General features: G+C 36.2%; 1 protein-coding gene across 2 annotated transcripts; it reads left to right on the top strand.

The window, feature by feature from the left end:
* Positions 1-46802: 46802 nt before the first annotated feature.
* LOC130973664 (transcription factor LUX-like) lies at positions 46803-49000 on the top strand. Of its 2 annotated transcripts, none has more exons than XM_057898283.1 (5): positions 46803-47565; positions 47748-47824; positions 47934-47973; positions 48110-48200; positions 48343-49000. In XM_057898283.1, exons 1-5 carry the CDS (start codon positions 47202-47204, stop codon positions 48908-48910), a joined length of 1140 nt encoding a protein of 379 aa, XP_057754266.1. In that variant the 5' UTR covers positions 46803-47201; the 3' UTR covers positions 48911-49000. The 2 variants fall into 2 exon arrangements, with proteins under 2 accessions (XP_057754266.1, XP_057754265.1); XM_057898282.1 differs by having other exon boundaries at positions 48107-48200.
* Positions 49001-72089: the final 23089 nt, after the last annotated feature.

Genomic DNA, 72089 nt, shown 5'->3' with positions numbered 1-72089 from the left:
CTGCTGTGTGTTGCTAGAGCTTCTGTCATCGTTGCCGGAGTTCTGTGGTCGCTGGAAAACACTGCTGTTGTCGCTGAGGTTTTTCGTCATAACTGGAACCGCCACGGGAGTTACTGCCACTCCGTTTCCATGCTTTTCCTTTGTTAAAGTAGGTGTCTCTGTTCCGAAATCTCGCTGCTAGCGTATAGGTGTTTACTTATGTTTGGTTAAAGATTTTGAGATTTTGGTAATGTAGGGTTGAGTTCTGGTTATTGCTTGTCGTGTTTAGAGTTGCGGTTGTTGTCGCAGGAGTGATATATAGCTGTGGTTGTGGCTGGTGCTGTTGCGGGCCAAGAGAAAAAGAGTTTTGTCACGTAGTTGAGTCGCGATTAAGGTAGGGGTACTTTTCTTAAACTCATTTTATTTTCAAGAATTGTTATAAATCGATATTGATGCAAAAAAATATATTTTTGTTGTTTATGTGAATCGTATGAATTGACTGAGTTATTTTGAAAGAATGTGATTGTTACTTGATTGAATTCTTGATTGATTGAGTTGACATTGTGATAGTTAATGAAAGCTTGATTTGGAAATCCGATTGTTATATTTATATTGAGAAATGGGTTGGAAATCTGGTTTATATATATTTATATTGAGGAATGGTTTGGTTTTGAAACTGTTTGAAAAGGCTGAGAATTCTTATTTGTTGATTGGTTTTGTTGAAGTTGGTTTAAATTGTAGTTGATGAGATTGGTTGCTTGAGTTCTGGACTTTGCTGATTTCCTTGAATTGATTTGGTATTGTTATGAAATTGGTTAATTGGAAATGATTTGAAAAGATGAGAGATATTTGGTTTGGTTTATTGGGACTCCTTAAGTGTGGCAAAGTCCAAATTTTAGAGAAGATACTGTTGAAATCTTTAAAAAAATAGGAGACTTCATTTGAAGTGATTGTTTAGAAAGACTTGGATTTAAGAATTATATTAGTTGATTTTGAATTTTTAAGGAAATGATTATGTTTTGAGTTTGATTTCTTAAGAAAATATTTATTTTTTGAGTTTGATTTATTAAGAAAAGATTTGTGTTTTGAGTTCGATTTATTAAGAAAATGATTATGTTTTGAGTTCGATTTAAAGAATCATATTTTGAAGAGTTTTAGCAAATTTACAGTATTTAAGTTTGATTGGCAAAGAGAGGTGATTTGAGTCTTTTTGGGATGTTATTACACTTGAGAATGAAGTTAGAAGTGAGTTTTATGCAACTAATTTGAATAACGAGTTATGCTGTTGGGAATTTCAAAGGGAATTGAATAATAGATTGTTGAAGTTGATTTGAGACTTTTGATTTGGTAAAAAGGAGTTTTTATGAAAGTGAAATGGAATTGAATAATTTTTAAAAAAAGAGATTTTGATATCTGAGCTTCTGGGGTAATATGCAAGTGTTGAGTTTGGAAAATTAATTCTTAATTAAAGATGATGAACAAACATTATAGAAACATTATCAATTGATTATATAATCTTTTTGGTTTAGTGTGCAGGAAAATAAGTTAAGCAAAATTGGCGCAAGGTGCAAATAATCAAGGTCCATCAATGCAAGCCCACACACACAAACCATGACCAACTCCGATTCAGCTATAGCAACAATTTGATGCAAAAAATTGAATGGCTGAACCATGAGGAAGAAAGAAAACAAATAAGACCAAAGAAAAGATCCAAGCCCATTTGGTGATTCCTCCAAAACCCACCACTCAGAAACTTGAACCCGAAGTTCAATTCATTTGAATTTCCATCTTGCTTCCACCGAAAGCCAAAATCTCTCTTCTCTCTCTTCTCTCTTTCATTCCCATCACATCAATTCACTAAACCAAGAAAGAAGAAAGGGAAAGATCTTAGGCTAGGGTTCCGTGAAGAACAAAAAGTGTGTTACCAAGTTCAAGCAAGTTTCAGAGCTACAACAAAAGGGAGAATTGCATTCGGTTAGAACATCTCAAAAGCTATTTTCCCCATCCATGCTACACCGAGGGACCGTGAAGAAATTTGCTGAGCCTCAAGCACAAAGCAAGCAATCATGGAGAAAGTGAAGTCAAACATGCTTAGAAGCTCATCAACGACCACAAATCAAACTTGGAGCTAAAGAAAAGATTCACGGTCAAGATCAAAGAAGCTTGAAGAAAAAGGATCAAAGAGAAGGTAAGTTGCTTGTAAAAGATTCGGCCTTCTCTCTCTCTGTTCTGATGACGCCGCTGCAAAGTCTGATACTGGAGAAGAAAATAGCAAAAAGGTTGAAATTGCTTCAACCTTGGAAGCTTCACTCTTCTGTAATAAGGGTGAACAACTAATGGTTGAAGGTAAGAGAGAAAAATAGAGCACTGAATTCGGTTCTCATAGCTACCTAAGCTGTTCTATGTGCTTCTCTTTCATGGTCTCATGTTGTATTTCTTTTTCTTAGTTTAGTCTGTCTAAGTTTCATTAAGAAAGGCAAACGTGGTGAGGTTTGTAAGAAAAAGCCAATGAGAGAAAAAAGACAATGAGTTAAACTTGGAGGAAAAGCCATAGTTATCTCAGAAATTCTTTGTATGTATTTCTATTTTGTGTCATGATCTTGTGGGAATTCCCTTACAAGTTAGGTTAGCACTTTGCTATTGAAAGCTAGGTTTGAGTCCTAGTCAAATTCAGATTGGGTTAGATTCTAGATTTATCCCAGATAGGATTGAGTAGATCCTAAGGAGAATTGTTGAATGTAATACATTGAAAGATAGTGAAATTCCGTCACAATTGTGATGAAGACTGGATGTAGGCTACATTGCACTAGGTAGATGAACCAACATACATCTATGTGCAATTCTCTATTCTCTACTCTATCTCTGTTTCTGTTATTTAGGAGACAAAAAGAAAGTGTCTCCTAATTCGACAGGAGACAAAACAAAAATATCTCCTCAAGTCCTCTGGGTAAAGCTAAGTTAAAAAGGTCCCCGAAAAAAGGGTGGCCGAGATTCAACCCCCTTCTCTTAGCCACTGATAACCATCAATTGGTATCAGAGATTGGTCTCAAAGAAATCAACTTTTACAGCTTGGAGGAAAGACTCTGATGGCAAGCAACAATGGTTCCAATGTGGTGGCTTATACTCTGACAGAAGGAAAATCCAACAACAGACCTCCGTTCTTCAATAGAAAGAACTACAGCTATTGGAAGGAAAGAATGAAGCTCTTTATTCAATCGGTAGACTACAACATATGGAAGATCATCATGAATGGTCCCCAAGTCCCAACCAAAACAGGAGCAGATGGTGTAGTTATTCCCAGGACTGAAGCCGAATAGAATGATGAAGACAAGAAGAAAATAGAGCTCAATGCTAAAGCTGTCAACATGCTTAACTGTGCAATCAGCTTCGAGGAATACCGAATTGGATCACGGTGCAAAACAGCAAAGGGGATCTAGGATAAGCTCCAAGTCACAAACAAAGGCACTATTCAAGTGAAGCAGACCAGAATAGACATGCTGTGTAAAGAGTACGAGATGTTCTCTATGAAAGAAGGAGAATCTATTGATGAAATAGTCAAAAGATTCACCGTCATCATCAATGGCTTAGATGCTACGGGGATTACTCATCCTGAACCTATGCTAGTTTTCTGAGAAGTCTCTCAAAAGGGTGGAAAACTAAGGCTATAGTCATAGCCGAAAGTAGTGGCAGCCGTCATCATTAACAGCTTAGATGTTATGGGAATTACTCATCCTGAACCTATGCTAGTGTGAAAAGTTCTGAGAAGTCTCTTAAAAGAGTGGGAAACTTATGATGAATTGGGAGGAAAATTACTTGCTTTTGAAACCACTTATTTGAAAAATGACACAAAAAAAAGGAATTGCTCTCAAATCATGCACTAAGTCTCTAGATGATGAATCTAGTGATAATTTATCAGATGACAAGTTTGTTCTTTTTGCTAAGAAATTCAGAAAAATGATGAAGCTGAAAGGAAGAAGCAAGGGAAGCAACTCGAGAAGACCAAAAAAGGACTTAAGCAAAATCTGTTCTCTAGGTGCGAAGTTATTCTGACCCAAATGTTGTTGTGGGGCATAAACGCCTTGCTTGAAATTTTGTCCTCTAGGTGCGAAGTTCCTCCCCTGATCTCTCCTAACAAAAGCTCGATGATCACCCTTGTCCAATGCTGCCTTTCTTGCACAATCCTCAGCAACTCGGCTCTTGTTTACCAGTTTAGAGAAAACTTTGATCTCCATCGGGTCCACTGTACTTAGGATGTCATTACACAGACCACCTTCATATTTTATGCATTTTCATTCTTCAAAATCCCCCGGAGCACCCTAACAAATCCTAGAGAACCGACACAATTCTTTAAACCGATTGGTGTACTCTGCCACTAACATAGGATCCTGCTTCAGCTGTAGCAACTCAAGCTCCTTCGCCGTCCTTATTGAGTTTGGAAAATACTTCTTATAAAACTCAGATTAGAATACATCCCAAGGGATTGCAACATTATCTCGCTGTAGAAGGCATTGGGTCTCCTGCCACTAATACTGAGCTTCACCCATCAGCAGATAAGTAGCAAACTTAACACACTGATCTTCAGGCACTTGTTACGCTCGCAAAGCTCGTTCCATTTCCTGAAACTAATTATCAGCCTCTGTGGGATTTTTAGTTCCTCTAAAAGTTTGTGGGTTTATCTTCAGAAAAGTTGCTAAGGTCATTGGCCCATTTTTGCCATTACCCCTAGTTCCGTTATTAACTTCCTGACCAAAGGCCTCAACCGTTGTCTGCATAGCAGTCACCATATTTTCCAAAGCATTCGTAAAGTTCATAGGATTATTCATAGTGGTTTTAGGTTTCATATTACTATTTCGGCTTCTGCCTCGATCGCGTTCGCGTCCACGAGTCAACATTTGGTTCCTTTCACACCAAATAAGTGATATCAAGGTGATCAGTCTCAATATCTCAAGTCTAATGCTTCAAAGTCCCAAATGCAAGCTCATAAACAAATATGCCACATATATCAATTAGATATCCTAATTAGCATATACACACACCCAGAGTCTGCCCAGAAGTATAGTCAGTCTGTCCTTCAGGCTCTATAGGAACGAACTGCTCTGATACCATAACGTAATACCCTACCACACAGACCCTTATGCTTAAGTCATAAAGCAGAGGTGACAAGGTATTACGACCTCTAAAAAAAAACACTTATATAAATATAGTTGAAAGAAATCATATCTAAGAGCCTTGAAGAAAAAGCTAAGCAAAAACAGAAATAGAAAAGCGTGTGATAAACCTCTATTTTATGGTTTATCTTGTGCTCAATTGAGTGGTTTTTATCAAGTCTTTGCACACTTATTCATACAATTTGCATGGTTTTACAATTCCTTCCTAGTTTTGTTATATGATTGAAAACTTGCTTCCTAAGCCTTTAAATTGTGTATTTTAATTCCCTTTTATACCATTCGATACCGTGATATGTGTGTTCAGTGTTTTCAGGCTTTACAGGGCAGGAATGACTTAGAGGATGGAAAGGAAGCTTGCAAAAATGGAAGGAACACAAGAAAAGAGGAGCTGACCAGCGAGGAACGACGCGTGCGCGTACCTCACGCATGCGCGTGAATTGGAGTTTGCACGGCGACGCGTGCGCGTACTTGACGCGTACGCGTGACACGTACGCGTGACATGCACCACGTGCAGAAATCGCAGAAAATGCTGGGAGCGATTTTGGACTGAGTTTGGACCCAGTTTTCGGCCCAGAAACGTAGACTAAAGCCACGGGACAAACAGAGACTCAAAACACATTGATACACTTCTCATTATTCACAATTTTAGGTTTTAGATGTAGTTTCTAGAGAGAGAGACTCTCTCCTCTCTCTTAGGTTTTAGGATTTTAGGATTAGGTTTTCTAAATTTCAGATTCTATCTTAGTTTAATTAGTTTCTCTTCTACTCATATTTACTCTAGTACTTTAGTTATCTATTTCTCTTATTGGTTCCTTTATTTTGGTTTTATTTAGTTTATGAATTCTTCATGTTAGATTCAATTTCTATTTAATGCAATTTGAGGTATTTCAGATTTATTGTTTCTTTCTATTTAATGCTTTTATTTTGCGCCTTCCAAGTGTTTGAGAGAATGCTTGGTTGGATTCTAAATTAGCTTTTTATGTTTTTGGCTTTGGTTGAGTAATTGGAGACTCTTGAGTTATCAAACTCATTTGTTGATTGATAATTGAAACTTGCTAATTGATTTGAATCCCTCTAAAGCTAGTCTTTCCTTAGGAGTTGACTAGGACTTGAGGTATCAAATTGATTCATCCACTTGACTTTTCTTCATAGTTAGAGGTTAACTAAGTAGGAGCAATAGACAATTCTCATCACAATTGATAAGGATAACTAGGATAGGACTTCCAGTTCTCATACCTTGCCAAGAGCTTTTCTTAATTATTAGTTTATTTTTCTTGTCATTTACATTCCTTGTTCAACCTTTCAAAAACCCAAAATTATACTTTTCCATAACCAATAATAAATACACCTCCCTGCAGTTCCTTGAGAGATGACCCGAGGTTTAAATACTTCGGTTTAATTTTATTGGGTTTGCTTTAGTGACAACCAATTTTTTGTATGAAAGGATTTTAGTTGGTTTAGAAGCTATACTTGCAACGAGAATTTATTGTGAATTCTTTACTAGCAAAAATCTCGTTCATCAAAATGGCGCCGTTGCCGGGGAATTGCAAACGTGTGCCTTATTATTGGTTCTTGTAAATTTGCTTTTTGCTTATTTGTTGGTATTTTGTTAGTTTTAGGACTTAGCTGCTTATTTTTATTAGTTTTTAATTTTTATTAGCTACTATGAATTCTCACCCCTGTTGCTATGAGTTTGGTTCTAATTATGTTGTAGAAAATGGAAGCTATAATGAGAACATGTATCAAGGTTGGGACCATAGTTGTCAGAACCGAACCGGTGATCGAACCGGTCAGGTCACTGGGTCACTGGGTCACTGGTTCAACTGCTGGGTTACTGGTTGAACCGGTTGACTCGGTCCTATGTAAATAAAAAATAAAAAATAGTTAAAAGTTTAAAATCAAAATTTAAAATACATATTTTTACTAACATTTTAGAATATCAAGTTATTAAAACAATATGGAACATGAACAATAAATATTTTATTATTTTTACTCTATCATAAATATTTTTATTTTGTTTTTATATTAAAATAACTATTATTTTTAAATTTTAATAATTTATTAATTAGTTTATATCTTTTATACTATTATATACTACAAGTATTTATTAAAAAATAATATTAATAGATATTATATAATTATAAAAAATAAGTGAGTTTATCATTATTGTTAAATAAAAATATAATTAATTTAAGAATGAGTGAGTTTAAAATTAAAATTAAAATAAATTAAATAAAAGTAAACTATTTTATAGAAGATATCTATATGTATTATAATTTGCATAAATTTTACTAGAAAACATAGTGGTCTGGTGGTTGTGGAGTCTTTTGGTTTCTTTGAGGGCAGGGCTTCGAACCCTACCTCAAGCATTTTGAAAATATTTTCTTCCAAGCGGTTTGGTCAAACCACCTCACCGATTTTGACCGGTTCGAATCGGTTCACACTGAGTTTGACCGGTTCAATTCCTTGTGCGGTTCAAACACTGGACCGGACCGGTATAGGGTCCGGTTCACCAATTTTTCAGTCAAACTGGCCGGTCCGGTCCGGTTTTTACAACTATGATTGGGACAATCAAAGATGGGAGGAGCTACGAGGATTTGATCAACCCTCTTAGCAACAATCCCCTCCAATGCGCTATAACCAACAACCATTCTATGATGCATACCAAGACAATAGTTATGGTGGACCTTTTCGTGACAACCAACCTCCACCAAATTACTACGGTCAAGAGCCATTCCAGGGTGCGTACCAAGATGATGAATATGGTGGACCCCCTTGTAATTACCAACAAGCCCCACCATATCCTTATGAACCACCTCCTCAACATAATTCTGAACCACCACACTCACAAGCCCCTTTTTACCATTCACCCCATATGACCCTAATCCTTACGAGCCATACTTCCAAGAACCACCACCTCAATATACACCATCTCCACATCTTTATCAAGATGAACCACCTTCCTATCATGAGCCCTTTCTCCCAACAAATCAACCCTCCTATCCACCCCAAGCTCCCATAAATGATACCTTTAATGTTATTCACCAAGGGCAAATAGAGCGTCAAACCACACTTATCTCTGCTTTCACTGGTCTCACCTCTAAACTCCAAAATCTTATATCCCGCATGGACCAACCCTCTACCTCCAATATTCAACCCTCAAGCTTTACTGCACCACCACCCTCTGTGCAAGAATACCTATTGATGAACGGATAATTTATACGCTTTTTGGCATTGTTTTTAGATAGTTTTTAGTAAGTTCAAGCTACTTTTAGGGATGTTTTCCTTAGTTTTTATGTTAAATTCACATTTCTGGACTTTACTATGAGTTTGTGTGTTTTTCTGTGATTTCAGGTAAATTCTGACTGAAATTGAGGGACTTGAGCAAAACTCTGAAAAAAGGCTGACAAAAGGACTGCTGATGCTGTTGGAATCTGACCTCCCTGCACTCGAAATGGATTTTCTGGAGCTACAGAACTCCAATTGGCGCGCTCTCAACGGCGTTGGAAAGTAGACATCCAGAGCTTTCCAGCAATATATAATAGTCCATACTTTATTCGAAGAATGACGACGTAACTTGGCGTTGAACGCCAAGTACATGCTGCTGTCTGGAGTTAAACGCCAGAAAAACGTCATGATCCGGAGTTGAACGCCCAATACACGTCATAACTCGGAGTTCAACTCCAAGAGAAGCCTCAGCTCGTGGATTGATCAAGCTCAGCCCAAACATACACCAAGTGGGCCCCGGAAGTGGATTTATGCATCAATTACTTACTCATGTAAACCCTAGGAGCTAGTTTATTATAAATAGAACTTTTTACTATCATAATCTCATCCTGGATTGTATTTTGAATCTAGTGACCACGTTTTAGAGGGCTGGCCATTCGGCCATGCCTGAACCTCTTTTTCTTATGTATTTTCAACGGTGGAGTTTCTGCACACCATAGATTAAGGGTGTGGAGCTCTGCTGTACCTCAAGTATTAATGAAGTTCTATTTTCTTTTATTCAAATCTCTCTTATTCTTATTCCAAGATATTCATTCGCACCCAAGAACATGATGAATGTGATGAGTTAGATAACCCTCATTATCATTCTCACTTATGAACGCGCGTGATTGACAACCACTTCCGTTCTACATGCAACAAAGCTTGAATGTGTATCTCTTAGATTCTCCAACAGAATCTTCGTGGTATAAGCTAGATAGATGGCGGCATTTATGAGGATCCGGAAAGTCTCACCTTGTCTGTGGTATTCCGAGTAAGATCCTGGGAATCCGGAAAGTCTAACCTTGTCTGTGGTATTCCGAGTAGGATTCCGGTAATGAATGACTGTGACGTGCTTCAAACTTGCAAGTGCTGGGCGTTAGTGACAGACGCAAAAGAATCAAGGGATTCTATTCCAGTATGAGTAAGAACCAACCAGTGATTAGCCGTACTGTGACAGAGTGCGTGAGCATTAGTTTTCACTGCAAGGATGGGATGTAGCCATCAACCATGGGTGATGCCTCCAGACGATTAGCCATGCGAGTGACAGCCGCAGAGGACCATTTTCCCGAGAGGATTGAAAGTAGCCACCGCTGATGGTGAACCCCTATACACAGCTTGCCATGGAAAGGAGTAAGAAGGATTGAGTAGAAGCAGTAGAAGAGCAGGCGTCCTTGAGCCATGCAGCATCTTCATATACTTAACTGAAATTCCTACCAATGAATCTGCATAAGTATTCTATCCCTTTTATTATTTCTATTTTATTATTTCTATTTTTGAAACCCATAACTTTTTAATCTGCCTAACTGAGATTTACAAGGTGACCATAGCTTGCTTCATACCAACAATCTCTGTGGGATCGACCCTTACTCACGTAAGGTTTATTACTTGGACGACCCAGTACACTTGCTGGTTAGTTGAACGAAGTTGTGAATTCAACTGGTGCCCCTTAGAAGCCTTCATCTCAAAATAATTAGAACATGGATCACAATTTCGTCCACCAAGTTTTTGGCGCCGTTGCCGGGGAACAATCAATTTCGAACAACAATTTCACAATTGTCTCCAGACCACAATGGTGCCAAGTTTTAATCCGGCAACAACACCAAGTTTTTGGCGCCGTTGCCGGGGATTGTTCGAGTATGGACAACTGACGGTTCATCTTGTTGCTCAGATTAGGTAATTTTCTTTTCAAAAATCTTTTTCAAAATTTTTCTTTTATTTTTCGTTTTTCCTAACATTATTTTCGAAAATAATTAATAAAAATTCAAAAAAAAAAATCATAAAATCATAAAAAGAAAAAAATTATTTTGTGTTTCTTGTTTGAGTCTTGAGTCAATTTTTAAGTTTGGTGTCAATTGCATGCTTTAAAAATTTTTCTTGCATTTTTTTCGAAAATTTAATGCATTCATAGTGTTCTTCATGATCTTCAAGTTGTTCTTGATAAGTCTTCTTGTTTGATCTTGATGATTTTTTGTTTTGTGTTGTTTGTTGTTTTTCATGTGCATTTTTGCATTCATATTTTCCATGCATTAAAGACTTCTAAGTTTGGTGTCTTGCATGTTTTCTTTGCATCAAAAATTTTTCAAAATTATGTTCTTGATGTTCATCATGATCTTCAAAGTGTTCTTGGTGTTCATCTTGACATTCATAGCATTCTTGCATGCATTCATTGTTTTGATCTAAAAATTTCATGCATTAAGTATTTTTGTTGTTTTTCTCTCTCATAATTAAAAATTCAAAAATCAAAAAAATATCTTTTCCTTATTTCCCTCCAAATTTTCGAAATTTTGGGTTGACTTGGTCAAAAATTTTCAAAATTAGTTATTTCTTACTAGTCAAGTCAAAATTTCAATTTTAAAAATCTTATCTTTTCAAAATCTTTTTCAAAAATCATATCTTTTTCATTTTTTTCTATTTTTCGAAAATTTCAAAAATCTTTTTCAAATTATTTTCAAAATCTTTTTCTTATCTTTATATGTAATTTTTGAAAATTCACTAATAATTAATGTGATTGGTTCAAAAATTTGAAGTTTGTTACTTTCTTGTTAAGAAAGGTTCAATCTTTAAGTTCTAGAATCTTATCTTGTAGTTTCTTGTTAGTGAAGTAATTAATCTCAAAAATTTTTGAATTAAATCTTTTTTATCTTTTATTTGATCTTTTTCAAAAATTTTATATTTTTCAAAATTTGATTTTAAAATATCTTATCTAAACCTCTTATCTTCTTATCTTTTCAAATTTGATTTCAAATCTTTTTCAATCAACTAACTAACTTCTTGTTTGTTTCTTATCTTTTTCAAAACCACCTAACTACTTTTCCCTCTTCTATTTTCGAAAATATCTCTCTCTTTTTCAAAAATTATTTTTAATTAACTAATTGTTTCATGTTTTAATTTTAATTACATTTTATCTCTAATTTTCGAAAATTACTAACCTCTTTTTCAAAATTATTTTCGAATTCTCCCTTCTCTTTTCTTCTTCTATTTAATTATTTAATTACTAACACTTCTCTTCATCTCTCTTCATCTAAAATCCGAACCTCCTTCTTCATTCTTCTACCCCTTCTTTTTCTACTAACATAAAGGAATCTCTATACTGTGACATAGAGGATTCCTTTTTTTTTTCTTGTTTTCTTCTCTTTCATATGAGCAGGAACAAGGATAAAGGCACTCTTGTTGAAATTGATCCAGAACCTGAAAGGACTCTGAAGAGAAAATTAAGAGAAGCTAAATTAAATTATTCTAAAGGTAACCTTTCAGAAACATTAGAACAAGAGAAGGAGATGGCCGAAAATAATAATAATGCAAGGAGAATGCTTGGTGACTTCACTAAGCCAACGTCCAAGTTTGATGGAAGAAGCATCTCCATTCCTGCCATTGGAGCCAATAACTTTGAGCTGAAACCTCAGCTAGTTGCCTTGATGCAACAAAACTGCAAGTTTTATGGACTTCCATCTGAAGATCCTTATCAGTTTTTAACTGAATTCTTGCAGATCTGTGAGATTGTAAAGACGAATGGAGTTGATCCTGAAGTCTACAGACTCATGCTTTTCCCTTTTGCTGTAAGAGACAGAGCTAGAGTATGGTTGGATTCACAACCTAAGGATAGCCTGGACTCATGGGATAAGCTTGTCACTGCATTCTTAGATAAATTCTTTCCTCCTCAAAAGCTGAGCAAGCTGAGAGTGGATGTTCAAACCTTCAAACAAAAAGATGGTGAATCCCTCTATGAAGCTTGGGAAAGATACAAGCAGCTGACCAAAAGATGTCCATCTGACATGTTTTCAGAATGGACCATATTAGATATATTCTATTATGGTCTCTCTGAATTTTCGAAAATGTCATTGGACCATTCTGCAGGTGGATCTATTCACCTGAAGAAAACGCCTGAAGAGGCTCAAGAGCTCATTGACATGGTTGCTAATAACCAGTTCATGTACACTTCTGAGAGGAATTCCGTGAATAATGGGGTACCTCAGAAAAAAGGAGTTCTTGAAATTGATACTCTGAATGCAATATTGGCTCAGAACAAAATGTTGACTCAACAGGTCAACATGATCTCTCAAAATCTGAATGGACTGCAACATGCATCCAACAGTACTAGAGAGGCAGCTTCTGAAGAAGCTTATGATCCTGAGAACCCTGCCATGGCAGAGGTTAATTACATGGGTGAACCTTATGGAAACACCTACAACTCATCATGGAAAAATCATCCAAATTTCTCATGGAAGGATCAACAAAAGCCTCAACAAGGCTTTAACAATGGTGGACGTACTAGGCTAGGCAATAGCAAGCCATATCCATCATCTTCTCAGTAACAGACAGAGAACTCTGAACAAAACAATTCTAATTTAGCCAATATAGTCTCTGATCTGTCAAAGGCCACTTTCAGTTTCATGAATGAAACAAGATCCTCCATTAGAAATCTGGAGGCACAAGTGGGCCAGCTGAGTAAGAAAGTTATTGAAACTCCTCCCAGTATTCTCCCAAGCAATACAGAAGAAAATCCAAAAGGAGAATGCAAGGCCATTGACATAGTCAATATGGCCGAATGCACAAAGGAGGAGGAGGATGAAAATCCTAGTGAGGAAGACCTCCTGGGACGTTCCTCAAGCAAGAAGGAGTTTCCTATTAAGGATCCTGAGGAATCTGAGGCTCATCTAGAGACCATAGAGATTCCTTTAAATCTCCTTCTGCCATTCATGAGCTCTGAAGAATATTCATCCTCTGAAGAGAATGAAGATGTAACTGGAGAGCAAGTTGCTCAATACTTAGGAGCTATCATGAAACTGAATGCCAAGCTGTTTGGTAATGAGACTTGGGAAAGTGAACCTCCCTTGCTCATTAGTGAACTAGATACTTGGATTCAGAGAACTCTACCTCAAAAGAAACAAGATCCTGGCAAGTTCTTAATACCTTGCACCATTGGCACCATGAGCTTTGAAAAAGCTCTATGTGATCTTGGGTCAGGGATAAATCTTATGCCACTCTCTGTAATGGAGAAGCTGGGGATCATTGAGGTACAACCTGCCTTGTTCTCATTACAATTGGCAGATAAGTCCATAAGACAAGCTTATGGAATAGTAGAGGACGTGCTAGTAAGGGTTGAAGGCCTTTACATCCCTACTGATTTCATAATCCTAGACACTAGGAAGGAAGATGATGAATGCATCATCCTAGGAAGACCTTTCCTAGCCACAGCAGGAGCTGTGATAGATGTCAACAGAGGTGAGTTAGTCCTTCAATTGAATGGGGACTACCTTGTGTTTCAGGCACATGGCCATCCCTCTGTGACAAAAGAGAGTAAGCATGAAGAGCTTCTCTCAGTTCAGAGTCAAAAAGAGCCTCCACAGTCAAACTCTAAGTTTGGTGTTGTGAGGCCACAACCAAACTCTAAGTTTGGTGTTCATACCCCATATCCAAACTCTAAGTTTGGTGTTGGGACCACACTTAAATTGACCTGATCACCCTGTGGCTCCATGAGAGCCACTGTCAAGCTATTGACATTAAAGAAGCGCTTATTGGGAGGCAACCCAATTTTATTTATCTAATTTTACTTTATTTTGTTTCTTTGTTATTTTTGTGTTTAATTAGGTACATGATCATGAGGAGTCACGAAAAAAATCAAAAAAATTAAAAACAGAGTCAAAAACAGAAGAAAAAAATTTTTTCACCCTGGAGGTAGCGCAGACTGGCGTTCAACGCCAGTAAGGTGCATCTGGCTGGCGTTCAACGCCAGAACAGAGCACCATTCTGGCGCTGAACGCCAGAAACAAGCAATAACCTGGCGTTAAACGCCAGGACGTGCATAGAGAGGACAAACTGGCACTGAACGCCAGAAACAAGCATGAAACTGGCGTTCAACGCCAGAAACATGCATTACATGGGCGTTGAACGCCCAGAACATGCATCAATGGGCGTTTAAATGCCAGAATGATGCATGAAGGCATTTTACATGCCTATATGGTGAAGGAATGGTATTTGTTTTCACCTCAGGATCTGTGGACCCCACAGGATCCTCACCTCAGGATCTGTGGACCCCACAGGATCCCCACCTACCATATTCCCACCTTACCTTTTAATCCTAATCACACTCTCCTAATCCAAATCTCATTTCACTCTTCCCCATATCACACTTCCCAAAAACCTTCACCAATCACCTCAAATCCTCTTCCCAATTACCCCATTCACCATTCACATCAACATCCTCTTCCCCATAAACCCCACCTACCCTCATAAAATTCAAATTCAATTTCCCACCCATTCCCAACCAAAATGGCCGAACTCCCACCCTCCCTCTCCCTATAAATAACCTTCCATTCTTCTTCATTTTCACACAACACAAACCCCTTCTTCTCCCATATAGCCGAACCTATTCTCCTCCTCTCTACCATATTCTCTTCTTCTTCTTCTACTCTTCTTTTCTTTCTTGCTCGAGGACGAGCAAAATTTTAAGTTTGGTGTGGTAAAAGCATAAGCTTTTTGTTTTTCCATTACCATCAATGGCACCTAAGGCCGGAGTTTCCTCAAGAAAAGGGAAAGGGAAAGCAAAAGCTTCCACCTCCGAGTCATGGGAGATGGAAAGATTCATCTCCAAGAGCCATCAAGACCACTTCTATGATGTTGTGGCAAAGAAGAAGGTGATCCCTGAGGTCCCTTTCAAGCTCAAAAAGAATGAGTATCCGGAAATCCGACATGAGATCCAAAGAAGAGGGTGGGAAGTCATAACCAACCCCATGCAACAAGTTGGAATATTGATGGTTCAAGAGTTCTATGCCAATGCATGGATCACTAGGAACCATGACCAAGGTATGAACCCAAGTCCAAAGAACTATCTCACAATGGTTCAGGGGAAATACTTAGATTTCAGTCCGGAAAATGTGAGGTTGGCGTTTCACTTACCCATGATGCAAGGTGATGAACGCCCCTACACAAGAAGGGTCAACTTTAATCAAAGGTTGGACCAAGTCCTAATGGACATTTGTGTGGAAGGCGCCCAATGGAGAATAGACTCCAAAGGCAAGCCAGTCCAACTGAGAAGACTGGACCTCAAGCCTGTAGCTAGAGGATGGTTGGAGTTCATCCAAAGATCTATCATCCCTACAAGCAACCGATCTGAAGTTACTGTGGATCGGGCCATCATGATTCATAGCATCATGATTGGAGAGGAAGTAGAAGTTCATGAAGTCATCTCCAATGAACTCTACAAAATAGCCGACAAGCCTTCACACATGGCACGGCTAGCCTTCCCCCACTTTATATGCCATCTATGTTACTCAGCTGGAGTTATCATAGATGGAGATGTCTCCATTGAAGAAGACAAGCCCATCACCAAGAAAAGGATGGAGCAAACAAGAGAAGTTCCTCACGGCCCTCAAGAAGAACATGAGGAAGTTCATCATCAACAAATGCCTCAAGGAATGCACTTTCCTCCCAACAACTATTGGGAGCAACTCAATACCTCCTTAGAAGATTTAAGCCACAATGTGGGACGATTAAGGGTGGAACATCATGAGCACTCCATCATTCTCCAAGAAATAAGAGAAGATCAAAGAGCAATGAGGGAGGAGCAACAAAGGCAAGGAAGGGACATAGAAGAACTGAAGAACATCATTGGTCCTTCAAGAAGAAGACGCCACTAGAGGTGGATTCATTCCTTGTTCTTTATTTCTTTCTGTTTTTGGTTTTTAATTATTGTGTTTATCCATGCTTTGTGTCTTTATTTCATGATCATTAGTATGTAACCATGCCTTAAAGCTATGAATAAAATCCATGACTCCTTCACCTTTCTTAAAAGAAAAATGTTTTAACTCAAAAGAACAAGAAGTACATAAATTTCGAAATTATTATTGAATTTAATTTAATTATATTGATGTGGTGACAATACTTTTTGTTTTCTGAATGAATGATTGAACAGTGCATATGTCTTTTGATATTGTTATTTATGAGTGTTAAAATTGTTGGTTCTTGAAAGAATGATGAACAAAGAGAAATGTTATTGATGATCTGAAAAATTCATGAAATTGATTCTTGAAGCAAGAAAAAGCAGTGAAAAAAAAAAGGCTAAAAAGAGTATATAGAAAAAGAATGAGCAATAGAAAAAGCCAATAGTCCTTAAAACCAAAAGGCAAGGGTAAAAAGGATCCAAGGCTTTGAGCATCAATGGATAGGAGGGCCCAAGGAAATTAAAATCCAGGCCTAAGCGGCTAAATCAAGTTGTCCCTAACCATGTGCTTGTGTCATGAAGGTCCAAGTGAAAAGCTTGAGACTAAGTGGTTAAAGTCGTGATCCAAAGGCAAAAGAGTGTGCTTAAGAGCTCTAGACACCACTAATTGGGGACTTTAGCAAAGCTAAGTCACAATCTGAAAAGGTTCACCCAGTTATGTGTCTGTGGCATTTATGTATCCGGTGGTAATACTGGAAAACAAAGTGCTTAGGGCCACGGCCAAGACTCATAAGTAGCTATGTTCAAGAATCAACATGCTTAACTAAGAAAGTCAATAACACTATCCCAAATTCTAAGTTCCCTAGAGACGCCAATCCCTCTAAACTACAAAGGAAAAAGTGAGATGCCAAAACTGTTCAGAAGCAAAAAGCTACAAGTCCCGCTCATTTAATTATAATTAATATTCATTGATATTTTGGAATTTATAGTATATTCTCTTCTTTTTATCCTATTTGATTTTCAGTTGCTTGGGGACAAGCAACAATTTAAGTTTGGTGTTGTGATGAACGGATAATTTATACGCTTTTTGGCAATGTTTTTAGATAGTTTTTAGTAAGTTCAAGCTACTTTTAGGGATGTTTTCCTTAGTTTTTATGTTAAATTCACATTTCTGGACTTTACTATGAGTTTGTGTGTTTTTCTGTGATTTCAGGTAAATTCTGACTGAAATTGAGGGACTTGAGCAAAACTCTGAAAAAAGGCTGACAAAAGGACTGCTGATGCTGTTGGAATCTGACCTCCCTGCACTCGAAATGGATTTTCTGGAGCTACAGAACTCAAATTGGCGCGCTCTCAACGGCGTTGGAAAGTAGACATCCAGAGCTTTCCAGCAATATATAATAGTCCATACTTTATTCGAAGAATGACGACGTAACTTGGCGTTGAACGCCAAGTACATGCTGCTGTCTGGAGTTAAACGCCAGAAAAACGTCATGATCCGGAGTTGAACGCCCAATACACGTCATAACTCGGAGTTCAACTCCAAGAGAAGCCTCAGCTCGTGGATTGATCAAGCTCAGCCCAAACATACACCAAGTGGGCCCCGGAAGTGGATTTATGCATCAATTACTTACTCATGTAAACCCTAGGAGCTAGTTTATTATAAATAGAACTTTTTACTATCATAATCTCATCCTGGATTGTATTTTGAATCTAGTGATCACGTTTTAGAGGGCTGGCCATTCGGCCATGCCTGAACCTCTTTTTCTTATGTATTTTCAACGGTGGAGTTTCTGCACACCATAGATTAAGGGTGTGGAGCTCTGCTGTACCTCAAGTATTAATGAAGTTCTATTTTCTTTTATTCAAATCTCTCTTATTCTTATTCCAAGATATTCATTCGCACCCAAGAACATGATGAATGTGATGAGTTAGATAACCCTCATTATCATTCTCACTTATGAACGCGCGTGATTGACAACCACTTCCGTTCTACATGCAACAAAGCTTGAATGTGTATCTCTTAGATTCCCCAACAGAATCTTCGTGGTATAAGCTAGATAGATGGCGGCATTTATGAGGATCCGGAAAGTCTCACCTTGTCTGTGGTATTCCGAGTAGGATCCTGGGAATCCGGAAAGTCTAACCTTGTCTGTGGTATTCCGAGTAGGATTCCGGTAATGAATGACTGTGACGTGCTTCAAACTTGCAAGTGCTGGGCGTTAGTGACAGACGCAAAAGAATCAAGGGATTCTATTCCAGTATGAGTAAGAACCAACCAGTGATTAGCCGTACTGTGACAGAGTGCGTGAGTATTAGTTTTCACTGCAAGGATGGGATGTAGCCATCAACCATGGGTGATGCCTCCAGATGATTAGCCATGCGAGTGACAGCCGCAGAGGACCATTTTCCCGAGAGGATTGAAAGTAGCCACCGCTGATGGTGAACCCCTATACACAGCTTGCCATGGAAAGGAGTAAGAAGGATTGAGTAGAAGCAGTAGAAGAGCAGGCGTCCTTGAGCCATGCAGCATCTTCATATACTTAACTGAAATTCCTACCAATGAATCTGCATAAGTATTCTATCCCTTTTATTATTTCTATTTTTGAAACCCATAACTTTTTAATCTGCCTAACTGAGATTTACAAGGTGACCATAGCTTGCTTCATACCAACAATCTCTGTGGGATCGACCCTTACTCACGTAAGGTTTATTACTTGGACGACCCAGTACACTTGCTGGTTAGTTGAACGGAGTTGTGAATTCAACTGGTGCCCCTTAGAAGCCTTCATCTCAAAATAATTAGAACATGGATCACAATTTCGTCCACCACCTATATCCATCAATCCAAGAGCAACATGATCCCAATTATGCTACTGATTCGGAACAAGAGCGAAGGGATCGGCTTCGGGACTTAATGGTATGGTTTCACATACCCATACTTCAAAAGAAGCACGAGGAGGCCCAAATTGTGGAAGTAGAGACATTTGAAGATAAAGGAGTAGCTGAAGAATTGGTGAGAGAAGACATCAAGGAGGAGTTCAATTTTATAATAGAGCAAGTGGAGAGAACCGAAATTATAGAAGAAAAGGAAGTGGTTGAAGACTTAGGATATGCGGAACTTTCATGGAAAAGCCAAGTCATAGAGCCTCCTTCCAAGACATTTGAAATTGATGTTGAGGAGGATGTACAACCTCCAAGGCATATCACAGTTGAAGACTTCGAAGGGGATGATCAAGAGATGGATTCAATCATTGACGAATTCTTATCTACAATTGAATCCTCTCCCATTGGACTAGCCATGGAGATCAAAGAAGAAGAAGCACAACCTCCCATACACTTGGTAAGTAATAAAGAAGAGATTAAATTGGTAGAAAGCTACCAAGAGGAAGAGGTTAAAATTGAAGAAGCTTGAAAAGAGGTGGAAGCTGTCAAGGAAAAGCATCAGGGAGTGGAGCCTGCAAGGTCATTAGAAACACCTCTCCCAAAGCCATTACCATCCAATACAACATTCAAGTGGGTAAAATACTTATCCTTAACCTTTACTTTCCCACTTGAATATGAGCTACTTGAGATGGATGGTCAACTTAGAGCTCTTTGTGGCTTTAAGAGTAAGAGGGAAATGGTTAGTGGTAGGAGTTGTCATGCAAGGTTCCATATGGTTGCATGCTCCAAATTGAAGTACAAGGGTTGGTGTAGAACCTCAGTGAATGGGTCTAGAAGGATGTTTGGACACTTAAATGAGAATTCCAAGGCTGAACCACCCAGATGGAATCATGATGATCAACTTGAAGACGTGTGTAGATACAAGATTTGGGATCCGGGCATACAAGAGGATCAATTTTGGGAGCTCAGAGCTTGTGAAGAACTTAATCAAAGCTTGGGAAATTCACTTGGTATTGATAGATCTTATCAGAAGTCCAAGCATTGGTGGCAGTTTCAGGATGAGTTCAAGCACAAGCCACCATGACAAGGAGCTCGCCAAACGTCCAACTTAAGGACTTTAACTAAAAGTGCTAGGTGGGAGACAACCCACCATGGTATAATCGTCCCTTTTTATTCCTAGTTTTATATTATTTTATTTTTATCACTGTTCATTCATAATTTCTGCATCATCACTGCATTCTGCATAAAAAAATGGGATCGACGCGCAAGTGTCTACGACGCGCACGCGTCGTTTGTGTATGCGCAACTAAACAGAGAGTTGCGCGAGAGACACGCGGGAGGGGTGCGTAACGCACAAGCCACACCACGCGTACGTGTCCCCTGCAAAAAGTTCAACCCACGCGTAAGCGTTAGCGACGCGTACGCGTGGGCATGAAAATCGGCGTAAAAGCATGATGAACAGAGAGTTGTGATGGTCTGGGACTGGCATTGTGCTAGAGGCACAAAATCACCCACGCGTGTGCATCCTTTCACTTTCAAACCACCCACGCGTATGCGTGGGCGACGCGTCGCATGGCGAATTCAGTTTTCATGCGCACGCGTGCCCTACGCGCGCGTCACGCCTTGTTTTTCATTTCTTACTTCTTTCTTCTCTCCTTTCTACTTCTTTCTTCCTCCTTTCTTACTTTCTTCTTCTTCATTTCTTTAACTTCTCATTCTTATTTTCTTTCATTCTATTTTCCTTATTTCATTTGCATACTTTCACTCATTGCATTTTAATTTTGTTCATGTTTTTATTTTCTTTTCTACGTTTATTATTTTTCCTTTGGTGTTAAATGTTCTTCTTTAATTGTTGCATCTTTTCAATTCATTATTTTAGTACTTAGTGACTTGTTTTACACTATTGGGTGATATTATTTATCTGTCAATGCCAATCTTTTATGATACCTGTGTTTCTTTTGCATTGACATGAATTTATATTGTCTTTTATTACCAACTATTTCTTCCCCATTGTTACAATTTTTGCACTATTGATATGCCATTTACTTCTACTATTTTCTCACTTGCATGTTGTAGCTACCATGTAATTGAGACCCTCATTATTTGGCATTGACTCAACCATATTTTATTTGTTTTCTATCTTTATTTCTGGGTTACTTTTTCTTCTTTTTCCTCTTCTTTCAGGCTGGCCACCGAGAAGGGAAAGGGACAGTTTCTCAATGGGACGACAGACAAGTCCATCTGCACTATCTTTGGAGAAAATCATCAGTTGTAGCAACCCATCCACTTGCACATCTCAGCATGCACCGAAGACGGTGCAATCTTTAAGTGTGGGGAGGTCGATACCGACTTCCGTGGGTTAGTTATTCTCTTCTCAACACCAATGGTTTATTTTTTCCTTGTTAGTGTTGCATTTGCATGTTTGTTTGATTTTTGTGCATATTTTACCACTGCTTGGTTAAAGTAATGAGTTTCTTTTCAAGACCCTTTTTATAGTATTTCACTAATTTAAATTGAAATCTATGTTAAACTTGTCTGAAGATTGTAATTTGGAACATGAATTATAGCTAAGAACACACAACCTGTGAGATTTTGAGCTTAATTATGTGGTTACACTATTTAACCATAATATTTTATTCTTGTATGTTTTCTTCTCTATGATTGCAATCTATAGTTTGTTCCATTCTATATGTCCATTGTTTAGTGTATTTACATGCTTGCATATGATTGAGGCCATCATTTGTTATTAGCTCACTTATCCCAAATAGCCTACCCTCTCAATCACCTTTGTTTGCCACCTTGAACCTTTTAATCCCCGTTTGTTCTATATATTTTACCGCATCACTAGCCTTAAGCAGAAAAACAATTAATTACCCCAATTAAATCTTTGGTTAGCTTAAGATAGAGATTGTGTCAATTAAGTGTGGGGAACTGTGGGAACTTGGGTTGATGAAAGTGTGTTGTGTTTCAGTGACAAAAGTATTGAGAATTTGGGTGCATACTCATATGAGACCAGAAAAAATTTAAAACTCATGTGCATTGATATCACCCTTACCTTAGCCCCATTACAACCTTGAAAAGACCTCATGATGTTTGCATTGGTGCATTAAACATTTGTTGATTGGTTAGATGAAAAACAAAGTTTTAGAAAGCATGACTAGAGAAGAATAGAGTGATCAACCCTAGACACTTGAGAGATTAGAGTGCATATACACTACCAGTGAGGGTTCAATGCTTGATTCTGTGTTCTCTACTTTCATGAGCTATCTTCTTACAAGTTTACTTGTCTTTTATTGTATGATTTGAATTAGTGGAATTTGATTTATATTTGTCTTGGAGAACTTGTTTACTTTTAATCGAGTAGATAGGAACATCTTAGCATATAGTTGTATTCACACACATAGGTTGCATTGCATGAGTCTTACTTTTCCCCATTCATTCTTTCTATCTCCTTGAGCTTAGCATGAGGACATGCTAATGTTTAAGTGTGGGAAGATTGATAAACCACTATTTTATGGTTTATCTTGTGCTCAATTGAGTGGTTTTTATCAAGTTTTTGCACACTTATTCATACAATTTGCATGGTTTTACAATTCCTTTCTAGTTTTGTTATATGATTGAAAACTTGCTTCATAAGCCTTTAAATTGTGTATTTTAATTCCCTTTTATACCATTCAATGCCGTGATCTGTATGTTCAGTATTTTCACGCTTTACAGGGCAGGAAGCTTGCAAAAATGGAAGGAACACAAGAAAAGAGGAGCTTACCAGCGAGGAACGACGCGTGCGCGTACCTCATGCGTGCGCGTGAATTGGAGTTTGCACGGCGACGCGTGCGCGTACTTGACGCGTACGCGTGACGAGTACGTGTGACTGACGCGTACGCGTGACTGACGCGTACGCTTGACATGCGCCACATGCAAAAATTGCAGAAAACGCTGGGGGCGATTTTGGGCTGAGTTTAAACCCAGTTTTCGGCCCAAAAATGCAGACTAAAGTCAGGGGACAAGCAGAGACTCAAAACACATTGATACACTTCTCATTATTCATAATTTTAGGTTTTAGATGTAGTTTCTAGAGAGAAAGACTCTCTCCTCTCTCTTAGGTTTTAGGATTTTAGGATTAGCTTTTCTTAATTTCAGATTCTATCTTAGTTTAATTAGTTTCTCTTCTACTCTTATTCACCCTAGTACTTTAGTTATCTATTTCTCTTATTGGTTCCTTTATTTTGGTTTTATTTAGTTTATGAATTTTTCATGTTAGATTCAATTTCTATTTAATGCAATTTGAGAAATTTCAGATTTATTATTTCTTTCTATTTAATGCTTTTATTTTGCACCTTCCAAGTGTTTGAGAGAATGCTTGGTTGGATTCTAAATTAGCTTTTTATGTTTTTGGCTTTGGTTGAGTAATTGGAGACTCTTGAGTTATCAAACTCAATTGTTGATTGATAATTGAAAGTTGCTAATTGATTTGAATCCCTCTAAAGCTAGTCTTTCCTTAGGAGTTGACTAGGACTTGAGGTATCAAATTGATTCATCCACTTGACTTTCCTTCATAGTTAGAGGTTAATTAAGTGGGAGCAATAGACAATTCTCATCACAATTGATTAGGATAACTAGGATAGGACTTCCAGTTCTCATACCTTGCCAAGAGCTTTTCTTAATTATTAGTTTATTTTTCTTGTCATTTACATTCCTTGTTCAAGCTTTCAAAAACCCAAAAATATACTTTTTCATAACCAATAATAAATACACCTCCCTGCAGTTCCTTGAGAGACGACCAAAGGTTTAAATACTTCGGTTTAATTTTATTGGGTTTGCTTTAGTGACAACCAAATTTTTGTATGTAAGGATTTTAGTTGGTTTAGAAGCTATACTTGCAATGAGAATTTATTGTGAATTCTTTACTAGCAAAAATCCCGTTCATCAGCATGTCACACTCGCACGGATAATCGTAAAACAGATAGGTAAGATTGAAAGAAGACTAAAAACATAATATACATAACAGAGTTTCAAAACACAAATATTAAGTTCCAGACTCGACCTGCAAAACTAAGGTCGGCCAAAGTATATAATTATATATATTTATACAACCCAAAATATAACTCAAACTACAAAATAAACACCTGTTTCTCCAAGTCAACCTCTAGGAGGGACAAACATAAAATATATCCAGAGGAGAATCTATATACATATATACATATCATAAATACAAAATACAATAACCCAAAATAACCACACTTCGCTTGCACAGGAAATTCCAGACGCCTAGCGAGGTACCCCTCGACCTGCATCTGAAAAACAACAGAAATATGTATGGAATAAGAACCAGAGGTTCTTAACATGGTAAAGGTGCCCACATAGTTAATATAAAAGGTCTTGAGAAAGGCAGATGCATTCCTAGAACTTCGACACTCATATTTCAGCTTAAAGACCTAACTATACAAGAAATTAAGTAAGTTATCTAAGGTATTCAAGTTCTAAATCTAATTTTAACTTAACAATTCACTTTCTATCTCCTCTAATCCTCTGAATCATCGGTGGAACAACCCTCGTGCACGAAATTGTGATCACTACTTTTCACAACTCAAATAATCCCTGGTAATGAATCCAAAAACTTGGTGCTCAATACCATGGTATAAACACAACTTCGCACAACTAACCAGCAAGTGCACTGGGTCGTCCAAGTAATAAACCTTACGCGAGTAAGGGTCGATCCCACGGAGATTGTTGGTATGAAGCAAGCTATGGTCATCTTGTAAATCTCAGTCAGGCAGATTCAAATGGTTATGGATGATATCTGAATAAAACATAAAGATAAAGATAGAGATACTTATGTAATTCATTGGTGAGAACTTCAGATAAGCGAACGGAGATGCTTTGTCCCTTTCGTCTCTCTGTTTTCCTACTGTCTTCATCCAATCCTTCTTACTCCTTTCCATGGCAAGCTGTATGTTGGGCATCACCGTTGTCAGTGGCTACAGTCCCGTCCTCTCAGTGAAAATGTTCAACGCACCCTGTCACGGCACAGCTATTCATCTGTCGGTTCTCAATCAGGTTGGAGTAGAATCCATTGATTCTTTTACATCTGTCACTAACGCCCAGCCTTCAGGAGTTTGAAGCTCGTCACAGTCATTCAATCATTGAATCCTACTCAGAATACCACAGACAAGGTTTAGACCTTCCGGATTCTCTTGAATGCCGCCATCAATTCTAGCTTATACCACGAAGATTCCGATTAAGGGATCCAAGAGATAAACATTCAAGCCTTGTTTGCTTGTAGAACGGGAGTGGTTGTCAGGCACGCGTTCATAAGTGAGAATGATGATGAGCGTCACATAATCATCACATTCATCAAGTTCTTGAGTGCGAATGAATATCTTGGAATAAGAACAAGCTGAATTGAATAGAAGAACAATAGTAATTGCATTAATACTCGAGGTACAGCAGAGCTCCACACCTTAATCTATGGTGTGTAGAAACTCCACCGTTGAAAATACATAAGAACAAGGTCCAGGCATGGCCGTGAGGCCAGCCCCATGATCTAAGATAGCATAAAACTACTCAAAGATAGCTACCAAGATGAGAATACAATAGTAAAAGGTCTTATTTATAAAGAACTAGTAGCCTAAGGTTTACAAAGATGAGTAAATGACATAAAAATCCACTTCCGGGCCCACTTGGTGTGTGCTTGGGCTGAGCATTGAAGCATTTTCGTGTAAAGACTCTTCTTGGAGTTAAACGCCAGTTTTTGTGCCAGTTTGGGCGTTTAACTCCCATTCTTGTGCCAGTTCCGGCGTTTAACGCCGGGCATTCTTGAGCTGATTTGGAACGCCGGTTTAGGCCATCAAATCTCGGGCAAAGTATGAACTATTATACATTGCTGGAAAGCCCAGGATGTCTACTTTCCAACGCTTTTGAGAGCGCGCCAATTGGGCTTCTGTAGCTCCAGAAAATCCACTTCAAGTGCAGGGAGGTTAGAATCCAACAGCATCTGCAGTCCTTTTCAGTCTCTAAATCAGATTTTTGCTCAGGTCCCTCAATTTCAGCCAGAAAATACCTGAAATTACAGAAAAACACATAAACTCATAGTAAAGTCTAGAAAAGTGAATTTTAACTAAAAACTAATAAAAATATACTAAAAACTAACTAAAACATACTAAAAACATACTAAAAACAATGCCAAAAAGCGTACAAATTATCTGCTCATCACAACACCAAACTTAAATTGTTGCTTGTCCTCAAGCAACTGAAAATCAAATAAGATAAAAAGAAGAGAATATGCAATGAATTCCAAAAACATCTATGAAGATCAGTATTAATTAGATGAGCGGGGATTTTAGCTTTTTGCCTCTGAATAGTTTTGGCATCTCACTCTATCCTTTAAAATTCAGAATGATTGGCTTCTATAGGAACTCAAAATCCAAATAGTGTTATTGATTCTCCTAGTTAAGTATGATGATTCTTGAACACAGCTACTTTATGAGTCTTGGCCGTGGCCCAAAGCACTCTGTCTTCCAGTATTACCACCGGATACATACATGCCACAGACACATAATTGGGTGAACCTTTTCAGATTGTGACTCAGCTTTGCTAGAGTCCCCAATTAGAGGTGTCCAGGGTTCTTAAGCATACTCTTTTTGCCTTGGATCACAACTTTATTCTTTCTTTTTCTTTCTTTTTCTCTTTCTCCTTTTTTTCGTTCTTTTTCTTCTTTTTTTTTCGCTTCTTTTTTTTCACTGCTTTTTCTTGCTTCAAGAATCATTTTCATGATTTTTCAGATCCTCAGTAACATGTCTCCTTTTTCGTCATTCTTTCAAGAGCCAACCATTCATGAACAACAAATTCAAAAGACATATGCACTGTTTAAGCATACATTCAGAAAACAAAAGTATTGCCACCATATCAAAATAATTAATCTGTTATAAAATTCAAAATTCATGCAATTCTTCTCTTTTTCAATTAAGAACATTTTTCATTTAAGAAAGGTGATGGATTCATAGGACATTCATAACTTTAAGGCATAGACACTAAGACACTAATGATCATAAGACACAAACATAGATAAACACAAGGAAATTAAAGAACGGGTCCACCTTAGTGATGGCGGCTTGTTCTTCCTCTTGAAGATCTTATGGAGTGCTTGAGCTCCTCAATGTCTCTTCCTTGCCTTTGTTGCTCCTCTCTCATGATTCTTTGATCTTCTCTAATTTCATGGAGGAGGATGGAATGTTCTTGGTGCTCCACCCTTAGTTGTCCCATGTTGGAACTCAATTCTCCTAGGGAGGTGTTGATTTGCTCCCAATAGTTTTGTGGAGGAAAGTGCATCCCTTGAGGTATCTCAGGGATTTCATGATGAGTGGAATCTCTTGTTTGCTCCAACCTTTTCTTAGTGATGGGCTTGTCCTCATCAATGGGGATGTCTCCCTCTATGTCAATTCCAACTGAATAACAGAGGTGACAAATGAGGTGAGGAAAGGCTAACCTTGCCAAGGTAGAGGACTTGTCCGCCACCTTATAAAGTTCTTAGGCTATAACCTCATGAACTTCTACTTCTTCTCCAATCATGATGCTATGAATCATGATGGCCCGGTCTAGAGTAACTTCAAACCGGTTGCTAGTGGGAATGATTGAGCGTTGGATAAACTCCAACCATCCCCTAGCCACGGGTTTAAGGTCATGCCTTCTCAGTTGAACCGGCTTCCCTCTTGAATCTCTCTTCCATTGGGCGCCCTCTTCACAGATGTCTATGAGGACTTGGTCCAACCTTTGATCAAAGTTGACCCTTCTAGTGTAAGGGTGTTCATCTCCTTGCACATGGGCAAGTTGAATGCCAACCATACATTTTTCGGACTAAAATCTAAGTATTTCCCCCGAACCATTGTAAGCCAATTCTTTGGGTCCGGATTCACACTTTGATCATGGTTCTTAGTGATCCATGCATTGGCATAGAACTCTTGAACCATTAAGATTCCGACTTGTTGAATGGGGTTGGTAAGAACTTCCCAACCTCTTCTTCGAATCTCATGTCGGATCTCCGGATATTCACTCTTTTTGAGTTTGAAAGGGACCTCGGGGATCACCTTCTTCAAGGCTACAACTTCATAGAAGTAGTCTTGATGCACCCTTGAGATGAATCTTTCCATCTCCCATGACTCGGAGGTGAAAGCTTTTGCCTTCCCTTTCCTCTTTCTAGAGGTTTCTCCGGCCTTGGATGCCATAAATGGTTATGGAAAAACAAAAAGCAATGCTTTTACCACACCAAACTTAAAAGGTTTGCTCGTCCTCGAGCAAAAGAAGAAAGAAGAGAGTAGAAGAAGAAGAAATAGAGGAGATGGAGATGGCTTATGGTTCGGCCAAAGGGGGAGAAGTAGTGTTTAGGGTGTGTGAAAATGAAGGGGTGAAGATGGGTTTATATAGGGGTGGAGAGAGGGATAGGGTTCGGTTATGGGAGGGTGGGTTTGGGAGGGAAAGTGGTTTAAATTTGAATGGTGAGGGGTTTTTGGGGAAGAGGTGTTGAGGTGATTGGTGAATGGGTGAAGAAGAGAGAGTGTGGTGGGGTAGGTGGGGATCCTGTGGAGTCCACAGATCCTGAGGTGTCACGAAAAAGTCATCCCTGCACCAAGTGGCGAGAAAAATTGCTCTCTATGCCAATTCTGGCGTTAAACGCCGGGCTGGTGCCCATTTTTGGCGTTTAATGCTAGCTTCTTGCCCTTTCCTGGCGTTTAACGCCAGTCTGGTGCCCCTTTCTGGCGTTAAACGCCCAGAATGGTGCCTGATGACAAGTCCTCTTAGCCTAGTTTCACTAGTCTTTTTCTTTTGTTTTCACTTGAATTATGCACTTTCTTGAGGTCTAAGCAAGCCAATTTGGGTAGATTTTCATGCTTCCTTTGATTTAATCAACCATAGATGAATTAATGCAATTTCATGAGGTTTTATGCTATAATTGTTGCATATTATGATAGATTGAATATCTCATGATCTTGAGCATAGCTTTGATGTGTTTGGTTGATTAATGATAGGTGAAGAAAGCTTGGAGAAAGGTTGAAGCAAGAAGGAATGGCTAGGAGCAAAGAGAGGGCAATGGAATAAGTGAAAATGAACCAGGAAGTAAAAAGCTGGACCAAAAGTTAGCCTCAAACTTTTGCACAAACTTTTGGGTGAAAAGTTAGCCCCAACGTTAGCCTCCAACTTTTGGGCTAACGTTGGCGCATGAAAAGAACACCCTGGCACCAAAAGTTTGCGCCAACGTTAGCCTCCAACTTTTGGGCTAACGTTGGCACATGAAGAATACACCCTGGGAGCAAAAGTTTGCGCCAACGTTAGCCTCTAACTTTTGGGCTAACGTTGGCACATGAAAATCAAAGAGGGAGGAGCAAAAGTTTGCGCCAACGTTAGCCTCCAACTTTTGGGCTAACGTTGGCGCCATAAGTATACAAGAGGAGGCCAACGCTGGAGCAAAAGTTAGACCCCTAACTTTTGCCCCAACGTGGATAGCAGCAAAGCATGTCTACTGATATGAAAAGTTAGAGTAAAAGTTAGCCTCAAACTTTTACTCAAACTTTTACTCAAACTTTTGCAAAACTCCAACCCGGTTCAATTGGTTCACTTTGATTCCTATCCAAACTCCAAGAGCAATCAACCAAGGCCTCTCTCAACCCAAATTCCACCAAGAGCAAAGGCCCAATTCAAAGCTTGAAGATCATTTGAAGAAAGTGTATAAATAGGATAGAATTCAAGTTATTCAGGGAGCTTCCCTTTTTAGTTTTCATAGAGCTTTCTTTTCGGTTGGCATTGGGAGCTCACTTTTACATTCTAGCATTATTGTTTTAAATTCAAGAGAATTGGGGAGGAGAATTGATCTCTCTTCTTCCTTGTTCTTGCCAAGCACTCTTTACTTTCCTTGTTTCGGATCTTAGGGAGAGAATTGAAGAAATTCTGTTTCAATCTCACCTTGGGATCTTGTTTAATTTTCTGCTTAATTGAATTTCAGTTTCGGTTACTTGCTTCTCCATCTAATTTCTTTGCAATTTACAATTTCCTTGCAATTGTTCTTGTTGGATCTAGGAAGGCATTGAGATCTAGACTTGGTTTTCTAGTCTCTTGGGTCCTGAGATCCGGATTTCCCATTTACCACTCCCTGTTTAATGTTTTCGTGCTCATTTACTTTTCTGTTTAAGATCCAGTTTGATCCAAGTCATTCTCTAATTCTCTGCTTGTTGCAATTTTACTTTTCCTTGTTTAATTTCTGCAAATCCAACTCCCAATTCCCTTTACAATTCACGCCATTTACATTTCTTGCATTTTAAGATTTTGCAATTTACATTTCTTGCGTTCTAAGTTTCTGCCATTTAATTTCTTGTTCTTTAAGATTCAGCACTTTAACTCCTGTTCTCTTTATTTTCATGCCAATTACCCATTCCCTTTACTTTCTATGCAATTTAAATTCTGCAAATCACAAATCACTCAACCAAATCTTGATTCGCTTGACTAAATCAACCACTAAACTAAAATTGCTCAATCCTTCAATCCCTGTGGGATCGACCTCACTCCCATGAGTTATTATTACTTGATGCGACCCGGTGCACTTGCCCGTGAGTTTTGTGTCGGATCGTTTTCCGCACATCAGTGCCAGACTGGGCGTTAAACGCCCATTTGCTAGCTTTACTGGCGTTTAAACGCCAGCAGGTTCTCCTCCAGGGTGTGCTATTTTTCTTTCTGTTTTTCATTATGTTTTTTGCTTTTTCAATTGATTTTGTGACTTCCCATGATCATCAACCTACAGAAAACATAAAATGACAAAGGAAAATAGATAAAATATAACATTGGGTTGCCTCCCAATAAGCGCTTCTTTAACGTCAGTAGCTTGACAGAGGGCTCTCATGGAGCCTCACAGATACTCAGAGCAATGTTGGAACCTCCCAACACCAAACTTAGAGTTTGAATGTGGAGGTTCAACACCAAACTTAGAATTTGGTTGTGGCCTCCCAACACCAAACTTAGAGTTTGACTGTGGGGGTTCTATTTGACTCTGTTTTGAGAGAAGCTCTTCATGCTTCCTATCCATGGTGACAGAGGGATATCCTTGAGCCTTAAACACAAAGAATTCTTCATTCACTTGAATGATCAATTCTCCTCTGTCCACATCAATCACAGCCTTTGCTGTGGCTAGGAAGGGTCTGCCAAGGATGATGGATTCATCCATGCACTTCCCAGTCTCTAGGACTATAAAATCAGCAGGGATGTAATGGTCTTCAACCTTTACCAGAACATCCTCTACAAGTCCATAAGCTTGTTTTCTTGAGTTGTCTGCCATCTCTAGTGAGATTCTTGCAGCTTGTACCTCAAAGATCCCTAACTTCTCCATTACAGAGAGAGGCATGAGGTTTACACTTGACCCTAGGTCACACAATGCCTTCTTGAAGGTCATGGTGCCTATGGCGCAAGGTATTGAGAACTTTCCAGGATCTTGTCTCTTTTGAGGTAATTTCTGCCTAGACAAGTCATCCAGTTCTTTGGTGAGCAAAGGAGGTTCGTTCTCCCAAATCTCATTACCAAATAACTTGTCATTTAGCTTCATGATTGCTCCAAGGTATTTGGCAACTTGCTCTTCAGTGACATATTCATCCTCTTCAGAGGAAGAATACTCATCAGAGCTCATGAATGGCAGAAGTAAGTCCAATGGAATCTCTATGGTCTCAATGTGAGCCTCAGATTCCCATGGTTCCTCATTAGGGAACTCATTGGAGGCCAGTGGACGTCCATTGAGGTCTTCCTCAGTGGCATTCACTGCCTCTTCCTCCTCTCCAAATTCGGCCATGTTGATGGCCTTACATTCTCCTTTTGGATTCTCTTATGTATTGCTTGGAAGAGTACTAGGAGGGAGTTCAGTAATTTTCTTGCTCAGCTGTCCCACTTGTGCCTCCAAATTCCTAATGGAGGACCTTGTTTCAGTCATGAAACTTTGAGTGGTTTTGATTAGATCAGAGACCATGGTTGCTAAGTCAGAGTGGTTCTGCTTAGAATTCTCTGTCTGTTGCTGAGAAGATGATGGAAAAGGCTTGCCATTGCTAAACCTGTTTTTTCCACCATTATTGTTGTTGAAACCTTGTTGAGGTCTCTGTTGATCCTTCCATGAGAGATTTGGATGATTTCTCCATGAAGAAATATAGGTGTTTCCATAGGGTTCTCCCATGTAATTCACTTCTTCCATTGAAGGGTTCTCAGGATCATAAGCTTCTTCTTCAGATGAAGCATCCTTAGTACTGCCTGGTGCATTTTGTATTCCAGACAGACTTTGAGAAATCAAATTGACTTGCTGAGTCAATATCTTGTTCTGAGCCAATATGGCATTCAGAGTATCAATCTCAAGAACTCCTTTCTTCTGATTTGTCCCATTGTTCACAGGATTCCTTTCAGAAGTGTACATGAATTGGTTATTTGTAACCATTTCAATTAGTTCTTGAGCTTCTGCAGGCGTCTTCTTCAGATGAAGAGATCCTCTAGCAGAGCTATCCAAAGACATCTTGGACAGTTCAGACAGACTATCATAGAAAATACCTATAATGCTCCATTCAGAAAGCATGTCAGAGGGACACTTTCTGATCAATTGTTTGTATCTTTCCCAAGCTTCATAGAGGGATTCTCCTTCCTTCTGTCTGAAGGTTTGGACTTCCACTTTAAGCTTACTCAATTTTTGAGGTGGAAAGAACTTTGCCAAGAAGGCATTGACTAGCTTTTCCCAAGAGTTCAGGATTTCTTTAGGTTGTGAGTCTAACCATATTCTAGCTCTGTCTCTTACAGCAAAAGGGAATAGCATAAGTCTGTAGACTTCAGGGTCAACCCCATTAGTCTTGACAGTGTCACAAATTTGCAAGAACTCAGGTAAAAACTGATGAGGATCTTCCAATGGAAGTCCATGGAACTTGCAATTCTGTTGCATTAGAGAAACTAATTGAGGCTTAAGCTCAAAGTTGTTTGCTCCAATGGCAGGGATAGAGATGCTTCTCCCATAGAAGTCGGGAGTAGGTGCAGTAAAGTCACCCAGCACCTTCCTTGCATTGTTGGCATTGTTGTTGTTTTCGGCTACCATGGGTTCTTCTTGTTTGAAGATTTCTGTTAGGTCCTCTACAAAGAGTTGTGCCTTAGCTTCTCTTAGCTTTCGCTTCAAGGTCCTTTCAGGTTCAGGATCAACCTCAACAAGAATGCTTTTGTCTTTGCTTTTGCTCATATGAAAGAGAAGAGAACAAGAAAATATGGAATCCTCTATGTCACAGTATAGAGATTCCTTGAGGTGTTAGAGGAAAAGAAAAGTAGAAGGAAGGAGTAGAGAATTCGAACTTATCAAGAAAGTTGGAGTTCGAATTGTGCATTAAGGAATAGTGTTAGTCCATAAATAGAAGGATGTGAGAAGAGGGGAAGGAATTTTCGAAAATAAATTAAAAAGATTTTAAAAATATTTTGAAAAACACAAATTGATTTTCGAAAACTAAGATTGAAAAAAATCAAGTGATTTTTGAAAAAAATTTTAAAATTAGAAATAAAAAAGATATGATTGAAAACTATCTTGAAAAAGATATGATTAAGAAGATATGATTGAAAAGTTATGGTTTTAAAAAGATGTGATTGTAAAGATATGATTTGAAAAACAATTTTAAAAGGATTTGATTTTAAAAAATAATGACTTGGCTAACAAGAAAAGATATGATTCAAACATTAAACCTTTCTTAACAGAAAAGGCAACATACTTGAAATGTTGAATCAAATCATTAATTGATAGCAAGTATTTTTGAAAATGGAAAGAAATTGATTTTGAAAAAGATTTGATTGAAAAGATATGATTTGAAAAAGATTTGATTTTGAAAAATTTTGAAAACTTGAAAAAAATTTGAGTTAAAAACAGAATCTTCCCTCTTGTGCCATCCTGGCGTTAAACGCCCAGAATGGTGCACATTCTGGCGTTTAACGCCCAAAGCACTACCCTTTTGGGCGTTAAACGCCCAGCCAGGCACCCTGGCTGGCGTTTAAACGCCAGTTTGCCTTCCTCACTGGGCGTTTTCAACGCCCAGCTTTTTCTGTGTAATTCATCTGCTGTATGTTCTGAATCTTCAATTCTCTGTATTATTGACTTGAAAAGACACAAATTAAAAAATTTTTGGATTTTTAATAATGATGAATAATCAAAATGCAACTAAAATCAAATAACAATGCATGCAAGACACCAAACTTAGCAGTTTGTATACTACTGACACTAACAAAATGAGAATGCATATAACAAAACACTCAAGTCAAGAGAATTTAAAGATCAGAGCAATGAAATCATCAAGAACATCTTGAAGATCACTTAAGACACATGAATGAATGCAAGAAGAACAGAAACATGCAATTGACACCAAACTTAAAATGAGACACTAGACTCAACAAGAAACATGAGAATATTTTTGGTTTTTATGATTTTGTAAATTTTTTTTTTGGATTTTTCGAAAATTAAGTGGAAGAAGAAAATAAAGATATCAAAATTCTTAATGAGAATTCCAGGAATCATGCAATGTTAGTCTAAAGCTTCAGTCTAAAGAAATTAGACATGGCTAGCCAAGCTTCAGCAGGACATTGCATTCAAGAGCTAAATTGATGAGAATCAATCAGCTTTGGTGATAATAAGAACATCACCTTGAAACACTAGAATTCATTCTTAAGAACTCTGAAAAATACCTAATCTAAGCAACAAGATGAACCGTCAGTTGTCCATACTCGAAACAATCCCCGGCAACGGCGCCAAAAACTTGTTGCTGTTGCCTGATCGAAAATTTGGCACTGATGTTACCGGATCAAAAGCTTGCCGAAAACTCGAACAATCCCCGGCAACGGTGCCAAAAACTTGGTGCACGAAATTGTGATCACTACTTTTCACAACTCAAATAATCCCTGGTAATGAATCCAAAAACTTGGTGCTCAATACCATGGTATAAACACAACTTCGCACAACTAACCAGCAAGTGCACTGGGTCGTCCAAGTAATAAACCTTACGCGAGTAAGGGTCGATCCCACGGAGATTGTTGGTATGAAGCAAGCTATGGTCATCTTGTAAATCTCAGTCAGGCAGATTCAAATGGTTATGGATGATATCTGAATAAAACATAAAGATAAAGATAGAGATACTTATGTAATTCATTGGTGAGAACTTCAGATAAGCGAACGGAGATGCTTTGTCCCTTCCGTCTCTCTGCTTTCCTACTGTCTTCATCCAATCCTTCTTACTCCTTTCCATGGCAAGCTGTATGTTGGGCATCACCGTTGTCAGTGGCTACAGTCCCGTCCTCTCAGTGAAAATGTTCAACGCACCCTGTCACGGCACGGCTATTCATCTGTCGGTTCTCAATCAGGTTGGAGTAGAATCCATTGATTCTTTTGCGTCTGTCACTAACGCCCAGCCTTCAGGAGTTTGAAGCTCGTCACAGTCATTCAATCATTGAATCCTACTCAGAATACCACAGACAAGGTTTAGACCTTCCGGATTCTCTTGAATGCCGCCATCAATTCTCGCTTATACCACGAAGATTCCGATTAAGGGATCCAAGAGATAAACATTCAAGCCTTGTTTGCTTGTAGAACGGGAGTGGTTGTCAGGCACGCGTTCATAAGTGAGAATGATGATGAGCGTCACATAATCATCACATTCATCAAGTTCTTGAGTGCGAATGAATATCTTGGAATAAGAACAAGCTGAATTGAATAGAAGAACAATAGTAATTGCATTAATACTCGAGGTACAGCAGAGCTCCACACCTTAATCTATGGTGTGTAGAATCTTCACCGTTGAAAATACATAAGAACAAGGTCCAGGCATGGCCGTGAGGCCAGCCCCATGATCTAAGATAGCATAAAACTACTCAAAGATAGCTACCAAGATGAGAATACAATAGTAAAAGGTCTTATTTATAAAGAACTAGTAGCCTAAGGTTTACAAAGATGAGTAAATGACATAAAAATCTACTTCCGGGCCCACTTGGTGTGTGCTTGGGCTGAGCATTGAAGCATTTTCGTGTAGAGACTCTTCTTGGAGTTAAACGCCAGCTTTTGTGCCAGTTTGGGCGTTTAACTCCCATTCTTGTGCCAGTTCCGGCGTTTAACGCCGGGCATTCTTGAGCTGATTTGGAACGCCGGTTTGGGCCATCAAATCTCGGGCAAAGTATGAACTATTATACATTGCTGGAAAGCCCAGGATGTCTACTTTCCAATGCCGTTGAGAGCGCGCCAATTGGGCTTCTGAAGCTCCAGAAAATCCACTTCGAGTGCAGGGAGGTCAGAATCCAACAGCATCTGCAGTCCTTTTCAGTCTCTGAATCAGATTTTTGCTCAGGTCCCTCAATTTCAGCCAGAAAATACCTGAAATCACAGAAAAATACACAAACTCATAGTAACGTCCAGAAAAGTGAATTTTAACTAAAAACTAATAAAAATATACTAAAAACTAACTAAAACATACTAAAAACATACTAAAAATAATGCCAAAAAGTGTACAAATTATCCGCTCATCAAACCCCCCTCACACCTCCGCCAAGAAGCATATCTCAGAGAACATACACATACAATTCAAGCAAGAAAAATACAAACAGAGGTGCAATTATAGCAAATAGAACAAGTAGCAGATAAACAGAGTTAAGCAATTGAGCAAACCAAAACAATGCACACTCCAGCAAAACATACAAATGCACATGATGTATGCCTATCCTATGGCTAATGAGTCTCATCTGTTGGTTATATAGCCAACCTGACATGTCCTGGTAGTTAACCATTGGACAGTCCCTCTGTGCGCGCATCCTCTGGATTAAAAATAATATCCATGGAGTCAAAATCCAAGCTCAAATATAATATTCTATCGAGTCAAACTGCAAAATCAATAATATTCTATGGAGTTAAACTCCATGCTCAATAATATAATATTCAAAATTCATATATATATATATATATATATATATATATATATATATATATATATGCCCATGGGAGAACTCGGGGAGTTAAAGTGCCTAGTCATATCTTGTGACAGAGGATAAACAATTACTCATAGTGTCATCATCATTCATCAAAAGTTCATACTCAAAATTTAATTCATTCTATGCTAAATAAATCAAACTCAAAATCAAATCATAAAATCCTTAAACCCAAATCCTTTTAAATAACCACTTCAAACGAAGCCTCTAATTTTTATAAAAATTTTAGCAGTATTGTAACACCTTAAGTTTTTTTGAAACATTTTACATATACCCTCTAATTTTATCAAAATACCTAAACTACCCTTTACCCATTTTCTAAACCCTAGCCCTCTCCTAACACGCACACCCTGCTGAGAATGAAAGAAAGAAAAAGAGCGAGGGAAAATAGAGAGGGAGAAGAAAGGAAGAAGAGGGGGAGAAGAAGGTGACACCGGTGAGGCTGGATACCGCCGTCACTGGCGCAGAGAAAAAGGAAGAAACGCACAAGAGAGATGAGAGTGATAACGCAAACCTTCCATGGAAAAAGAGAAAAGCGTGCGACAGAGAAGAAGGAGGGAGTCCTGTCGTCGTCGCGGTGTCCGTAGTCGCCGCTGCCGTTGATCGAGACCGTCGCCATCCCGATTGAGGTCATCATCGTCACCAAACAGGGCAGAGAAGGAGGGCGCGAATGGGAAAGAGAAAGGGGAGCTTTGCTGGAGCTCGTCGGCGAAATGCTGCTGCCTTCCACCACCGCGACATAGACCCTACCTTCTGTTCTTCCACTACCTCCGTTGCAGGTGGAAAAGGTCACCGGAGAAGGAATTGTGCTGCTCTGCTTCTGCTTTCAGTTTTCCATTGGTTGTCGGAGTCTCTAGGGCCATGAATATTGCCGTCGGAGTCGTCAGAATTGTTACTACCAAGAGTCACCACTGCTATACCTTTACATTGGTAAAACAAACCCCATTCTGCTTGTACTTAACATCTCTTTCTATTCCTGTTCCGCTTTCATCTACCTTGCTATCTCGCTCTATTTTCGTGCCCTTTTTTCTTGATTAATTTGCTTTTGCTATTGTTTGTTACGGGCTAGAAGTGGTAGCGATGCTGCTACTGTTGCCGAGATTACATCCGTGACGTAGTCGTTGCTGCTGTTTGAATTGAAGTTGCTGCCACTGACTCAGTCCAAATTCTTCGTCCTTTTGTTCTATCTATTCCAACCTTTCTCACATCTTAATTCGGCACTCCGGGTTTGGTCTCTTCGGTCCCTTAGGACCAAGTTATGAGTAGGCTTTACATTTATAACCGTTATCTTCTTGTTTATGCTATTTTGAATTTTTAATTTTATTAAAATAATTGATTTATTATAGTTGAATAATTATTTTATGAAGTTCATATCTTAGAAATTTTACATGAGACTATATATATTTGATAAAGTTTTATATTATTTTAGAATATTTGATTTTTATTCAAATATATATATTTTTGAAGCATTGAAGTATTTGTTGGTACTCACTTTGAAATTATGAAATATGTTCTTATGATTAAGAAAGTATGATTGAAAAAGATTTCTAATGAGAATATATTATCTGATTTGATTTGATTCAATACTTTATAATTTGAAGGATTAAATTTTTATTGTATTTGAAACTATATGTTTTGAATTGGTTTGGGAGGCTCGTATTAGAAAACCATAGTTAACGGCAGTTATGACGTTAACTTAGATGCATCTAACTCAGACTCCAGCTAGCAGGGGTGTTGCTAGCCTAACGTGTAGGCCACACGTTAGATCTATTATTCTGTTAGGACACACAAGAGGAAAGGGCTACCCATAGAGGTGGAGCCGCCTATGTGTAGATTTTTGATTTGATTTCTGTATGAGAACTCCCTTATTGATTCACTTATTATGATCAATTACTATTTTCTAATTAAAAATTACTTCAATAATAATGTTTATATGGTCTCATGTGGATTATAAATGTATTGTCTAGTCACTGAGTTACAAAACTCATTCCGTTTTTCTAAAAATATGTTTTAGGAATAAATACTTGAATATGTGAGCCCTTCTATTCAAGAATTATGATCTGCAATGGGTATCTGTCCCTTGTTGAGTTCCTAGACGTTGTATGCTCCATATGTCACAGGCAGAATTCAACCACTCTTAATTGTTTTAAATTTTGTTAAAAATGTATACTATTTATTTTAGAACTTGTAAATTAGTCAAAATCTTTATAACCTTCTCTTATTTAATTTATCTTTGAGTCTGATAGGCTTGCTAAGGAACTGTTTTTCTGAGCGCCGGTCATGGTTCATTTTAGGTCGTGACAAGTATCTCCTCTAAAACTCAAACTTCTGCCACCCTTCAAGGGTCCCAAAACATCAAGCCAAAACCCCTCTCAGTTATTCAAATCATTTTCAGTATCAAATCTTTTCAAAATCAAACCACTTCCAATATTAAATCTTTTCTCAAAACCAACCAACTCCAATAGCAAATTATTTACGAAAATCGAACCACACATCATATACCATATACACAATCCATCAATAATTCATTCAGTTCATTCCTATCTTAAGGTATTCTAGTCTAAGTTTTCACGTGACATTAAACATTAACTACGAGAAACCAAAACCATACCTTGGCCGATTTCTCCCTAAACTCAAAACACCTCAAAAATCTCTCCTTTCACAAGCTCCAAGTTTTCAAACGTCAATTTCTCAAGTCTAATTACCCGAATTTCGTTCCAAATCACCCAATTGAACTCCAAATCAACCAGAACACAATCTATTTCACACAATATCACTAAAATCATCATAGGGTTCACTAACTCAATGATTCACAAAGGTTCAATAGTTTCTTACCTTACCCACAGATCAATTGGACAAAACCCAGTGATTTTCGCTGCTAGAGTTCACCTAAACCATCAAAATCATTCAATTCCTCAATATCCAAACTCTAAAATCACGAAATTGAGGAGAGAAAAAAATGGGTGAGAAATAAAAATTTCTTACCACTTTGTTCGGATAGAATTAAAGAGAATTCTGAGACGAACACGTGGCCACTAACGACTCATCAATTGGAGCTCCAAATTGAAAGATATGGACGATTGAATTTTTGGAAGGGGGTTTAGGGTTTTAACGTTGATTTCCTTTCCTCAATGTATCCACAGGAATGAAATGAAGAAGAAGAAACTTGTTGCTTGTCTTATAGGTGGGCCTTGGGCCAGTTTGAGCCTGATTTGACCGGTTCAACCCGTTAATCCTATTTATTTTATCAAAATTTTTAAAATTAGTGTCAAAATTTGTATTTTTAATATTTCTACTTCTCTAAATTATAAAAATTTTATTTTCTAATTTTTTTGAATAATAATTAATTTATTAACTAATTATTTTCCAGTATTATAGCTTTTGATTTACCTCGTCTCTTATGTAATTAAATGTTATTCTTTTCGATCTCTGAACAACCGAAAGCAAGCCTAGGTATTTGTTCTGATTATTGACATGAAGAACTTGTAATATCTCTGCTAACCGATTTTGAGTCCGAATTGGAGTGTTGTTGCTGAAAAAGACTGAAGATTTATCTAAGTTAACCACCTGTCCACTAACTTCCTCATATACTTATAGTATATTCAGTAAGTTCTGACAATCTCTTTTCGAAGCCAGATTGAATAGGATAGAGTCATTTGCAAAAAATAAATGATTGATTTTGGGATATCTATAATTGAGTTTCAATCCAAAAATATCCTATTTTTGTTTTCTTCTGTGGAATAGATGGAAGAGTTCCTCTGCACAAAATAAAAATAGATAAGAGGAGAGAAGGTTGCCTTGTCACAGTCTTCTACATGGCTTAAAATAGCCATGAGGTTGACCATTCATAATAACAGAATAAAAAATTGTCATTATACATTCCTAAATCCAATCTAATAATTTTTTATAAAAATTCAACTTTTTTATGACATTTTAAACGAAAGACCATTGCACCTTATTATATGCTTTATTCATGTCAAACTTCAGAACTAAATCACACTTTCTATAACTCTTATTTTTCAGAAAGTGCATGAACTCGTGAACTATAAGAACGCTATCACTTATTAACCTCCATTCATTAGTTTTATTACTTTATTTTTGTAGTGATTAACTTTATTTGGTACACTTTGTAATGACATTTTAATTACTTAATATAGAATATTATCTAATTCGTTAAATAGTAAATTCATGAAAAATATTATTACAAATTTAGCAATTAAAAATATATCGTCAAATTTTTTTCCGAGGGTAAAAGCAAAACTTTTTTTGTTATTTTATTGTTACTGTACATTGACTTTCTATTGTCATTTGTGTCGAAAATTCTGACGGTACGAATGACTTATAAACGGTAACAAATTTTTTGTCAAGTTTTTTTTTTTTCGAAATATATGATGGTAAAGTATGTTTTTTGTCAAGAGTTTCTATTAAAATTCATCCACCAAAAAATCCTGCGGTAGACGTATGGCGTTCCAAACTAAATGTTAATGAGATATATCTCTATGTTCTATTTTACCTTATTAATATTTAACATATCACGTCAATATTTAAAAAAAAAAAAGAGGAGTGCTAGGTGGCAGCACTTTTGTTAAATTCTGACCAACATTTAACCATCAAAAGGAAATTAAAAGATTCTACACTATTAGATGCAATCTCACACCATTAAAAATATTATTGATGATTAATTGATGGCTAAAAACTACAAAATCTGCTAGCTCCTAGACTTTCTCATAAAAAAAATCTAACAGTAGTGATACTGTACTATCAAAAATAATAATAACAAAAATATATAAAGACTAAAGGTTTATCTAAACTATTTCTGATAAACAAACTCCAAATTTTAGTGGTTGAATTGTAACCGAAGAACAATCCGGAATCATGTTCTTCCATTAGAGTACAGTTAATTAACAATGAGTATATTAATGCAGGGACGGACTACTCCCATTTATTCTTCCATGCAGGACCATAAAGTTGACATATATGTATGCTTAGGGTTGCAATCAAAACCTACCATTACCAAGAACCTCGTGATCTGTAGGAAATGAAAATGTGCTTTCCCATGTCTCCTTTTTTCTATTTTTTTTCCTTCTTTTTTTGGGATCTAAGTCATGCACGATCCATGCATATATGCATGGATGCCCACAAGGGCTACGCACGAGTGAGGAATGAAAAAGGTTAGGCTTACCAACTAAAAAGAACTCTCCTTTGATAAAAAGAGGAATGGAAAATTGTACTAGTAGTGTTTTAATTTGTGGTCAATACATATATAGAGGGAGAACCATATTATATGAAATCATTGATAACTTAGCTTGTTGATGAATTGAATGATGATTCTCAAGTTAATTAATGTGGGGAAGATTTTTTTGTTGTTGAATAATTTTGCTTTCGGTTCTTCCTTTACTGGTGAAAATTAAATGTAGACACAAATATACGAATTCATATATAAAATCATACATTTTTTTCAGAATCATCATTGTATTCTTCACTATATTAAAAATAATTCATATTGTACAAAAATATCATTATATGTGCATGAAGGATCTAAAGATTTACTCATTACAAAAATCCTAATACTTAAAGGAAGACAACATAAATGGTTATGTTTTTAACATTAGATTTATTTTTTGTATGTATAAGCTTATTTTTTTATTTTATTTTTTACCTAATTTTATTTTATTTTTTAGTTTAGAGTTTATCGGTGATCAAATTTTAGACCTTTTAAATATAGAATTTTGATACCATATCATAAAATTATTCGTTCTAAAAATTTAAACTAATAGAAGAAGTCAACATGAATGATTATAGCTTTAATATTATATTTTTCAATTTTGATAAACGTTTTGATTGGATCAATATAAACAACGGTATGTCTGCCTCCTTCATCTCACTGAGTAAACAAAAATAAAATAATAATAATAATAATAATATATGAAGTAGAGGAAATTAAAATAGTAAAAGAGAACAGAGTTTAGCAAATAATGTATGTGAGGAGGAACAAAGCCCGTGATTCCCGACGAAAGGAAAACATTTCATATTATCTTTTTTTTCTTTTTTTTTTGAGAGATTTAATTTAGGTCTGCATCAGAGACAGCACAGCATTATCACACTTCACAGTCTCGCACACATGCATTCTTAGCTAGCTTTAGAAATTGGAAGGAAAAAAAAAGAAAGAAAATAGAAAATTCCTTAGCACAGCTATTATCACACTTCACCATTATTTCTCACTGCTGTCAATTCATACATTTCTTACGGCCATTTCCCCTTTTCCAGCTGTTAATTTTATATTTTTTTAAAGGTAAGATAGTGATTTGCAGTTTATTTTAGAGTAAATTTTTTATCCTCATGAATGTATATGTGAAGAATTTTTAAGCGAAATGATTGAGTTATGCATGTAGCTTTATTAAGACAAGTGTATCCTGTAGCTAGGAAACAAGAGATTGAGTTCTATAATTCTATCCGTTTTTTTTTTTTTTTTCTGAGTTTGGTTCAAGTTATATTTCATACTAATTCCACTTATATTAATAATTAATAACTTTAAATAGAATAATATTTAAATTGGTTCCTAACAATATTTATATTGAATAACTTAGTCTTGAATAAAATCTTTTGACAAATTACTCTCTTTATAGAATGTTAGATAAATTAATTTTGAATATAATAAAAAAAACAAATTAGTCTCAAATACTTCTTAAAAATTAATAAACTATTCTTAATTTTTTTTTCTGGAAAATAATATGGTTACGTGACTTAATTCTCTAAGATTTCGAAAGACAAGGGACTAATTTACCCGTTTATTTTATTAAAGAATAATTTTTTTATATTTTAAAATATTGGAGACAGTTTGTCAAAAGTTTTTTTATCAGGAATTAATTTGTTCGATATAAAAATTATTAGGGACCAATTTAGAGGGTATTACTTTTTAAATGATATATTTTTGAAAAATTAGTAATAATAAACTATAATATTTTGTATTTATATTATATAATATTATTTTAGTAATGTGATATATTTATTAACTTCTAAATTCTTATTATTTTAGTTTTTATAATTTTCAAACTGATATATTGTCTAAATATCAACTTGACCTAATTTGACTTTTTATTTTCTAGGATTGAATTTATATATATATATATATATATATATATATATATATATATATATATATATATATATAAAAGAGAGTTAGAGACAGGTGAGGGAGAGAGAGAGAGAGAGGATTTAACGGTTTTTTATATATAAAATATTTTCTATTTTTATTTTCAAAATATAAATGCTTTTTTAGAAAATGAAATTAATAAAATGTTTTTTTCCTTAAAAATGTCTAAAAGCAAAATAATTGAAAATAAAAGAAAGACAAAAGAAGCAAATACGCCCTTAAATCTAATTCAACCCATCAAAGTTTATACGACGAATACTAATGTGTTTCAGGTATCACAGGAAAATGCAATGTTTTTTAGAAAATGGTTTATCATCAGATGGAATAAGTAAAGTAGTAGGTTAAGGGTTTTTAATTTTATTTTGTAATATATATATATATATATATATATATATATATATATATATATATATATATATATGTCAATTTGATTTTTTTTTTAAATAAATATTGTACATTAGCCTGATTAGTAAATTATCTTTGTAAATCTTTATATTAATTCATATAAAATATAAAAAAAATGAAGAGTTATAATTTGTATAGTTATGAATTGGAGTAAGTAAAGAGTGTTGATGAGCTCATCAGTCACTACAAGAGGACATCGGACATGGCAGCAGTTTTAGTCGTGATTGACAGCAATTTTAAATCGTCGTAAAATTTAATACTGATGGTTTGATAAATCATTCTGGTTAGTGGTGCAGAGAGTAAGTTTTACGACAGTTTTTAATAATTGGTGGTATAACCATCGCTGGATTAAAGTATAAGTATATATATTAGTAAAAAAATTACTTTTAATAGAAATAAAAATAACTATTAATATATTTACCGGTAATTGAACATTAATTGTTTTATGTTTTATCGTTAAAAGATTTTAACGGTAATTAATTATATAATTGTAGGCAAAAAATTTTTTAATGACCGTAAAAAGAATATAATTACTATTATAACATGTAGTAATAACGACAAATATATAATTATCTTAAAAATATAAATTAAATAAGATATATAATAGATATTATTATCACTAAAAATTTATTACTAAAAGTGATTTTTGTTATCAATATGAAACAAAAAAGAAAATCTATAAGACATGTGAGCATGTGCTCTCTTGTATATGCAATAATAATTTTTAAAATATAAAATTATTAGAATGGAATTAACGTTGAATGTGTATTTTGTCTTTGGTATATATGGCTGAAAAAAAGTAAATTAGATTAATAATGTGTATTTATATATGATATAATTATTTATATATATTTTTAATCAATTTAAATTTTTTTATCAATTTAAATTTTTAAAAGAAGTAATTTTATAGTATGATATTAGAGCTTCCATGACTTAAAAGTGTAGAGTTTAATTGATTTAAAAAAAATTAGCATAAAATAAATAAAGAAAAAAAAGGCCTATAAATTTACGTAAATTAACTAAAAAAAAAACTCTTGCATGAAGAATGATAAAAAAAAATTAAGATTTTTCCAGTAATTTATCTTCCAAAAGTAAAATTATAATTCTGCATTTTTTAATAACTTCAGGCCATAAATTATTACTTTTATTATTATATTGTTCTATCGTTTCTTTGTTTAATTTCTTACCAAACTAAAGAATCTTTCTTTCTTGCATATATAATTAAATCAATAATGCATGACATCTCTACTACTTTCCCTACTAAGTATATTGTAATTATTAAGTTAATATTTTATACATGCCTAGTGTAAATAAAATAATTTATTACATGTAATTTTAACGTATTTTTATAGTTAATTATTTTTTTAGGTGTTAATTTTTACATCTGTATATATTAAAGACAAATCTAAACTTATATATCTACATAGACCCCAGTACCAAAGTTATCGACAGATGACTGAACCCTAATCCAACACAATCATCAGAACTCAGAGCCATGACCACAAGGCAAACATTTTATTATTCAGCAACCACTGAGAAATTAACACACGTATATTTTTAAATTTTACAAAATTTATAAATGAAAGCCTAGATATTAGATAGAAGACTAGTGTGGTAAATAAATGGATGAAAAAAGTGAAGAACAATTTGATTCAACTTCTTACTATACGGTGACTCTGATTTATTTACTTGTCTTTAAATTATTTGCTAGTCTCAGTGAAAGTTACATCCTTATCATCATAATAAGAATCAAACTTGCCTTTAATTTCTATTTTCTCGAAATCAAAACCCTTTTTGTTTTCTATAGTATAATATATATATACGATTCTATCATCATAATACTAAACAAATATTATTCCTATATCTATATACATTGTTTATTTATCTGAACTACTTTATTATAATTCCAATAAATAAATAAAAAGCATTTTGTTATCAAGTTGGAAAGATAAGATTGTCGTCACATGAAACAATCAAGTATATTCCTACCATTCCTTGATGTCCATGCATATTTAATACAATTATATATACATCAACATGCGTACTACTATATGAAAACAAAATTATTCGTTTAATCATCCCAAAGAGTAGTCACACAATAGAAGGAGAGACAGACAAAGAGAGAGAGAGAGAAGAAGAGAAAGTGTTCTCAAAATTCTTTAGATCAAGGGTATCACATAGGTGTATAAGTACATATGGGTTGTCATAGATTTCTGTGGCCAAAACTATAGTGTAGCAAAGTTCGAGAATTTTCTTCTTTTTTTTTTTTCTTTTTTGTTTAATTATATGTCTACAATTTCAAACTATTCCTTTCATAGAATTAGAGGTTTGATTCCACCAATAATTAGCATATAGTGACATAGTAAACACTATTTCCTCTTGTCTTATTAATTATTGTCATCAATTTTTATTATGATTTATTTATTCATATATATCATAATACCCAATTAAGTAGCTATTAAGCTAAGCTATGATGATGATGATGAAGATGGTGGAAGAAGAAAGCCATGGATCAGAATGTTCTAAGACAAGAAGCCCTTGCAATGATGATAATAATAATGAAGATGATGGCTATTGTGAAGAAGAGAGTGAAACCAATAATGAAGAAGAAGTTGAAGAAGAAGATGAGAGTAGTTATAAGAAACAATACAAGAACAACAATGGTGGTGGTGGAGGGTGTTCAAGCAACAGCACAGTGGAAGAGAATAACGAGAAGAAGAGTTCATCAACATCAGTAAGACCTTACGTTAGATCCAAGTTGCCAAGGTTGCGTTGGACCCCTGATCTTCATCTTCGATTTGTTCATGCTGTTCAAAGACTTGGAGGACAAGAGAGTAAGTTACTTTATTCCATTAACATAGATCTATTTTTTTCCAATTTGATTTACTCTTGCTCGGGTAATCATTAATTAACTCCATAGTTTAGTTAATTTGTATGTTATTACATATATTTGCTTCTTCTTTTTTTTTTTAATTACTAATATGTTTGCTTATTTGGGATGTGTATATATATATAGGAGCAACACCAAAATTGGTTCTTCAGTTGATGAATATCAAAGGTTTAAGTATTGCTCATGTCAAGAGTCATTTACAGGTATATATATATGAAGTTACATAATTGTTATTATCACAACCTGAATTTGAATCTTTTAATTTGGTTAATTTCTTTTATTTCCATCTATCTATTTCTTTTTTTTTTCCAGATGTACAGGAGCAAGAAGGTAGAGGACACAAATCATCAAGGTACATATATATAAAATGTTTAGTTTAATTTTTTAATTACTCTTTGCAAGATTATCAATGAGTAATTAGGGTTACATTTGTGCTTAATTGCAAACCTAATGAATTTGATTATGTGTGCATATATATATGACAGTAGTAATGGCTGATCATCATAGGCTTCTAATAGAAAATGGAGAGAGAAATAATGTTTATAATCTCAGCCAGCTTCCCATGCTTCAAAGTTATAGGTATACACACATTAGCTTCACCACATTAATTAATTTAATTAATTCAAATTCCCTCAAATGTTATTTTATTATTTCATCAAATACTGAAACAAAAAAGTTTCTTGATTTCTTACTAGTTAATCACTACTCTTAATTTGAACAGATATGGTCATGGATATGGAGTTGCTTCCGCTACTCTTGGTGTCTATGAAAACATGGCGCATAGGAACGCCAATTTGACTCATCATCATAGCATTTTTTCTCATTATTTTGGGGAACAATCATCAAGCCATCCTCATCCTCATCATCATCATCATCATGAACAAAAAGATCATCAGTTTCTATCATTTGGAAATGGCCAAGGATCTTTATGCACGAATACTAATAACAATAGATTAATAAGCAGTCACATTGAAATGCCTAGAGCTCAAGATTTCATGCCTACTAATACTAATAATAATTTGAAAAGAAAGGCTTCAGAAAATAGTGATATTGATTTGGACTTGTCTCTTAAATTAAATTCAAGGGTGGTTTTTAATGATGAGAAGCAATTAGGAAGAAGAAGCAGCATGATGATGATGATGATGATGGAGGAAGAAGAACACCATGAAGTTGTAGTTAATAGCAATCTATCACTCTCTTTGCACTCTCATCAATCCTCATCACCACAAGATCATTGTAATAAGGTGAAAGGTAAAAAGGCCACTACAAATTTGGATCTACGAATCTGAATGGGACAAAGTTCTAACTGAGATCTTGAGGTTCCTGTCAGAAATTATGTATTTTGTAACTTACATTATATAATTTATCTGACATAACTATATATATTTATATATTCTTCTATTGTCTCTTTCTATATATATAAGTGGACAGTGAATTAACAATTTATCTATATGTAATAGTGGTACTAGGTACAAAGAATCTGGATCTCACCCCCTAACATTAGCATTAGATTAGGTTTGTGTAAATCCACTAAAAAGGTGACATTATTAGTCAAAGTAGTTAGGTATTTTCATCCCTTAAAGAGTTTTTTGTGAGTTTGGAGGAAAGTAGTAGCAAAGGATTTTTAGTATAAAATTTATACTATATATATACAATTTTTCTTTTATTTGTATTTTGTCATGTTTCTTTTTTCTTCTAAAATTTAACTCGAAAATAATTCTTTAACGTTTTGTGTTTGAGTTGTATTAAAATGGGGAAAAAAAAGAGACTAATAGATGGCAAATGAACTGAAACCCTAATTCATATAAAACCTCTAAAATCTGAGAAATATATTAGTAAGAAATCAAACTTGGATGAATCCATGCATGACCTTACCCCTGTTCCCCTAGACCTCATTTCATTAATTTTTTTTTCTTGCCTCTCCTCTTTACAGGCAAATTGAAAAGAAGTAATTTTTTCATTCTGCCCTTGATTTTCCTTGCTGCTGAGGTGTGTAACACATTATCATGATCATTGACACTAAGGCTGAAAGTGAGGATTTTTTCGGGAATAAATTAAAAAAATTCATTATTTTCTAAGAAAAATTAAAATGGTTTAAATTATCGGTATCTATTTTTTTTTCTAGACGAATTGTATGTTTCGCCTCTTTAGACGAACTGTCACAAAACCCAATGATATATATATACAGCGAGGGTGAGGTGAGATTTTTTTATATTTAAATTAAATAAATATAATATTTAAGTTTTTTAATATTTGAATTAAATAAATACAATAATTATCTATTAAAATGTGTAATATGTAGATAATTTATAATTTTAAATATGTATACACATCTCAAGTAATACAACAAAGAAATCATTAAAAACGCAAATTGGATACTGTGTATTCGGAATTTGATAAAAGTTAAAAAAATATATATTAAAGGTATATGAAATACGTGTATTATTGTAACGATTTAACTATACGTATTCGTATTATTGTATTCGTATGGTTAATTAAAGATTCAATTTGAAAAAAATTAATAATTTAAATGTTTTAAATTAAAAAATTAACAAATTTATTTCAATTTTACTCGTATAGTTAATTGTACTCATATGTGCAATTTCTCTTGATACATTGATATAAATTGTCGGTTTGATTTTTATTTTTTTGTTTCATCTAATTTTATTCAAATAATTTAAAATTTTAAAATTACAAAATATTTAATTTAAAATTTAGATGATTATAATTTAAATTAACAATTTAATTTTATTCAATAACAATAAATGTACTCATATGGTTAATTATGAATACTACCTAATTAATTTTTAAAAGCTTTTTGAATATGAGGACAAACATTTGATGAATATTTGGTAATTATGAGTACTCTCTTGTAGTTTGCCGATGGAATAACTAAGCTAACTGTGGTGAATTAAAAAATAGATACTGGTAATTAAAGTTAGGATTTATTTTTTAGAAATAATAATCTTTTTAATTTATTCTGGAAAAAAATTCTAAAAGTGAGTCAAGCGGATGATTTACCGATGGGGTAGGCTTCAAATTCGTCAGGTCAAATTATTTTCATCGGATTTATGATTCCGACAGTAAAGTTACTGGTAATAATTGGAGGGAAAACAAAAAAATTAGCGCGTTCTTTAGGGTCGGATTTACCGGCAAAAAAATCTGACCCTAAACCCACTTAGTGAAACGCTTCGTTTTGGCGACCCGCAATACATTACCGTCGAATTTTTCGACGGTAAAGCCAACGGTAATTTTGCTGTAAATTTGAAGTGCGAGCCCTCTTTTCCTTCATTCGAATTTCTCTCTTTCTCTCTCTAACCCTCTTGCCTCCCACTAATTCTGAATGAGCTGCTACTACTGCTGTCGCCGTCGCCAACATCGTTGCTTCTGCCACCGTCTACGTCGCTACTGCTGCCGTCTACGCCACTTCTTCTTCTCAACTCTAGTGCTCTTCTTCAGGTAATGCTTCCGAACTTAGAGTTTTCTGAAATTCTGATTTGTTGATATAATTTTTAAGGTTTATTTTGAGACTTTTGATTATTATTGATTATTTAGTTCTGAACTTAGAGTATTGAACTTGTTTTGAACTTAGAATTTTCTAAAATTCTGAACTTAGAATACTGAACTTGTTTAGTTTCAATTTTAATTTAGAACATATTCTGGTTTCTGTTCCTTATTTAGTTCTGAACTTAGGATACTGAACTTGTTTTGAACTTAGGATTTTCTAAAATTCTGAACTTAGGGTACTAAACTTGTTTAGTTTCAATTTTAATTAGAACATGTTCTTATTTTAGTTCTGATTTGTTTCGATTCTAATTAAAACATGTGTTGATTATTGTTGATTTATTTTGAACTAGTTATTATAATTTATAAGGTTGATTTGTAGTTCTGAATTTTTTATTATTGTTGATTTGTGTTGATTATTGTTGATTTGTTCTCTTTGTTTGATTTTGATTAAAGACTCCGATAATAAGTCACATTAATTTTTAATATGTTTTACGAGTGAAAATGACAGTAAATTAATAAATAAATAAATATTAGATCATTTTAAATTACTTATGGATGACTTTTTTTCGTACGGACAAAATTATACATGTAGTAATATACATTGCTAAATATTTTTTGCACTTTCCACTTTTATTTTATTTGATTTCAACGGATAACGTATTTCTTTAACTAAGTTTAACCGTAGTTTATTTTGATTAAACATTTTGAATAATGTTGTGAATATATTTAGCACATTTTTAATTGGTATGCTCTTTGCAGACATGATGTAAACCCCATGAAATTAATAAATAATTAGCTAATAAATTAATTATTATTCGAAGAAATTAGAAAAATTAATTTTTATAACTTAGAATAGTAGAAATATTAAAAATACAAATTTTGACACTAATTTTAAAAAGTTTTAGCCCAAAACCGGACAAACGAACCTAACCGATTGAACCGGAGTCAAGAACCCAAAGCCCACTTATTAAAAAAAAAACCCTTTCCTTCTTTTTCTCAGCCATTCGGACAGCATAGCCAGGAAAAGAGAGAGAGCACCATTTCGGGGGAAATGGAAATGGTATTCACTATAAATTTTCATCATCCATAACTTTCAATTCGGAGCTCCGATTGACGAGCCGTTAGCGGCCACGTGTTCGTCTCGGAATTCTCTTCGATTCTATTTAAACAAAGTGGTAAGAAATTATCATTTCTCCCCATTTTTTCCTCTCCTCAATTTCGTAATTTTAGGGTTTGGGTATTAAGAAATTGAATGATTTTGATGGTTTAGGTGAACTCTTGCAGCGGAGAATTACTGGCTTTTGTCCAATTGATTCGTGGGTAAGGTAAGAAACTATTGAACCCTTGCGAAATATTGAATTAATGAACGCTATGATTATATTGTGTGAAAAAGATTGTGTTCTGATTGATTTGGAGTTCAATTGGGCGGTTTGGAACGAAATCCGAGTAATTAGGTTTGAGGAATTGATGTTTGGAGGCTTGGAGCTTGTGAAAGGAGAGGTTTTTGAGGTGTTCCGAGCTTAGAGAGGAATCGACAAAGGTATGATTTTAGTTTCTCGTAGTTAATGTTTAATGTCACGTAAAAACTTAGGCTAGAAGACCTTAAAGTAGGAATGAACTGAATGAATTATTGATGGATTGTGAAAATGGTATATGATGTGTGATTTGATTTTGTGAACGGTTTGTTATTAGAGTTGGTTGATTTTTGTTTAAGAAAATATTTAATATTGGAATTAGTTTGGTTTTGAAATAATTTGATATTGGAAATTATTTAAATGACTGAGAGGTGTTTAGTTTGGTAGTTGGGACCCTTGAAGGGTGGCAAAAGTCCGAGTTTTAGAGGAGGTGCCGCCGAAGATTTTATGGAAATCGGAGGTTCTGTTTGAAGTGGTTACTTAGAAATATTTGGGTTTAAGGATTTTATGATTTGATTTTGAGTTATTAAGAAAACAATTACGTTTTGAGTTTGATTTATTTAGAAGATAGAGAATGAATTAAGTTTTGAGTATGAATTTTTTATGAATGATGATGATATTGAAACTGTTTGTTGACCCTCAGTCGCAAGATGTGACCGGGCACTTTAACTCCCCGAGTTTTCCCATGGGCACGCATATATATATATATATATATATATATATATATATATATATATATATATATGAATTTTGAATATTTTATTATTGAGTTTGGAGTTTGACTCAATGAAATTATTTTTGAGCTTGGGGATGGGCGCACAGAAGGACTGTCCAATGGTTAACTACCAGGACATGTCGGGTTGGCTATATAACCGACAGATGAGACTCATCAGCCATAGAACAGGCATACATCATATGCATTTGTTTGTTTTGTTTGAGTGTGCATTGTTTTGGTTTGCTTAACTGTTTAACTCTGCTTATCTGCTACTTGTTCTATTTGCCGTTATTGTATCTCTATCTGTGTTTTCCTTTGCTTGAAATGTACATGTATATATGTTTTCTAAGAAACCCCTCTTGGCGGAGGCGTGAGGGGGGGTTGTTCCACCGATGATTTGGAGGGTTGAAGGAGACAGACAGTGAAGTTTTAAGTTAAAGTTAGATTTAAAACTTGAATACCTTAGATAACTTACCTAATTTATGGTTTAGTAGGATCTTTAAGCTGAAATCTGAGTGTCGGAGTTCTAGGAATGCCTCTGGCTGTCCCGGGGCCTTTTATATTAACTATGTGGGTACCTTTACGATACTGAGAACCCCCGGATCTCATTCCATATATATTCTATTTTTTTTTTCAAATGCAAGTTGAGAGGCACCTCGCTAAGTGTCTGGAGTTTTCTGTGCAAGCGAAGTTTGGTTATTTTGGGATGCTGTATTTTGTATTTATGCTATGTATATATGTAAATAGATTCTTCTGTATATATTTTATGTTTTCCCCTCCTAGAGGTGACATGGAGAAATATGTGTTTATTATGTAGTTTAAGTTTTATTTTTGGTTGTATATATATATAATTATATTCTCTGGCCGACCTTAGCTTCGCAGGTCGAGTATGGAGCTTGATATCTGTGTTTTTGGAACTCTGATCTGTATATTATGTTTTTAGCCTTCTTTTGATCTCACCTATCTGTTTTACGATTAACCTTGTGAGTGTGACACGATTTTCTATTTTCACTTTTGTTTAGCTTATTCTTCAAGGCTCCTAAATATGAATTCTTTCTACTATATTTATGTACGTATTTTACTTTTAGAGGTCGTAATACCTCGCCACCTCTGCTTTACGATTTAAGCGTAAGGCTCTGCGTGGTAGGATGTTACACATGACAACAGATAGAGGTGTTGCGAATCAGCCTAGTAATCATGGTCGTGGTCGTGGTAAAGGGAGGGCTTCTGCTAGTACCCCTGGGAATTCTAGATCCTCTTCCTTTAATCCGACTAACCCAGTGATGTCACAGGTTGCGGGTGCATCAGAACAGTCGTTCATCATGGTGCCTAACCCCAACTACGTTCCTGCGTCTACAGGGACGACGCTGCCTCCATCCGCACAGCAGCCCACTATCTCGGCGAGCTGCCTCAAGCGACGGACACCGCGGTGCCGGAATCTTCTCGCGGAAGTCAGTCAGTTGATGCCCATTGATAGAGAGGATTTGTACCAGTTCGAAATTCTATAAAATAATTCCGTTGTTAGTATAGTCCAAACCGATAGTCAATCCTCAAATCAAATGAAATTTGGTTTTGTCACAAGTACAAACCCTAATAAATTTATAACCGAAGTATTTAGACTCCGGGTCGTCTCACAAGAAATTGCAATGAAATGATCAATTATTGGCTATGAAGATGCAAGGGGGTTTTGATTTGTATTTAGCAAGAAAATGAATGGGCAAGAAAAGTAAATCAAGCAAGTATTTAAAGAAGACAAGTGGTGGACGAAATTGTGATCACATGCTCTTTGTACTTGTATGAAATTTAATGATTGGCTCTATTTGAATTCACAACTCCGTTCAACTAACCAGCAAGTGTACTGGGTCGTCCAAGTAATAAATCTTACGCGAGTACGGGTCGATCCCACAGAGATTGTTGGTATGAAGCAAGCTATGGTCACCTTGTAAATCTCAGTTAGGCAGATTAAATAGTTTTGGTTTTCGAAAATCAATAATAAAAATAAAATAAAAGGGATAGAAATACTTATGTAAATCAAGAGTGGGAATTTCAGATAGGCGTATGGAGATGCTGAGCTCCTCTTGAAACTCTACTGCACTACTCGCTCTTCCAATCCTTCTTACTCCTTTCCATGGCAAGCTGTATGTAGGGCATCACCATCATCAATGGCTACTTTCAATCCTCTCGGGAAAATGGTCCTATGCGCTGTCACTGCACGGCTAATCGTCTGGAGGCATCACCCTTGGTTGATAGCTACATCCCATCCTCTCAGTAAAAATGGTCCAAATGCTCTGTCACAGCACGGCTAATCATCTGTCGGTTCTCAATCAGGTTGGAGTAGAATCCATTGATTCTTTTGCGTCTGTCACTAACGCCTAGCCTTCAGGAGTTTGAAGCTCGTTCCACACATATGTCCATAAGGACTTGGTCCAACCTTTGATTAAAGTTGACCCTTCTAGTGTAGGGGCGTTCATCTTCTTGCATCATGGGCAAGTGAAATGCCAACCTCACATTTTCCGGACTAAAATCTAAGTATTTCCCCCGAACCATTGTGAGATAATTCTTTGGACTCGGGTTCATACTTTGATCATGGTTCCTAGTGATCCATGCATTGGCATAGAACTCTTGAACCATTAAGATTCTGACTTGTTGCATGGGGTTGGCTAGGACTTCCCAACCTCTTCTTTGGATTTCATGTCGAATCTCCGGATACTCATTCTTTTTAAGCTTGAAAGGGACCTCAGGGATCACCTTCTTCTTTGCCACAACATCATAGAAGTGGTTTTGATGGCTCTTAGAGATGAATCTTTCCATCTCCCATGACTCGGAGGTGGAAGCTTTTGTCTTCCCTTTTCCTTTTCTAGAGGATACTCCGGCCTTAGGTGCCATTGGTAATGGAAAAACAAAAAAAGCTTATGCTTTTACCACACCAAACTTAAAATATTGCTCGCCCTCGAGCAATAAAAGAAAGAAGAGAAGAAGAAGAAGAAGAAAATATGGAGGAGAGGGAGAGAAGTAGGTTCGGCTAAGTGGGAGAAGAGGGGGTTGTGTTGTGTGAAAATGAAGTAGAATGGAAGGGTATTTATAGGGAGAGGGGGTAGTGTGGATTCGACCATTTAGGGTGGGAATGGGTGGGAAAAATGTTTTTGAATTTTTGAAGGTATGTGGGGTTTATGGGGAAGAGTGGATGGATGTGAGTGGTGAATGGGTTGATTGGGAAGAGGAATTGAGGTGATTGGTAAAAGTTGTTGGGAAGTGTGACATGGGGAAGAGTAATCACAAAAACTAGGATTAGGAAGTAAGGTGGGAATATGGTAGGTGGGGATCCTGTGGGGTCCACAGATCCTGAGGTGGTCCTGTGGGGTCCACAGGTCCTGAGGTGTCAAGGAATTCCATCCTTGCACCAAATAGGCATGTAAAATGCCTTGGCACACCATTCTGGCGTTTAAACGCCCATTGGTGCACGTTCTGGGCGTTCAACGCCCATGTAAAGCATGTTTCTGGCGTTGAACGCCAGTTTCATGCTTGTTACTGGCGTTCAGCGCCAGCTTTTCTTCTCTGGGCACATTCCTGGCGTTCAGCGCCAGAATGGTGCTCTGTTCTGGCATTGAACGCCGGCCAGATGCATCTTACTGGCGTTGAACGCCAGCCTGTGCGTCCTCCAGGGTGTGATTTTTTTCTTCTGCTATTTTTTATTCTGTTTTTAATTTTTATGATTTTTTCATGACTCCTCATGATCATGTACCTAATAAAACACAAAATAACAATAAAATAGAATAAAATGAAATTAGATAAAATTGGGTTGCCTCCCAACAAGCGCTTCTTTAATGTCAATAGCTTGACAGTGGCTCTCATGGAGCCACAAGGTGATCAGGTCAATGTTGTATAGTCCCAACACCAAACTTAGAGTTTGGATATGGGATCTTAACACCAAACTTAGAGTTTGGTTGTGGCCTCACAACACCAAACTTAGAGTTTGACTGTGGGGGCTCTTCTTGACTCTGAACTGAGAGAAGCTCTTCATGCTTACTCTCTATTGTCACAGAGGGATGGCCATGTGCCTTAAACACAAGGTAGTCCCCATTCAACTGAAGGACTAATTCACCTCTGTTGACATCTATCACAGCTTCTGCTGTGGCTAGGAAAGGTCTTCCAAGGATGATGCATTCATCCTCTTCCTTCCTAGTGTCTAAGATTACGAAATTAGCAGGGATGTAAAGGCCTTCAACCTTTACTAACACGTCCTCTACTATTCCGTAAGCTTGTCTCAAAGACTTGTCTGCCAATTGTAATGAGAACAAGGCAGGCTGTACCTCAATGATCCCCAGCTTCTCCATTACAGAGAGTGGCATAAGATTTATCCCTGACCCCAGGTCACATAAAGCCTTTTCAAAGGTCATGGTGCCTATGGTACAAGGTATTAGGAACTTGCCAGGATCTTGTTTCTTTTGAGGTAGAGTTTTCTGAATCCAAGTATCTAGTTCACTAATGAGCAAGGGAGGTTCACTTTCCCAAGTCTCATTACCAAACAACTTGGCATTCAGCTTCATGATAGCTCCTAAGTATTGAGCAACTTGCTCTCCAGTCACATCTTCATCCTCTTCAGAGGAAGAATAGTCTTCAGAGCTCATGAATGGCAGAAGGAGATTTAATGGAATCTCTATGGTCTCTATATGAGCCTCAGATTCCTTTGGATCCTTAATAGGAAACTCCTTCTTGCTTGAGGGACGTCCCAGGAGGTCTTCCTCACTAGGATTTTCGTCCTCTTCCTCCCTTGTGCATTCGGCCACATTGATCACATCAATGGCCTTGCACTCTCCTTTTGGATTCTCTTCTGTATTACTTGGGAGAATACTGGGAGGAGTTTCAATGACTTTCTTACTCAGCTGGCCCACTTGTGCCTCCAAATTTCTAATGGAGGATCTTGTTTCATTCATGAAACTGAAAGTGGCCTTTGACAGATCAGAGACTATATTGGCTAAATTAGAAGTGTTTTGTTCAGAATTCTCTGTCTGTTGCTGAGAAGATGATGGATATGGCTTACTATTACTCAGCCTATTGCGTCCACCATTGTTAAAACCTTGTTGAGGTTTTTGTTGATCCTTCCATGAGAAATTTGGATGATTTCTCCATGATGAGTTATAGGTGTTTCCATAAGGTTCACCCATGTAATTAACCTCTGCCATGGCAGGGTTCTCAGGATCATAAGCTTCTTCAGAAGCTGCCTCTCTAGTATTGTTGGATGCATGTTGCCATCCATTCAGATTTTGAGAGATCATGTTGACCTGTTGAGTCAACACTTTGTTCTGAGCCAATATGGCATTCAGAGTATCAATTTCAAGAACTCCTTTCTTCTGAGGTATCCCGTTATTCACAGAATTCCTCTCAGAAGTGTACATGAATTGGTTGTTTGCAACCATGTCAATGAGTTCTTGAGCCTCTTCAGGCGTTTTCTTCAGGTGAATGGATCCACCTGCAGAGTGTTCCAATGACATTTTTGAAAATTCAGATAGACCATAATAAAATATATCTAATATGGTCCATTCTGAAAACATGTCAGATGGACATCTTTTGGTCAGCTGCTTGTATCTTTTCCAAGCTTCATAGAGGGATTCACCATCTTTTTGTTTGAAGGTTTGAACATCCACTCTCAGCTTGCTCAGCTTTTGAGGAGGAAAGAATTTATCCAAGAAGGCAGTGACCAGTTTATCCCAGGAGTCCAGGCTATCCTTGGGTTGTGAATCCAACCATATTCTAGCTCTGTCTCTTACAGCAAAAGGGAAAAGCATGAGTCTGTAGACTTCAGGATCAACTCCATTCGTCTTTACAGTCTCACAGATCTGTAAAAACTCAGTTAAAAACTGATAAGGATCTTCAGATGGAAGTCCATAAAACTTGCAGTTTTGTTGCATTAAAGCAACTAGCTGAGGTTTCAGCTCAAAGTTGTTGGCTCCAATGGCAGGAATGGAGATGCTTCTTCCATCAAATTTGGACGTTGGCTTTGTGAAGTCACCAAGCATTCTCCTTGCATTATTATTATTTTCGGCTGCCATCTCCTTCTCTTGTTCGAAAATTTCTGAAAGGTTGTTTCTGGATTGTTGTAACTTAGCTTCTCTTAATTTTCTCTTCAGAGTCCTTTCAGGTTCTGGATCAATTTCAACAAGAGTGCCTTTATCCTTGTTCCTGCTCATACGAAAGAGAAGAAAACAAGAAAAGAAGAGGAATCCTCTATGTCACAGTATAGAGATTCCTTTATGTTAGTAGAAGAAGAAAGGGGTAGAAGAATGAAGAAGGAGATTCGGATTTTTGGATGAAGAGAGGTGAAGAGAAGTGTTAGTAATTAAATAATTAAATAGAAGAAGAAAAGAGAAGGGAAATTTCGAAAATAATTTTGAAAAAGAGGTTAGTAATTTTCGAAAATTCAAGATAAAATATAATTGAAATTAAAATTTAAAACAATTAATTAATTAAAAAGAATTTTTGAAAAAGAGAGAGGTATTTTCGAAAATTGAAGAGGGAAAAGTAGTTAGGTGATTTTGAAAAAGATAAGAAACAAACAAAAAGTTAGTTAGTTGATTGAAAAAGATTTGAAATCAAAATTGAAAAATATAAGAAGATAATAAGTTAGATAAGATATTTTGAAATCAAATTTTGAAAAAGATAAAGTTTTTTTTTTTTGAAAAAGATCAAATAAAAGATAAAAAGATTTAATTCAAAAATTTTGAAATTATTTACTTCACTAACAAGAAACTACAAGATAAGATTCTAGAACTTAAAGATTGAACCTTTCTTAACAAGAAAGTAACAAACTTCAAATTTTTGAACCAATCACATTAATTATTAGTGAATTTTCGAAAATTAGATGTAAAAATAAGAAAAAGATTTTGAAAATATTTTGAAAAAGATTTTTGAAATTTTCGAAAAATAGAAAAAAAATGAAAAAGATATGATTTTTGAAAAAAGATTTTGAAAAGATAAGATTTTTAAAATTTGAAATTTTGACTTGACTTGTAAGAAACAACTAATTTTAAAACTTTTTGACCAAGTCAACCCAAAATTTCGAAAATTTGGAGAGAAATAAGGAAAAGATATTTTTTTGATTTTTGAATTTTTAATTATGAGAGAGAAAAACAACAAAAATACTCAATGCATGAAATTTTTAGATCAAAACAATGAATGCATGCAAGAATGCTATGAATGTCAAGATGAACACCAAGAACACTTTGAAGATCATGATGAACATCAAGAACATAATTTTGAAAAATTTTTAATGCAAAGAAAACATGCAAGACACCAAACTTAGAAATCTTTAATGCATGGAAAATATGAATGCCAAGATGCACATAAAAAACAACAAACAACACAAAACAAGAAATCATCAAGATCAAACAAGAAGACTTGTCAAGAACAACTTGAAGATCATGAAGAACACTATGAATGCATGGAATTTTTGAAAAATGCAAGAAAAATTTTTAAAGCATGCAATTGACACCAAACTTAAAAATTGACTCAAGACTCAAACAAGAAACACAAAATATTTTTTATTTTTATGATTTTCTAATTTTTTTTGGATTTTTATTAATTTTTTTTCGAAAATAAAGTTGGAAAAACGAAAAAGAAAAGAAAAATTTTTGAAAAAGATTTTTGAAAAGAAAATTACCTAATCTGAGCAACAAGATGAACCGCCAGTTGTCCATACTCGAACAATCCCCGGCAACGGCGCCAAAAACTTGGTGTTGTTGCCGGATTAAAAACTTGGCACCATTGTGGGTTGGAAACAATTGTTTGAATTGTTGTTCGAAATTGATTGTTCCCCGGCAACGGCGCCAAAAACTTGGTGGACGAAATTGTGATCACATGCTCTTTGTACTTGTATGAAATTTAGTAATTGGCTCTATTTGAATTCACAACTCCGTTCAACTAACCAGCAAGTGTACTGGGTCGTCCAAGTAATAAACCTTACGCGAGTAAGGGTCGATCCCACAGAGATTGTTGGCATGAAGCAAGCTATGGTCACCTTGTAAATCTCAGTTAGGCAGATTAAATAGTTTTGGTTTTCGAAAATCAATAATAAAAATAAAATAAAAGGGATAGAAATACTTATGTAAATCAAGAGTGGGAATTTCAGATAGGCGTATGGAGATGCTGAGCTCCTCTTGAAACTCTACTTCACTACTCGCTCTTCCAATCCTTCTTACTCCTTTCCATGGCAAGCTGTATGTAGGGCATCACCATCATCAATGGCTACTTTCAATCCTCTCGGGAAAATGGTCCTATGCGCTGTCACTGCACGGCTAATCGTCTGGATGCATCACCCTTGGTTGATAGCTACATCCCATCCTCTCAGAGAAAACGGTCCAAATGCTCTCTCACAGCACGGCTAATCATCTATCGGTTCTCAATCAGGTTGGAGTAGAATCCATTGATTCTTTTGCGTCTGTCACTAATGCCTAGCCTTCAGGAGTTTGAAGCTCGTCACAGTCATTCAATACCGGAATCCTACTCGGAATACCACAGACAAGGTTAGACTTTCCGGATCCCCATGAATGCCGCCATCTATCTAGCTTATACCACGAAGATTCTGTTGGGGAATCTAAGAGATATGCGCCCGGCCTAAGGTAGAACGGAAGTGGTTGTCAGTCACGCGCGTTCATAGGTGAGAATGATAATGAGTGTCACGGATCATCACATTCATCAAAGTTGAAGTGCAACGTATATCTTGGAATAAGAATAAAAGAGAATTGAATAGAGAGTAATAGTAATTGTATTGAAACTTGAGGTACAGCAGAGCTCCACACCCTTAATCTATGGTGTGCAGAAACTCCACTGTTGAAAATACATAAGTGAAAGGTTCAGGCATGGCCGAATGGCCAGCCCCCAAAACGTGATCACAGGATTCAAAATACAATCCAGGATGAGATTATGATAGTAAAAAGTTCTATTTATAATAAACTAGCTCCTAGGGTTTACATGAGTAAGTAATTGATGCATAAATCCACTTCCGGGGCCCACTTGGTGTATGTTTGGGATGAGCTTAATCTATTCACGAGCTGAGGCTTTTATTGGAGTTGAACTCCAAGTTATAACGTGTTTTGGGCGTTCAACTCCGGATCATGACGTGTTTCTGGCGTTTAACTCCAGACAGCAGCATGTACTTGGCGTTCAACGCCAAGTTACATCGTCGATTTCCGAATAAAGTATGGACTATTATATATTGATGGAAAGCTCTGGATGTCTACTTTCCAACGCCGTTGAGAGCGCGCCATTTGAAGTTCTGTAGCTCCAGAAAATCCATTTTGAGTGCAGGGAGGTCAGATTCCAACAGCATCAGCAGTCCTTTTGTCAGCCTTTTTCAGAGTTTTGCTCAAGTCCCTCAATTTCAGCCAGAAATTACCTGAAATCACAGAAAAACACACAAACTCATAGTAAAGTCCAGAAATGTGAATTTAACATAAAAACTAATGAAAACATCCCTAAAAGTAGCTTGAACTTACTAAAAACTACCTAAAAACAATGCCAAAAAGCGTATAAATTATCCGCTCATCAACAAGTAATAAAGAGAGACATTCATGGCAAGGGTTGAGAATGTAAGCTTTCTATCCTAGTCATTAATCATAACAATACTTAACAAGAATTTATCTTATCTCGTCATCCCCAATGTTGGAAGAAGGTGTAAGTTATCTTCCATTAGAGAAAGTCAAACAAGACTAGTTAATCTCAAATCAAAAATTCTAATCAACTTACTAATTGAATTAGCAAGAGATTAGAGTCATTGAAAATGATATTAACTAACAACTCTAGATCACCAATCTAAATTGGGTGTTAATGACTCAAGATTGCCCAATTACTCTTTCCAAGCCAAGAATGCTCAAAATCTACTCTAAAGCCCAACCAAGCATTTTGTCAAACACTTAGTGGGTGTATAAGGAAACATAGTAAAAGTGCAAGAAATATAAATCTACCAACTACCAATTGCAAGAAAAGTAAATCAATGGCTCAAATCATCAATAAAAGAAAATCAAACATCAATTTGCATTAAATGTAAACCAAATCCAACATGACTGCATGAACATAAAAGTAAAATTGACAAGAGAACTAAGAAGAATAGAGTAGTAGAAACAAGAAATTGTAAAGGAAACAAGATGAATTCAAGAAATCATGCCTAGATCTAGAAGAGATTAACCTAACCTAATTCTAGAGAGAAGAGGGAGCTTCTCTCTCTAGAAACTGACCTACATGATGCTAATGCTACAACTAAGTGCTCTTCCCTTTTGCCCAAGTTTGAATTCTGCATGAAATAGCATCAGAAATGAGTTGAATTGGGCCCAAAATGAGCTACAAATCGCCCCCAATGAGTTGCCCAAAATGGACCCATGCTGCTCCATCAGCGCGCACGTGTACAGTGCGCATGCGCGCCCCTATACGTCAGACAACTATGGCAAATTTTATATCATTTTGAATCCCCGGATGTTATCTTTCCAACGCAACTAGAACCGTCTCATTTGGACCTCTGTAGCTCAAGTTATGGTCGATTGAGTGTGAAGAGGTCAGGCTTGACAGCTTTACGGTCCCTTCATTTCTTCATGAGTTCTCCCACTTTGCATGCTTTTCTCCTCACTTCTTCCATCCAATACTTGCCTTATGAACATGAAAACACTCAACAAACATATCAAGGCATCGAATGGGATTAAAGTGAATTAAAATCACCAATTTTAGGGCCTAAAAAGCATGTTTTCACATTTAAGAATAAATCAAGGGAGAATTGCAAAACCATGCTATTTCATTGAATAAATGTGAGAAAAGGTGATAAAATCCCCCAAATTAAGCACAAGATAAACCACAAAATTGAGGTTTATCACCCGTCTAGCACCTTCCATCGTACAAATGATGATTTGGCCTGATGTTGGAATGATGTAAGCACTACTTTAGTCTTTTATATACTGAAAGTGTTTGATAATTTGTGATTAATGATTCTTGATTCTAGTTTTCGTGGATTTAGTGTTGTAGTTTAAACTAGTAAAAGTGTTTAATATATTGTGATTAGTGATTCTTGGTTATTGATTCTAGTTTTAGTTAATTTAGTGTCGTAGGTTTGAACTGCTGAAAGTGTTTGGTATATTGTGATTAGTGATTCTTGATTATTGATTCCAGTTTTAGTGGATTTAAGGTTGTAGGTTTGAACTGCTGAAAGTATTTGAAATATCATGATTAGTGATTCTTGATTATTGATTCTAGTTTTAGTAGATTTAGGATTGTAGGTTTGAACTGCTGAAAGTGTTTGATATATCGTGATTATTGATTATTGATTATTGATTCTAGTTTAATGGATTTAATGGATTTATGGATGTTGTTTCTTGATTATTGACTGTTATTCATTGATTGTTGACAATTGGTGTTGTTTAAGTTAATTGTTGATGGATAGAGTTTGTGGCGCATTTCTGTTATAGATGAAACTCTGCTGAAATTTCTTAAAAAATTTCTATATATTATGGTTATTTGCTTCTGAAGTTTTAAATTATGTTGCCATATTGGTTTATTTGTGAATTGTTGATAGGTTTGTGCCAAACAACAACGCATGTACTCAGAAGATGACCAACGTCATCAAGCTAATGTACGACTATCCATGGCCGAGCTACAAGAAGATTTCTTTTGAGACCAGAGATCAATAGTTTCAGAAGTAAGTGGTAAAAACCTAATATAGGCAAATCTTATTAGCTAGTTTATATCTTCTATTTTGTTTAATACAATATATTTTGATTAACTAATTCTAAAGTTTATTTGTGTAGCTTCTCTTTATATGGGACAAGGAGCATGGTGCCCTCATCAGGAAGATATATGACCATCGAATGGGTAGGCGGTTGCAACAGATGCTGGAGAATGTACGTGAGAGGCGCGAAACCTCACTTCCTATCTCCACTCAAAAATCAAGAAGGCTCTATACGTTCAATAGGAGGCCGATGAAGAATTCAGGAATCGGCGTCTCACAAACATCGCTAATAGGGCATCAGCCAGGTCGTCCAAGTATAACGGCAGCTCAACGACCTTCATGAAGACTAAGGCCAGTCTGGTATGTAGCTTCTCTAATTTTGTTATTAACTTAGTTATATTCTTTTACGTATTATTAGTAGGCATCCTAACATATTGTTTCAATGCAACATGTGTAGTCGAAGTAGTTGGATCACGATGCAATGTTAGCGGAGACCTTCAAGTACACCCACACTTTGAAGGAGAACAAAGAGAGATTTGTTGATCAGCATTCTGCAGATCATTATGTGAATAAACATCTGATCTTGTGATATAAGATTTTCAATTAACTGTACAGATATTTATTTTGCTTTGTCCTCCTTTCTTCTTTGATGTTCATAAAAGTAAGGCACATTTTTCTTTGATTTTTTATTTTGCCATTTTTGTTTATGGCTTCATGGTGGACGAAATTGTTATTCATGTGTTATTCCATTTTGCAAAATTCATTGCTTTTCATTCCCTGGCAATGGCGCCAAAAACATGATGCCAATACCATGGTTCACAACTCCGTTCAACTTAACCAGCAAGTGTACTGGGTCATCCAAGTAATACCTTACGTGAGTAAGGGTCGATCCCACAGAGATTGTTGGTATGAAGCAAGCTATGGTCACCTTGTAAATCTCAGTTAGGCAGATTAAATGTTTATGGGTTTCGAAATTAATAATAAAAAGAAAATAAAAGGGATAGGAATACTTATGTAAATTAATAGTGGGAATTTCAGACAAGTGTATGGAGATGTTGTGCTCCTCTTGAATCTCTACTTTCCTATTACATTCATCCAATCCTTCTTACTCCTTTCAATGGCAAGCTATATGTAGGGCATCACTGTTGTCGGTGGCTACATCCCATCCTCTCAGTGAAAACATTCCTATGCTCTGTCACAGCACGGCTAATCAGCTGTTGGTTCTCGATCATGTTGGAATAGGATCCATTGATCCTTTTGCGCTTGTCATCACACCCAGCAATCGCGAGTTTGAAGCTCATCACAGTCATTCAATCCCAGAATCCTACTCAGAATACCACAGACAAGGTTTAGACTTTCCGGATCCTCATGAATGCCGCCATCTATCTAGCTTATACCACGAAGATTCTGTTGGAGAATCTAAGAGATATGCGCCCGGCCTAAGGTAGAACAGAAGTGGTTGTCAGTCACGCGCGTTCATAGGTGAGAATGATGATGAGTGTCACGGATCATCACATTCATCAAAGTTAAGTGTAGCGTATATCTTGGAATAAGAATAAAAGAGAATTGAATAGAAAGTAATAGTAATTGTATTGAAACTTGAGGTACAGCAGAGCTCCACACCCTTAATCTATGGTGTGCAGAAACTCCACCGTTGAAAATACATAAGTGAAAGGTTCAGGCATGGCCGAATGGCCAGCCCCCATGATCTGAGAACTAATCGTCCCAAGATGTCTAATACACTAGTAAAAAGTCCTATTTATAATAAACTAGCTACTAGGGTTTACATGAGTAAGTAATTGATGCATAAATCCACTTCCGGGGCCCACTTGGTGTATGCTTGGGCTGAGCTTGATCTATCCACAAGCTGAGGCTTTTCTTGGAGTTGAACTCCAAGTTATAACGTGTTTTGGGCGTTCAACTCCGGATCATGACGTTTTTCTGGCGTTTAACTCCAGACAACAGCATGTACTTGGCGTTCAACGCCAAGTTATGTCATCAATTTCCGAATAAAGTATGGACTATTATATATTGCTGGAAAGCTCTGGATGTCTACTTTCCAACGCTGTTGAGAGCGCGCCATTTGGAGTTCTGTAGCTCCAGAAAATCTATTTTGAGTGCAGGGAGGTCAGATTCCAACAGCATCAGCAGTCCTTTGTCAGCCTCCTCATCAGAGTTTTGCTCAAGTCCCTCAATTTCAGGCAGAAATTACCTGAAATCACAGAAAAACACACAAACTCATAGTAAAGTCCAGAAATGTGAATTTAACATAAAAACTAATGAAAACATCCCTAAAAGTAGCTTGAACTTACTAAAAACTACGTAAAAATAATGCCAAAAAGCGTATAAATTATCCGCTCATCACTTCAGCACCAGCCCCAACATTGATTACTCTATGGGTTTATGAGTTACTAGCCTTGTGATCTATTTGGGCTTCACAAACAAAAGAGTGACTTGGGCCTACACCATAAAACACACTTCAAACAACTTTGAGCTTTTAATCCAACCAAATATAATATGTTTGTCATCACCAAAAATATGATTATTGTTTTCTAAACTCAACAATCTCCCTTTTGATGACAAACATCATTTAAAAAAAAAGAAACTAAAGGAATTGAAATACAAGATTGTGATTAGAAACTTCCCTTTGGTTGTACCACTTTGACTTGCAAGAAAAGCTCCCCCTTTCTTTTGTAATTTGTGCTCCCACTTGATGGACATTAGACAAGGTACCTAAGTCACAAACTCTTAACAATACAATTTAAAATATGCTATTCATGGTTATGCTGCAGTTAAAAGGATTTAACCAAAAGATGCACTCAAATGCACCACATATGAATCAGCAAACTAAATGCAATAACCAAACACATCAAAATTTAACACTATCCTATCTATCAATCTTTCATGGTCCAATTTTGGTACGTACTACTAGGGGTGTTCACGGTGCGGTTTGGTTCGGTTTTTAAGGGAAAAGCCATCCGATCCGATTGTCTAATTAAGCTGCGGTTCGGTTTGTTCGGTTTTTTCTATCAATTCAAAAAAATTACTACCATACTATTATGCAAAATCATAACATTGAAATTGACAAACAGAAATACACAATAGCTAATAAAGTCTTGATCTAATGAAATTTAACGACAACAGAATTCAAATACGACAATTAAAGAAGTTTAATAGTTCAACAGTCAACACAACTGAAAATAAAAATAAATTGTCATTAAACTGATAGCAAAGTTATGGTGTCTTCTCCAACAAAATAGCTAAACTTCTTAATGCAAACCAACCTGAAACAATAACAACAACAACAACAACAACAACAACAACAACAACAACAACAACAACAACAACAACAACAACAACAATAATAATAATATAAGAAGAACAATTCCTACCATAACAAGATGTACTCAATCAGACTCAACACCAGAATCTTCTTCATTAGGATCAGAAGTGGGTGCAACTTCTACAAAATATAATAAACAAAAAACAATCATAACAAATAATATATATTAATAAAAACTAGATTAAAATAAAGAAAATTATAAGTAGAAACTTAACCATACCTAATTCTAACTTCTCCAATTCCTCGATGAGTTCTTCAAGGACAAGTTTTGGAGAGTTTCAGAGCTAATTTTGTGTACAAATTAACACTTCAACTGTCATCGGAGTTAGAGAACTCCTATAATTATTCAACACCCTTCCTCCAGTACTAAATGCCGATTCTGAAGCAATTGTTGAAACTGGCATGGCTAAGACATCTCTTGCAATCTACCCAAGAATTGGATATTTAGTGGAATTCACTTTCCACCAATTTAGAATGTCGAATTGCACGCCATTAAACAGCAACCAGCAAGGCAGCAAGCAGGACATTTCCAATATAATGAACCATTAAACAACAATAAAATGAACCACTAAACAGCAACTAGCAAGGCAGCAAGCAGGACATTTCTAATATAATGAACCATTAAACAACAATAAAATGAAACATTAAACAGCAAGCCAGCAACAGCAAGTAGCAACAAATCAATAATGCATTTGTCTGTAAGTATTAACGTGGAAAAAAAGGCTATAAATCAACAAAACTTAGCAACAAATCAACAAATCAACAGCAAGTAGCAATAAATCAACACTAATGAGAAAATCCAAATAGAAGGTATAAATGATAAAAGGCTATAAAAGCAGGACATTTCCAATATAAAATTTAGAAAATTTCAACTTTACACAACCACCCCTCATATGTTTAAACAAAACTTATATGAACAGAATTACCAGTAAACAGCAAATGGTAAACATTACCTTAATCGGTGGCTTGGGCTCCATATTGACTTGGGAGAAAGGCTGAGTGGGAGACTGGGAGGTGCTGGGTGGTGGCGTCTCAACGACGACGGCGTGGTGTTATGCTGCCGTGTCGAGTCAGTGGGTGGTGGCGTGTTGCTGGCCTTCTGGGTCAGTGGGTGGCGTGCTGGCCTGATGTGCGACGGGCCGACAGCTTCGTGTTGGACTGTTGGGATCTCTGCTCTGTCCGGTGTCCACGTCTCCGCGAAGAGGAAGGCTTCGTGCTGGCCTGATGTGCGACGGGCCGAAGGCTTCGCGGTGGCCTGATGTGCGACGGGCCGAAGGCTTCGCGGTGGTGGGTGCCGCAGGCAAGTGTGGTCGTGTGGAGATTTGGAGAAGAGAGAGCGATGAGTACTGAGCTAGGTTAGGGATTGGGGATTTGGGAGTTAGGGTTAGACGCTCACACTCGCGCATAGTTTCGTTTGGGGATGGGGGTCTGGGGGGGTGGGGTTAGTATGTTTAGGGTTTTTTTCCTATCCGGTTCAGTTCTATTTGGTTAGGGTTTTCAAAGTCAAAACCGAAAACCAAACCGAACCGCATAAAAAATAGTAAAACAAGTTTTTTCGAATTTTTCGGTTTTCGATTTTTTTGGTTCGATTCGTCGATTTAGTTTGGTCCGAATCGGTTTTGAATACCCCTACGTACTACTTCCCCTTTTGTCATCAAAGAGGAAAAATAAACACCAAATAACGCAGCAAAAGATAAGTTGGATGCAAAAGATGAGATTATCACTAGGAAAGTATCAAAAGATTAATTCAGTTTTACAATCTTTTAGAGAATATAAAAAATAGTAGCTAAAATAGAATTGTCTCATAAGTTCAAACAAGAGACATTCCTAGGCATCCGAGCCTTCATCCTCTGAGTCCAGGGGCTCCTAATGATCTGTCTACGGTGTTTCATCATCATTCAGGTTGTCCATATACTTTAAAAGAACAAAAACTCTATCTCTTGACTTGCGCAATGCATTCTCATTATGAACAGAAAGCTTTCTTTCTTGTTGGCTAGAAGAGATGAAGTGATTGGACAGATTGATGAACTCTTGCAAGACATCTTTGACAACTCCATTAAGAAGAAACATGTGGCCTAAAGATGCAGATGTTTCCGTGGTAGATCTAGGAAGAATGTTTTCAAACTTTTCTTCTTCATCAATATCCACCCTTTTAGATCGAATTGGTCCTTTCATTTGTTGCTTAACTGCACCACCGCATTTTAGGTAAGAGTTTCTATTTTCATAGGACTCATGATTCAGGTCAACACCAAATTATTCAAAGAAGCAAGTTAAAAATATGCCATATGAAAGTGAAAGATTCTTATCACTCTTGATGCAGTCATACATATGCCTCATTATCAGATATGCAAATAAAATTTCAATTTTCATAAGACTCGCATACAAGACCAATATGTTATAAAAGGAAACTTTTTTATATGAACCTCTTTGAGGGAGAATAATGTGATTTATGATTCAGTGGAGTTGAGCACGGACAGGACCTAGAGCTTTGTGTTTAGGAGTAGGACCACCAATGAGAGAAATGTTCATACATACAGAGACTAGAGGTATATGCATTCACACCAACATCAGTGTAACCAAGAGCATCACTGATAGTTTCTTTATTCAAGTTTATTTCACAACCTTTAACATAAGAGTGAACATTTTCATTATGATAGGTCATTTTTGCATAAAATTCACGAACAAAATTAGGGAAAATAGGTTTCTGAATGAAGAATAAATGGTTCTAGTCTAGAAATTCAATATTGTCAACAAAATCAAGTCATTTGATTGCTAAAGAAGATAGATCAGTAAGATATGAAGAACATAAAGGACATTTCACAACAATAGCTCTATAAAACTTAAATTTCATGGCAGATGAAAAACAAAAAGGGTTAAAATGTGAGTAAGGTAAGTTTGCAAAGTGAGATTTGAAAGCAAATGGGTGAATATCAGAAGGTTCTTTGATTGAACAAAAAAGGATACGAGGGTTACCTCTTTGAGGGCAAGGAGGAGGATGAGGAACGGATTGAAGGTTAGGTGTTGTGGAAGGATGAGCAAAAGAACGAGGTTCCTTTTCAGCCATTGGATGTTTTTCCTTTGAGATGCTAGGGCGAGAAGGAGGATGAGAGGGTTCGGCGGCCTGAGAGGCGGAGAGACGATGAGTGGTTGACTTGGTTTGAGCCATACATTCTGTGTGTGGATGAAAATGAGTAGGAGAAGGAGAGTGAGAGTGAATGTGGATATGAGTGTGGGTTGGTGCAAATGGAGGTTTTCGAGAGGTTTTTGTGATTCTGGATTGGTTTTGAACAAGCGTGCCTCTTCATGTAGCAGTTTTCTTCCTCATCTTGATGACATAAAGGAGTTGCAAATTCTTAAAAAACTTTTTGAAATGATGATAATGAGAAACATGAAGAGTTTTGCAAGTTATATGATGATGTGCTATGAAGGTAATGGCAATTGCAATAAATTATAAAAGCTTCTTAGAAAAAAAAGAGACAAAACCTAATAAATACTAGCTTTAAAAAATGGTTTGACAAAAGTTGAAAAGGTTGTACTTGAAATAAATATTTAATGTACAAAAAGACAAATTTAAAGAATATGAATTAATTTTTGACAAAAACCAATGAGGCCCACTCATGTAAAGAGAAACTCATTTTGAACCCAGAAGGGAGTGTTAAGGAAACACAAGGGACCACTAGAAATCAGCAGATTCACTTAGCCTACTTGGTGTATTTTTAAAAAATTAAAACCAGCTTTAATGTTCTTATTAGAAGGCTCTTCATCTGCCCAGAAATGTCTCATA

Source organism: Arachis stenosperma, chromosome 4 (assembly GCF_014773155.1).
Source record: "Arachis stenosperma cultivar V10309 chromosome 4, arast.V10309.gnm1.PFL2, whole genome shotgun sequence".
Classification (NCBI taxonomy): Eukaryota; Viridiplantae; Streptophyta; class Magnoliopsida; order Fabales; family Fabaceae; genus Arachis; species Arachis stenosperma.
The sequence above is the reverse complement of the archived record's forward strand: the minus strand, read 5'-3'. Positions and strand labels throughout refer to the sequence as shown.

What these genes read in the sequence shown, in the direction of transcription:
- LOC130973664 (XM_057898282.1), top strand. Translation starts at nt 47,202, where the DNA reads ATGATGATGATGATGAAGATGGTGGAAGAAGAAAGCCATGGATCAGAA. An exon ending in AAGACTTGGAGGACAAGAGA is followed by an intron (nt 47,566 to 47,747) that starts GTAAGTTACTTT and finishes ATATATATATAG; the next exon opens with GAGCAACACCAAAATTGGTT. An exon ending in AGAGGACACAAATCATCAAG is followed by an intron (nt 47,974 to 48,106) that starts GTACATATATAT and finishes TATATATGACAG; the next exon opens with TAGTAATGGCTGATCATCAT.